This window comes from Urocampus carinirostris, chromosome 14 (genome assembly GCF_059441175.1).
Source record: "Urocampus carinirostris isolate Australia breed hairy pipefish chromosome 14, RoL_Ucar_1.0, whole genome shotgun sequence".
NCBI classification, from domain to species: Eukaryota; Metazoa; Chordata; class Actinopteri; order Syngnathiformes; family Syngnathidae; genus Urocampus; species Urocampus carinirostris.
The window spans coordinates 19,512,302-19,563,666 of NC_142362.1; the positions used below are offsets into that span (position 1 = coordinate 19,512,302).

Here is a 51,365-nt window from a genome sequence, read left to right on the forward strand (position 1 = left end):
ATATTGGAATGCAATATTTATAATTAAAATAAAACAAGTTTAAACATGGCAAGCAAATTGCAATTTCAATCACTGCGCTATGCGTATTTTTGCGTCTGTTTGCTTCATAAAATGATTTCTGTAATTTACCATATACTACTTATACCTTTTAATTGCTAACCAAGTCATTTTGATTATAACATTGTTTAATTTGTATTATTCGTGTGTTTACTTTAATTTATTGTATAAGTTTCATAAAAGGTGCATTTAAATTCAAAGATTTATTCCTATTCAAGTATCAATTATAACCAAAGCCCATTTTTTTTAAATATAAATAAAATAAATCTAGTGAGGAAATTGTGCTTTTCTATGTTTCTTTGCGCTATACATTTTTTTTTCAGGTCCGTGCATGTTTGTTTTATAAAAAAAACATTTATGTAATTGTACATATACCTGCTAACTTATGTACTTGAATGGTTACACAACTCATTTTGATTTGAATATAGTGTTAAATATTTCTTTTTTTATTGTAGTGTGTTTTCATTCGTCTATTGTAGTGAGTGTCATGAAGGCGCCTTTAAATTTTAGTAAATATTATTAAGGCAGTATTAATTGTCTCAAAAGTCTGTTTAGGAGGAAAAAAAAGCGTCAATAATTATATAATACAGGTAGTAGTATATATATGGATATAAATAACTAAGGATTAAAACATTGTACATAACAATTATAACACGGTAATAATGATTATTAAAACCATAAATACTAGTAATAAGTAGCGTACATTAATTGTCACCAAAATGTGATTCTGAGTATGTATATACAAGTAAATTGCTTGGATTTGGATTTGCACGGTTTGGGTGTTAGCTGTAATGAGTTAACAGTAATTAGGATATTGTTTAGTACATTTTTTTGGTGATAAATATAAAACTATATCGAAATTATTTGGCGTTAAGTGTAATGAAATATTTTTACCGCGGCCTGGACGTGAATAACACGCATAGTGTTGGTCGATATTTGTTTACATTATAATAATTCAAGTGAAACGAGAATTCAACTTTATTACTATTATAAAAATACAGCAACTTGTCATTCTAATTTTTTTTCCATCTCGAGACGGATTTAATGCTATTCAAAACAGCAAAAGACTTATCATATTTTGTGATTGTGCTATTTGTATATGGTGACTAAATTGCTTCATTTTTAAATCACAGTGGCGTGTTTTATTTTGTATTTGTCTATTTATGAAATACATTTTTATAAATTCGTATATTTTTCATGACGGTTTCATTTGTAGTTCTTTGTCTGAGAAATTCTTTACTTATCTAGATTTTATGCAAAATCCTAAATCTGCCATGACGTATGTATATTATTTTTTTTTATGTTTCCAAATATTGTTTTCAAAGGATGAGAAAATAAATATGAATCTGTGTTTGTATACTGGTGATGTTTATTCTTTTCTTTCTCGTCCTTTTTTATCCCAGGATAAGGATAACTATCTTAAAACACAACATTTTTAATAAGTACTTTTTTTCCTTTATTTCTTTCAAAGAGAACATTTATTTATTTTCTCTTTTAAGTTTTTTTTTTTTTTTACATGAAATGTCCTGGAGCGCTACGTCTAATCTTTTTGGAAACGATGTACACTAGGTTGTTATCAAGGACAATAAAGACCAAAATCATTATTTGAAAAAAATGAATAATAAGAATAACGAATCCCCCTCCAAATCCATCACGTCATGCGTTTATTTATATTTGTATCTCTAGTAATTTTAATCCTAATTTCTCCCTGGTTGTACTTTTCGAATGCGGCGAAGGACTTGATTTTTTTAAAATTTGATAATTATTCATGTATTTTTGGTTTCTCATATTCCCCAGCCGTCCGCCACAACCCTGTTTTTTACTTTTAATGTGTATATGTTTTATTTCGTTTTTCACTCCATTTCTATACTTAACTATAATTTTCACCATTTTTAGTACTACTTTCCAGTACTTTTCACGATTGTCCACTGTTTTTAGCACTTATTATTACTTTTTTAGTTATTTTTACTTACTTTTCATTTTTTCACTTGATTACCGAAACTTTGCCGTAATTATCTTCATACTTTTCACCATCGACTTTTCAGTATTTTTTTTCGCTTTTTTCCCCCATTTTTTCCCTGTACCTTTTCAGCACTTAGTGATATGTTTCAGTTATTTTTCATACTCTACAGTATTCTTTTAAACATGATGTAGTATTTATTACTTTTTTTCCATAATTTCAACTATTTTCTGTACCTTTTTAGTACTTTTTATAGGTTTTAGTTCTTTTTACACTCTTTCAAGTTTTTCACTTGATTTTTGACACTTGGCCGCAATTTTCCTCACACTTTCAACTTTTTTCAGTTTCTTTTTGCACTATTTTTAACCAGTTCTCTGTACTGTTTCAGCACTTTTTGATATTTTTCAGTTATGTTTCACACTCCACAGTACGCTTTATAATACAGCTTACTATTTTACTATAATTTTCACATTATTTTTTAAGGTACAGTAATTTAGAATGGCGCCCATTCACTCATGCATGCAGGTGATTGACAGACGCTGCCGGGGCTTTATTATTATTATTTTATTTTTTTAATCAAATAATTTATTTAGGTTTATTTTATACTTCTTGAATTTCATACACAGGTTCGACACCTCCTGTGTACTAATTTCAATATTTTTACTTTTTGGATTCCATTTCAAATGTAACTTTTCCAAATTTGCGCATTTTCTGCACACAAGCATGATTGATAGCTGCGGCTAGGGCTTTCTTTTTAATCATAATTGTTATTTTATGTGTTCTTATTTTATTTTATTGATATTCTGCAACAACACGCAGTTATTAATTTGGATATCCATATTATGTCTAACGGTCATTTCTCCACAATTGCGCCTTTTCATGGCATGCGCGTGATTAAGAGCGTCGAGGGTTATTTTTAATCATCTTTTTTTATTTCATCTTTTTTGATTTATGAAATCCTCCCACTCATCTTTCACAATTTATTTATTAATTCCATTTTTTATATCAATTTCAATAGTCATTTCTCCAAAATGACACCTTTTTTTTGGCGCACGCGCGTGATTGACAGCCGCGGTGAAAGGCTGGCCTCCAATTTGTTCAGACAGCGAGAGCAGCCTTATCGCCATTGGTTGAAAAAAAATGCCTAGTTGTCTGCTCTCACTCCCAATTGGTTCTTTACTTTTGGCCACGCCCTCTAGTCGGAAAAAGTGTCCTTCCAGGCGTGGGTATCAATCAGAAGCTTGAAGAAGCCTGGAGAAGATGGCGGCCCAAGAACGGAGAAGACGCCGAAAAAGAAACAGTCTGTCCATTTTGTCTTCGCGCTGAGTCTCTCTAGGATTATATTTTTCCATTTTGATTTGTTTTTCGCATCCGCTATGAGCGAGAGGAGGCGCTCGGCCGCCGCGTTGAGTACGCGGGCTCACGCCTTCTCTGTGGAAGCTCTCATCGGCTCCGGGAAGAAGCGGAAGCTCAGGGCGGCTGCCGCGGCCGCTGCTGCCGCCGCAGCCGGTGTCGGTGGTGCCTGCACCGGGGGAGGTCACCCAGAAGTGGCGTGGGATCCCCAAAAGGACGACGACGACGAGCTCCACTTGGACGAGCACTGTCTCCACTTGGAACCCGGTCAGTGCGCATGCGCCACAGCGTGCTCTTCTTCGCTTTTTGTAGTTTTGTTTGTTTATCAAAGTCAGACATTTTGGAGAAGTGCGACAAGGAGAGACGAATTGCTATGTGTGCTTTCGAAATGCGACAATTACTCATTTTAAAAGAATATATATTCATATTACACTCACGACCAAATATGTGAAAATACACGTTCAAATTTACATTTCTCAAAGCCTGCTTCTAGCTAAAAGCGACATATTCGAGCAGTACTGAATGTGGCCAAGATCGCGTCCGAAAGCCGACATTTTTTACATTTAAAAAAAAGTGTTTTTCTAACAACAAATGCCATAAAGATTAAAATACATGTTCAAATTCACATGATTCTGCTTTTGGGGATTTCTAAGGCCTGCTTTCGCTAATAGTAACATTTCCGAGCAGTACATAAAAGTAGCATGGATCGCGGGTACACGTTAAATTTCAGGTACAGTAAGTCATTAAATTTTCAAAAATAACACTCGCATGACAACGATATATAAAAATAAATGTTTAAACTCATGATTTTTGTGTTTGTAAAGCCCGCTTTAATAGTTAATTGTAAAATTGTCTGGCGGCACGTGAAAGCAGCACGGATCTACACATTAAATTTCAGGTACTGGTAATTATTTTTTTTATTTAAATATTCTTTTACAACCCTGACAAATATATAGAAACATACACGTTTAAACTCGCATGATTATTTTTTTTAGTCTGATTTAGGTAAAGGCGTCATTACTGAGCGGTACATGGAAGCCATCACGGATCCCAGTGTGTGTGCGCTTCCCAAATCCGACAATTTATTTTAAAAAAGTATTTAGCACTTGCATGACAAAAATCATATTTAAAAATTAGGTTTAAATGCACATCTATATTATTATCAAGGTCTGCTTTTGAAGCCGACATTTCTGAACGGTAAGTGAGGTAGCACGGATTTCTGTGAATGCTTTCCGACCACTTTTTTTAAATGCCCCTCTCAGTTGACACGAAATAAACATATATAATACATGTTTAAATTCACATTATAAGTTTTTTTTTATTTTTCAAAGCCTGCTCGATGATAATTCCGAGCGGTAGATGGATGCACGGATCACCGTTATACTTTAAAGATTACGCCCTTAATCTAACAAGTTCCCCTTTTTCCTCTTAATGTTTTATGTAAAACGCAACGTGCATTTTAGGCCAGTCTGCAAGCACAACCTTCTAAACATTTGCATGCTCATCCGAACATTTATTTATCTTTTCCTTTTAATGTTTTTTTTTTATATACATGGAATGTCCTGGAGTGGCACGTCTAATCTCCTTGGAAACCCTGTACACTAGGTTGTTATCAAGGACAATAAAGACAAAAAAAAATTGAAAAAATGAATAATGAGGATAACAAAAACACATGGTCAAATTAAGTTATTATAAGATTTAGAAATTATTTTTGATGGTCGCTGATAGCATGGCTGTGAACATCGTTTACAGCCCGATTAGACGTGGCACTCCACGATAATCATGTCGGAAAAAATATGATTATATATATTTTGTAATTTTAAATTTGCATAAACGAAAGTTTATAATTTAATACCAAGAACCTTTTATAATTTAATTCCCCTCCATTTCATGATACGATTTCCTTTCTTGCTGAATTTATTTCTATTAATATATAAATCCATTTATTTATGTATTCATTATTATTATTATTATTATTATTGAAGTCCATAATCGGGCAACACATTTCCCGTGTTTCTAAATGTCCTCCTGTAATACTCATAAGCCTTCAAATCCATCATTTTACGAAACAACAATCGCTATAATTATTTAAGTTATTGTTGAAACGAACGAACCTTTCTATTAAAATGTCAAGGAACGTCATTAATCTCATTTTTAAGGTCTTTAAGAAATACTCAGACTTAAAAATATATTGCAAAAAAAACAACTAAGTATCCATGCCGAGAGCCGCGACAATTGTTTTTCCTTTTTACCAATGACACAAAATAATAATTAAATATCTGATAAACTGTTAATAAAAATCTGATATTTATTTGGGGAAAAAAATAGTATGCCTACTTATCATCAAAAATGTCATTACCATAACTGCTCAATAAAGTGTTGCACATAAAAGGATAATCCAGTATTTGCAATTCTCGGATGACAAAAAAAAACACATGTTCAAATTCACATTTAACCCTGTCTACAAACATAATTATTCTTGTTATTATTTCCATTAAAGAACGTTTATAATATAAACCCAATAAATGACGCAAATGTAATTTTCCATTTTATTTTATGAATAAAAAATATGTATGCATTCACTAAATACAAACTAATAGCCTTGTAGAAATAGTGTGAGTCGTAGTCCAACTCCTGTTCCAAAAATGTGATTAATAAAAATGTTACACTTCAAATATCGAGTAAAGACGCTATATAAGGCAAAATGTTTCTAAATATCATCCAAAACGATTATTTTCAGTCGTGTAATAATTACCGTAATTACGAAATCAGCTCAATAAGACAGTGAAAAAAATGTTTACTCCTTGAATTTCCTACATTTAAGCTTTCACATTCGCGCACATATTCATTCCATTTAAAAATTCCGTAACTTTAATCTGTTTATGGGAGTAAATTGCTTGAATATTACATATGGAAATGAAAAATAATAAAACAACGGTTTTGGAAAATGGAAAACACGTTAAATTCCTTTATAATTTCAAAAGCCCACAAACAATTCTCTGTTAAACACGAATAATAACTTGTTTTAAACGATGATAACACTAAATGTTGCTGTATTCAAAATAATAATCTGAAACTCTAAAACCGTGGAAATAAAAGCAAATTAAATTAAAAAGTGGAATTTATATGTTTGTTTGGCGACCATTGCGATGTTGAAGCATCAAACACAATATAGCTTTCAGGTAAATACATTCCTTTGATATATATTTTTAAACAATTTACGTAAATATGTTTAACCCGTTTTGACAATAATGTAGCACAGAATACAGCAATTAGAACCTTCTTCGTTGAATACATTTTGAGAAAAATGTAGTCATTAATATACAATAACAATGATAATAATAGTAATAGTCGTTTATTAATATTATTGTTAACAAAAGGACGTTGATAATAATCTAGTATATAACGAATTTATCATCAAAAGGTAGCCAAATTCGATATTCCTCCTAAGTGTTTTTGTATTTCGCTCCAAGATGAGTGAAAAGAGAAAACCAATCTTTGGAGAAAAAAAATCAATAAGACAAAAACAAATGCATGTGAAACAAATAGAGGGTTCCCAAAAGCTTGAAAAGCAAAAAGAGCGAATGAATATGTCAAAATATTTTCCATTCGCAAGCGGAGTTCCTGGGACGATTTCCATGCCACGTTGTCCTCCTCTATTTTCTTTATCTCCCCCCTGTTTTTTCTTTTTTTTTTGAACAAGAAAAAAACTACCAAAACACTCTGGGGAGTTATATTTGCTAATATGGAGTTGTGATTGACAGCCGTTTATTTTTCCTTGACGCTGCCGCAGTTTAAACACGCAAAGAAACACAAACGAGCGCCTGAAACGCACGATAGTGTTTGTTTTTGCGTGCCCAATTATGCAGCACAATACTATGCACTATATTTGGCAAAGAAAAAAAAGACCACCGAATTACAAAAACAACCTCGAAAATAAGAGTGAACTACGCAACAAAAGCCATTTTCAAAACAAAAAAAATTAAAACACCAATTGGACACGCTACAAACTTTGCACACATTTAAATCAACATTATAGAAAAAATTATAATTTGTTAGAACTATTTTGCGGCAAACTTGCCAAATTATGGCTGCTGTTTCAAATAATATTGATTAAAAATTGTTTTATCACAAAAAAAACCCACCAATACGATAAACTCCAAAATTGTCCCACCTTTGAATAATAAAGAAGAATAAATATCAATTAAAACTATATTTTGCAGCAAAAACCCTGAATAATGACCCTATTTACAATTATTCTCGATTAAAAAATGTGTAACAAATCCCATTTCATTACAAAATAGAAATACAAATTGAACATGCTCCAAAATGTTGTCAAAATATATTTAATACAATAGAAGAATGATTGATTAAAACGATATTTTCCAACAAAAACACCAAATTGTTGCCGCGTTAGAAAAACAAATGTGTAACAGAACATATTTTCAATACAACAAATGAAAAAACTTATTAGACACACTCCAAAATTTAATTTAACAATACAGAAAGTATTAATCGATTAAAACACCAAACCTAGCAATAGTTACGAATAATAACGATTAAAAAATGTAGGCAACCAAATCCTTTTCAAGCAAAAAATAAAATTAAAATACACTAGTTGGACACACTTCTTATTCCACATTTGAATTGATAACATCAACACTGATAATGGAAATTCATTGAACTATAACGGGGCTCTTAAATACTTAAATTGAGTATTATTTAATTCAATTATTTGACTGCGAATGGCTGGCAACCACTCCAGGGAGCCCACTGCCTGAAGATCGCTGGGATGGGCTCCAGCACCCCCGCGACCCTACTGATGATAAGCGGTGCAGATAATGGATGGATGGATGGATAAAATAGTTAACCATAAACAGCTAATGGCAAATCTGGTTACAAACAAAAAATAAGAAAAAGGGCATAGTAGCTATTTTATCTTATTTTTTAAACCGAATTTCTCAAAGAAAAACATTTAATTTTTTATTTTAAAAGTTTCTTATCCGTGATAACTTTGCATTATTGCTGCTATTTATTCATTTGTTATTTTTTTAAGGATTAATACAAGGATTAATATAATTATTAATAGTAATAATTATAATAACAGTCAGTCAGAATAGTAATATTAATAGTAACAATAATAGCTATATGGGATGGGTGGGTCGGTTGGTTTGATCCCTCAACCAACAGGTGCACCATTTCATGTGGTGTGTCTTGGGTGCCTACACACATGGGCCAAAAAGTATTAGGTTGCTCCCCTTTTTAACACAATTTGGGTTATTCGTGGAGCGTAGCCATGGAGATTTTATTTAAGCACCGATGTCAAAGTCGAGGCTCGCGGGCCACATTCGGCTCCCAAGAAGGTTTTCTTTGGCCCCAGATTAATTATTGTATCATAAACCATGCATACAGGAATGATTGTGTATTTGTTTTCACAGTGGGCTTCTTCTACTTGCATTTTATTTGATTACAGTTGGGTGAATTATAGAAAAATCTTTTGTGTATTCTTTTTAAGTGATTTTGGCCCACTTTTGTAAAAATAATAACTGTGTGCTACTGATAGTGTCTGAATAATACCAGCTCCTTTTTTTATTGTCCTGTTACCAGGTTTATCAGATAAAGAAAATGTCTTTTGTGCCTGTTGATAATGAAAGATGACCGACAGAGCCGATGAGAAAAATTGCTTTTATCTAATTCTGTTTGAATATATTTGTTTGGTTGAAGGTTAAAGTTTAGTAGACACTGAAAAGGAGAAAAGACATAGAATGGATTTTAAACTTGCAAGGAAAACAGGGAGAGAAGTTTTCCTTTAAGATGATTCAATTCCCTGTTCTAAGGCCCCTCCCCAGTGCCAAATCTTTTTATTAAATCTTCAAGGTTACAAAAGGCAGATCAGCTCTCAAGGGTGTGGCTATCAAAGAACGGCAACATGATTGGGCGATTGTGACACTGGTGTAAACAGTGGATTCTCGTCAAAACAACGAACAGCAGTGCGCGATAATAGACACAATAAGGAACTGAAATCATATGAAGTCTCCTTTATAAAAAAAACAAAAATCATTTCACTTTATGCGTCATTTTTAACATTCAGTTAGTCCGGCCCTCAGCTTGTAGCCAATTGTTTGATTTGGCCCTCCATCCATTTAACTTTGAGACCCCTGGTTTAGAAGAACCCAAATAATTTGGTATTTCTAGAAGGACCCAGAAAACTTTTGGAGATGGGTGTTTTTGAGAGCAGGGGTGGGCAAACTACAGCCCTTGGGCCACACGTGACCCTCAGGCTTTTTCAAACCGGACCGCCAAACGTGAATGGTCAAAATAATATGTATGTATATATATATATATATATATATATATATATATATATAATATGGTAAATAAAATTACTGCTAATGAAAAAAAAGCATTTTTAGTGCCAACTTTGTCCCCAAAATACTGTAAAATTACTACCAAAATATATACCAAACTCATTGCCTAAAAATGGGGCCCAAATATATTTTTCGGCTTTCATTTTTCAAAGAAGAAAAACACTACAGAAATACTTTTAAAAAATCACCTACAGTAATACTGCAAAAATCCTACTATGGAAACACCACAAAAACACTACTGCAAAAATACGACAAAATACTATAAAAATTCAACTGGAGTAATACTATAAAATACTATTACGGAAATATTATGACGGAAATAATGCCAAAATACTACTACAGTAATCCCCCCAAAATACCTGAAAAAAACTAAAACAAAAAACCTTCCATAAAACTACTTCAAAAATACTACTGCAGAAATACTACACAAAACTACAAAGATAAAATTAGAGTAATACTACAAATAAATGCAGAAATACTTTAAAAATCAGACTTCAGAAATTCTACTACAGTAATACTAGATATACTGTACTACAAAAATTCTAAAATGGAAATACTACAGAATTACTACTATGGAAACACTGCAAAATAATACTGTAGAAATAATACAAAGTACTAAAAAATAGAACTACAGTAATAATACAGTAATACTACAAAATTAAATATCATATATAGTGCTTAAAACGGGGACCTAATATACGATTTTGCTTTGTGAGCGTTTTAAAGCAATTTGATGAAACTAATCTATTTTTTTTAAAAAAGGGAAAGAAATAAAACATGTTAATGAATTCATAGATCAAAAAATTGGATATGTGTCCAGGATGGGCCCTTTGGTCAGCTTTTTTAACCCAATGCGCCCCCCCTCCAAATAATTGCCCAGCCCTGTTACAGATGTATCACAATGTTAGCACTTCTAATAAGAAGTCAATTCTTTGTTTTCCCTTGCAGATTCGGAGGCGAGTCCCGGTTCTGAGGGTTCGGACCTTCTGGAGAGGACTTCGTGCTCCTTTAGCGAGCTGACGCCGGCCGGTGAGGCGACTCCCGCCCCCGCCTCTGCCTCCTCCTTGGCGGCCTCCTCCATGGAGGAGATCCAGGTGGAGCTGCAATGTGCCGACTTGTGGAAACGATTCCACGACATCGGCACTGAGATGATCATCACCAAGGCCGGAAGGTAACGCATGAATAAAGGATAGGTTTTTAGATAAGGAGCAGCAGGATTCATTATGTCATTAAAAAGCCCCAGTGTGTAATATTTCACCACTAGATGGCACTGTAAAATGAAATTAAATGAAATGAAATGATCTGCATTTATATAGCGCTTTTCAAGTCAATGACTTCCCAAAGCGCTTTACAATGTGTTCCACATTTCCCGATAGTGGCCTTGTTTTGCAGCCATGTAAGACGCTAACCTGCTTATTGGGGGTATTAGGGGTTCAGTGTCTTACCCAAGGACACTTCGACATGTAACACGGAGGCACTAAATATTACACACTGTCCCTTTAAGTTAAAAATACGACAGTAATACTATAATACAAAAATACAATTACATATAAGACAACAGTAATATTATAAATACACAATCATGATACTACAAAAATATTATCATAATACTAGAAAATTACTACCGCAGTAATACTATGATACAAAAATACTACTTTATGAATCCCTACAAAAATACAACTACAGTAATACTACATAAAAACTACTACATTGACTAAAATACTACAGAAATGCGACCATAATACTATGGTGGTGTTCCAAAAATATTCAAATACTTTAAAAGTACATTGTGTAATATGTGACCTCTATTCCATTGTCTAATGCTAAGAAAACCAGTGCCACAGAGCACAGCGTAGCAGCAATTTTCCAGACAAACAGCAACCTTATGTAAGGATGTGTATGTAAACGAAATATACATTTCTCGACCTATATTTTATAAAAAATAATATTGGTATAATAGTTCATGTTATTTGGCTCAGTATTCAAATCAATGATTGTTTTTTTCAGAATAAAAGTTATTTTGCCAATAGAGGCACTAAATATTAGACACTGTCCCTTTAAGGAAGGATCAATTTGAGAGAAAAAATATGACTGTATAATTCCTGATTTTAACATTTATGAAGAAAGGAAATCATTAATAAATCATTAAATGTGAATATAAAAAATGTGTTTTCTTGAGAAAAAAATCCCAATGTTGCCTAATTTAAGATTTAAGCGTTTTGGGGGCAAGAAAAAACCCCTAAAAATTATATAGAGAATTATTTTTCTCATGAAAGAAACTGATTCTTGATTTTACTATTTGAAAGAGGAAAAATCACTAAATGCTAAAAATAATCAAACTTTTTTTTAGGCAAAAACAGAATAATTTGAAAACTGTTATTTTCGTGGGAGAACAAAAACATAAATCATTAAATGCTCATTTTTAAATTTTCTTTGTGACTACTTCATCATTATTACATTTTGAATGGTAAGTTTTATCATAAAATTATTGTTTTATTATAAAAGTAATTATATTTTGTAATAATATTCATTGAACTACAATTATATAAAAAGAACTCTTTCTGGTCGTTTTTCAACTATTTACAATTCTCTAAAATCTCAAATTTTACTATCCATAAAATACTTGACATTAAATTATCTAAATGTTTATCCTCAACTGGCCTTTTTTTAAAATAATATATTTTCATTAAAAAAAATTACTGTAAAGAAATTGAATTTATGTAGTGGGACTTTATTTATTTTTTTTCTATACCTATATACATCTATATATTTTTTTATTGGTTGCTTTTTCTTATTTAAAAAAATTCTGTAGAGTAGTTTAATGCATGTAAAAGGGATTTCTTTTTGTTACATTTAGGTCTTCAGTTATCCCTGGTTCACTCCTTTGTCGGGAAAAAAAAGTAATATATATTAAAGGTTTACAGAAACAACGGTTGCCTCCTGCACCACTGCGAAACGTTTCGGGCAACCAAGATTCTAGCCAACTGGCCATTCAATTAAAATAATAAAAAACAAAAAAGGCATAGAATGCTTCCCGAACTACTGAGGAACGCTTCCGACAGCCGAGACTTGCGCTGATTGCCCACCCCAACTTGATTTGTAATATGATGGCGATTGGCCTGCACATCTCATAGCGTCTTTTTTTTAATATACTGTCCTGTGACCAGACACCTGCTGTGCGTTCCTGTGCATCTCGTTGAGAAGAGTTTGTGTATCACTCCATCCATCATGCTGCCTACACATGTCTCTCTCGCTCTCGCTCTGTCACTAAGGCCTTTAATCAAGATGCGCCCCCCTAAAAAACATAGACTAATTTAAAATACTTAGTGGGTCTTAATTTGTTCTCTCTCTATCTCTCTCCCTCTCTATCTGTCTCAGTCAGCAAGTGCCCTTAATCAAAATGCGGCTTCAATTCGTCAAGTCATGATAATTTGTATAGCCCACAGCTCACAAGGAGTCTCAAAGAGCTGCACAGACCAGACTATTTCAGACTACAGTGTATTATTACACTATCCCCTGATCTAAAACCTACATGTGGGCAGAAAAACATTTAAAACCTCAGCACAGTCATGGAAGCACGATGACCAGGCTGCAACGGATGTTGCAAGGGCATCAACAAATAATACACAAACATCATCAATATAGAATATAATATATTAGAATAGAATAAAATAGAATATACCTTTTTATTGTTATTGTTACAAAATGGGTTGAACGTATTGTGACAACGAAATTGGTCGTGGCACTCCAGTTCACATTTAACAGTGAGGATAAAAGAAAACAATATGAAATCATTCATAGGTTATCAAATATGTGTGTTTTAAGCCCAGATTTAAACAGTTTTTCTGAGGTTGCATGTCGAATCTCAGAGGGAAGAACAGTCCAGAGCACCAGGGCCCAAAGAGAACACTCTTGAACCTGCGGATTTCTTCTTGGCTCTGGTTTTCTCTCTCTCTCTCTCTTTGTCTCTTAGTCTCTCTCTCTGTCGGTATGTAAGTCCACTCTAATGAAGGCTGCAGAAACAAGAAAAAAAGGTGCAGCACTACTAAGTGGATTTTCACCTTTCACGGTTGGTTTTGGTTCGGGTTAACCGCATACCTGTCAGCCTCCACGGCTCCATGCCCTTACAAACTCGTAATTTCCCTTACAAAATACAAAATAATCTTACACCATATTTTTTTTCTAACGTGTTTATGTCTGTAGTTTAACATGTTATATTGTAGATGTGTTTCATTATATTATATATATTGTTAATTAACATTTGTAGTGAGATCCTGAGTTGCTGAGGTTTATTATAAAAAAGTTCAAAAACTAAGTAGCTTGGACGTTCATTGTAGAAGGAAGAAATACATGCAAATATAATTAAGTAGAATAATACATTTTCTTATTCAAATTATGAATTCATTTTCTGCATTCAATTATTGTTGGTAATATACTGATTAAAGGGATAACCACAAACCTGTCTTTTTTCATTTTATACTTCCTTTTTTTGTTAACTACTTTATACAACATAATAATCCGTAATATAATGCGTCAAAGCAAGTGAGCCGTTTGACAGCCGGCTCTCTTTTAATGAGTTGAGCCGAAAAAGCTGGTTCTCTAAAAAGAGACTGACTTCCTTTCACTACATAACTACCACATGAAATCCGGGGCGGCAGATGCATGCGCACAGTAGCATCAAACTGCTTGCTTCGTTTGCAACGAATAAAACCATACCGAGATAGAGGCTACGGCGGCGAACTCATTTGACTTGATTGATTTGCCGTTTTGTGATAGTCGGTGTATACCGGATGGTACCCATCATTGACAAATTTGCGTTTTTCCGTACAGATTTTCTTGTACGTCGTACACGTTTTAAAATGCATAATAAACGTACTTTGTACGGCAAAAACGTACAGATTGACAGGTATGTAACCGCGAAAACCGAGTGATCTCAAGTCCCAGCACTGCATCTAGTCGCCATCTGTTCCTCATGACGTGGGCAAGATATGATGACGTCACAGCACGCCGCCGTGCCTAATAAAGTGACCGCTTTTCCCCTTCGTCTTTAATGAGCCTCCATTTCGGAAACACGCAATGCATTCTAATCCTTGCCGTGCAATTCACGATAAGAAGGAAGGCAGGGTCGAACACTTTGATTTGATTTGATTTTTTTCATTTTAAAGCGAACACCGTAAAACAGCGGAGGGTCGGCTTCCAGCTGTGATGACGTCAGAAGGAATTCAAACCAACTGCGCCGTCCTGTCATATTTATTGTCGGCATTTATCGATCTCTTTTCTTCTCGCAGCTGCTTTCTTTTTTCCTTTTTGGATTGAGAATCGCAATCTGTAAACGCAATGGGAGATGCATGCGTGCACGTGACGTCAATGGTTACGTCTCACTTGCGGCTTGCGGATGAAATCGTCGAATATTTTCAACCCTTAACGTTCCTCCAATATTCGCCCTAAAATCACAATCCAAGACGTACCTAAAGTAAATTGAATGCTGTTCTTGAACCGTTTGGAGAATATGAACAGTTTTGGCTTCGTTTGAAGCCAATGGGCATCTTGGCTGGAAAACTGGGACCTGATCCCTGGTCAAATGGGATCACAATCCTAAAAACTAGACATTATATTTCACACATTTTTACAAGGGTACGTTTAGGACATTTGGAGACGACAAGAGCACAGTTCTAAAACCTATTCAACTGTGTATTTTACGCCAGCCAATTTTTAGACATTGTAAAGGAGTGGTAAATGTTTGACTCCACTTTCCAGAAGTCAATCTTTGGCGCATGATAATCCCAAGTGGCATGAAAAATTGATTTGAATACACACCTTAAAGGTGTATCTATTTATGTAGGAAATTTCTTTGGTTAACTAAGGTGTCAATCATTTTTTCAATCAGTCGCTAATAGCTAAAGATGTTTGAAGCTAAAAGAGGCAACGTCCGTTTTATCAATGCAGGCCTGTATGAGCTAATGCGGGCCGTGAAAAAAAGCCTCTAACTGTGAGAGTGGTGTCAATCAAAAGTTCAGAGTTTGATGGCCATTTTGGAAATTATTTTACGATTCTGTTTACTTGTAAAAGGAAATTATGAGGCGAAAACAGACTGATTGCGAGAAGGAACATCCAACGATGCAGAAATGCTTTCAGGCAGATTTTTTTAGTTTGTTGATATTACCGTTTTACACTGTTTGATTCACTGGGCTATTTTAGACATAACATGACCATGTTCGCGGAAATTAGTGTCATGAGCTGACTACAAGGGGACAATATCGGTGAGTTCTACTGGCTTTATAGTTTTTGGCTATCTTGTTTCAGACTCATGGTGAAGTTTCTGTGATGAGTACATTTTGAAAAAGCTCTGATCACCGTTTCCCCCCTCGCGACAGAGGCCAGCTTGTGTGGCAGTGAATGAAAACAACTGATTTTATTGAAATATTTTCAACTTAAAATTAATTTCTACAAGCTGCAAATGGTCTGTGCTTAATTGTTCTATAAGATTTCCCGGAAAATAGGTCTTTTTAGTGAGGTTTGCACTAAGGGCTACATTCCATGCAGGGGGGGTTTGCATCTGTCAACACAACACTGACGATTTTTCAAAGGCAAAGTGACAATCGATGTAGTTTCAAAATTCAACAAAATAAGACTACGCCAAGTGTACCTGTGATTAGGTGGTCCGAACACATGTCCGCAACTTGAAATATTGCTACCCTCTGCCGCCATCATTTGGCTTAAATTCATGTTCGCAGTCCCAGTCAGCGTACTCCTCAAGTATTAATAAACGCTCCTTTCTTTCATATTTTTGGGGGTTGGGGTTTGTTTCAAATAGGGTTTTTATTTGACCATTTTCAAGCTACACTAACGAGCGTTCTAGTAAGATTGTAATGTGCTTGAATAGCAACACCTTAATTCGATATTTTTGTACGATGCTGACGACTCTAAATTGACGTCACATTTGGTCTTTCCTCAAAGCCAATGAAATGGTCTTCTTTTTCCTCATCTATTCTTCTGTTTTCTTTCCCCCCACCCAGGAGGATGTTTCCAGCCATGCGAGTGAAGATCGCCGGCCTGGACCCCCACCAGCAGTACTACATCGCCATGGACATTGTGCCAGTTGATAATAAGCGATACCGGTAAGCTAGCTTATTAGTATTTGATATCATCATTCTGTTAATTGTACTAACACAAAGAGAATTATCAAAATAAAATCAACAGTGATTGTCAGTGTCAACAGAATTCTGGTCGGCTAGCATATTAGCGTTTGACATCATAAAATGGTGATAGCACATAGATAATGTATATTTTTGTGTTGATTTCAATATATCACTGATACAAACAAAATGATCAATGTTAGATCAACATGAATTGTCAACGGAACCGTATTAACAGTAATCAGGTGAGTTAGTATATTAGCATTAGCATTCACCATCATATAATGGCGACGGCGCATACAGATAATTTATATATTTTTTTTGTCGATTTAAACATTTCACTAATACAAACAAAATTATCCATGTAAAATCAACATTAATTGCGAAGGAGACCGCATTAACAGGAATTCCGGTGAGTTAACTTAATGCCCTAAGTATTTGACGTCATAAAATGGCAATTCACATATTCATATAATCAGAATTATTTATTTTTTGCAGTAATATAAATCAAATGATAAACGTAAAATCAACATTGATTGCTATTTCATATACAGTATGTCACAAAAGTGAGTACACCCCTCACGTTTCCTGCAGAGATTTCATCATAATGGTTAATTGCACAACACTGCCGTTCGACACAAAACATCGCTTTGACACAATGAAAGGTAGTCCATGTAAAGCTTATATTGCAGTGTACATTTATTTTTTCCCTCAAAAACTCCAAATATAGCCATTAATAGCTAAACCCCTAAACACAAAAACGAGTACACCCTTGAGTGAAAGTCCCTGAAGTTCAATATTTTGTGTGGCCACCACGATTTTGTAGAACCACTTTAATCCTCCTGGCCATGAGCGTCATAAATTGCCACTAGAATCCTCTTCCAATCCTCCATGACAACATGACTGAGCTGGGGATATTTGAGATCGTGTGCTTTTTCACCTCTCGCTTGAGAATGCCCCAACACTGTTCTATTGGGTTTTGAACTAGAGACATGCTTGGCCAGTCCATCGCCTTTAACCTCAGCCCTTCTAGAAAAGCCTTGGTCATCTTAGAAGTGTATTTGGGGTCATAGTCAGGCTGGAACATTGTCCTTATCCTGAGGGAGGGGATCATTCTCTGTTTCAGTATTTCACAGTACATCCCTGAGTTCATGTTTTCTTCAATGAAATGCAACTCCCCAACTCCTGTTGTACTCATGCAGCCCCAAACCATGACGTTCCCAACACCATGCTTGACTCTAGGCACGACATAAACGTGTTTGTACTCCTTACCTGGTTGCCGCCACACATGCTTCACAGCATCTGAGCCAAATAAATTAATCTTTGTCTCATCAGACCAGAGGACATCTTTCCATTAGGCCCTAGCCTTTGTTTACATACTTCTGTTCGTTGTGTCAAAGCCATGTTTCTTCAGTGATGTTCTATTAAACGTTATAATGTGAGGGGTGTAATCACTTTTGTGACATACTATATAAGGTGCACCAGGACTGTAAGGTACATGAAACTAAAACTACTGTTAGAGCTATGCTTGCCTTGAAAAACAATCCTTAGGATTATTTGTATGCACAAACGGAAATCTATTTTATCTATTTGTTTTGCTGCTGAGTGTGATTATTATTTTTTTTTTTCTTTGCAGAATTTTCTGGGATCATTGTTTTTCTTTTTCGGGGGAATTTCTCAGGTTTAGTTTTTATTATTTTGCTGGGTTTTTTTTTTAAGTTTGATTATTTGTCTATATTTTTGGCAGGAATTTCTTAGATTTTCTTCTTTTTTTACAGCAATATTTCTTTTGCTGGAGTTTGATTTGTTTTCTTTGCAGGAGAAAATTAAAACAAAGAAGATAAATATGAGGAAATCTGGTTACGCCACTGAAATCGATTGATCCATTCATAACCGGTTATCACATTTCATTTTGATGATGCATTAACAATTTGATTTATTTACTAGGCCTGCTTTTGAATTACTGGAATTTTTTGGTGCCTTATGGTCTGGAATATAGTTATTATAAAAATGTTTTGTTGGCTGCATTGAAAAATAGCATGACTTGTTGCCATGGCAGCATACAGCGATTCTTATGTTTTTAAGTGGAGGGGTCTGCAAAGGTGCAAAATTACTCTGTCTTTATATTAGAAGGCTGCGTGCTATGCTAGCGCTAGCGATCGAACAAACTTCATTCCAGTTCCCAGTTCTGTTTGACGTCTGTCCCCCTCCCATCATCAACCCCCCCACCCCGGTTTGTTTTTGCGACTTGTGCTTGATGGATGGTCGTCGCGACCAAACATCGGAGCTTGAAGTGCGAGCCAGAAACCTTGCCGTCACGAAAACTGATTCATCAGGTTCAGGCAGCCAGAAGTCCCGCTAGCAGAGACAAACAATTCCACCAGGGCCCCCAAAACAAAAAAGGCCGAAACGGAACGTGCTGCGCTAGCAGTGAAACCAGGACAAGACGACAGTAAATGAGTTGCGGCCGGAACGTTTTGCACGATTATCGATCAAATAGCGCTCACAAACAGTCCTGGTTCTGGTCTCGATTTCTTTTCATACAGGCACTGATGTGGGCCACCATGTGCGCTAGCGTTAGCGTCGGCAAATCTGTTGTTTTCCTGTCAACATTCCAAAAGTTGCGCAACCAATCGGATTTTGTTTCACATGTCACAACGTCTGATCTGATTCAGGTTTTTTCATGGTAACAACGTCAAATGATCTGCATTTTCAAATCACTAAAGACCTCCCAAAGCGCTTTACAATGTGCTTCACACCTACCAATTCACACACTGATAGCGGTGTCAGCCAAGCAAGGCAACTATCTGCTTATCAGGGGCACTAGGGGTTCAGTGTCTTGCCCAAGGGCATTTTGACATTTAACTCTGGGGAGACTGGAACCAAACCGACAACATTTCGACCCCAAGACGAGCTCTACCTCCTAAGCTACTTGAATGTAAAGACTGTTTACTACCGCTAAAGGATACTATCGCTTTAAGAATGAACTCGAGCGACATGTTGTAAATCCGCGACGGGATCTTGGCTGTTCCGTGAGTTACAAAATAAACAAGTGTTCATCTTTCGTGAAAGTGTAATTTTCGTCCACCGTGGTTGTTGAATTCTATGCATCCTCCCACCTGGTTGAAGGTAATTTGCAATCAATTTGGTAACTTTTACGAAGGCGCATCAAAGCACACTTTAATGCAGTGGAATCCTCAAAGAGTGGGCACCCCTGGAGGGGCGCAATGGTCCATAAAGGGGGGCATGGGCGCATTTGACTTCGGGGAACTTTTAAAAAAAATAATCCTAGAATAAGGTTCAATTGCACCTCCACTACACTGAGGGGCAGTGGCGTTCTCAGTGGCAGTGTTTTGTTCACAATACATTCAGCCTCCATGCAGTGCATTAAGTACAAAGTATAAGAATTGAGTATGAAGTGTTGACACAAAGCGTGGTAGGCCCTCAAGTGACCCCATAAAAAAAATTAACATACGTAGAGATGGGCTGAAGAGACACACAAAAGTCTCCTCCCGTAGCACTTCACTGTGACCTTGGAGGGAGACTAGCAAAGACCGGTCTGCTTGTTATGTTAAAAATCTTGGCAGCTGATGCAACATTAAGCCAAATTAATTAAGCTGTCACTCAAAGACATTAAAACCCAATCACGCTGATAAGACAATTGAGTTTTTCGTTTGTGAAAATATGCCGAATGAAGTAACTTTGGCATGGATGGAGGTGACGTGTTACTATCAATATTGAGCAATCTTTGTTTTTCCCTATCCTTATGTGATAACTTAAAACTAAAAGATCGATCTTGGGGTGGAGCCAGTGGATTTTTTTCTTCCACGGGGGGGACGTGACAATAAAATTGATTCTGTTCATAACTTTTATGGACAGAATTTCTAGGCGCAGCCTTGGCGGGGATGGAGTCCGGTTTGGGGGCCTCAGCATTGCGTCACTGCTATTTGCAGATGACGTGGTGCTGTTGGCTTCCTCAGCCCGTGATCTTCAGCTCTCGCTGGAGCGATTCGCAACCGAGTGTGAAGCGGCCGGGATGGGGATCAGCACCTCCAAGTCCGAGGCCATGGTTCTCAGTCGGAAAAGGGTGGTATGCTCCCTCCGTGTCGGGGAGGAGGTCTTGCCCCAAGTGGAGGAGTTCAAGTATCTTGGGGTCTTGTTCACGAGTGAGGGTAGGATGGAACGGGAGATCGACAGACGGGTCGGTGCAGCGTCTGCCGTCATTCGGACCCTGTACCGGTCTGTCGTGGTGAAGAGGGAGCTGAGCCGAAAGGCAAAGCTGTCGATCTACCGGTCGATCTACGTTCCTACCCTCACCTATGGTCATGAACTTTGGGTCATGACCGAAAGAACTCGATCCCGGATACAAGCGGCCGAAATGAGTTTCCTCCGCAGGGTGGCTGGGTTCTCCCTTAGAGATAGGGTGAGAAGCTCAGTCATCCGGGAGGGACTCGGAGTAGAGCCACTGCTCCTCCGCGTTGAGAGGAGCCAGTTGAGGTGGCTCGGGCATCTAATAAGGATGCCTCCGGGACGCCTCCCTCGGGAGGTGTTCCGGGCATGTCCCACCGGCAGGAGGCCCCGGGGGCGGCCCAGGACACGTTGGAGAGACTATGTCTCTCGGCTGGCTTGGGAACGCCTCGGGGTCCCGTTGGATGAGCTGGAGGAAGTGGCTGGGGATAGGGACGTCTGGGCTTCCCTTTTAACGCTGCTGCCCCCGCGACCCGACCTCGGATAAGCGGAAGACAATGGATGGATGGATGGATGTTCTAACGCAAAGTATTTCGTCTCGAATCGGAGAACCTGTTTGAATCTGATACAAAAGCACCAGCATTGGCGCTGTCTTTTCAACTTATTTCTCCAAAGAATTTAAATCGACTTTTGTTTCATTTTATGCAACGTGGCACTCTGAAAGCACTTCGAAACAAATCAAAATGGCTGCAAAAACCTCTGCGTCGTCTTGCTTGCGCTTTAATGCTAACAATTAAACGCGTTGACATTTGGCAAACTATTTGCAGAAGATGAAAAAGTCTCTAATCAGTGTTTTCAGAAGGAGAATACAAGGTTAGCCCTTTTTGAGGAAACTCGGTTAGCAGCGCTATTTCTGTTTTTGCTAGCCCAAATCGCTGACACGAATAATAAAGGGTTAGAAGCGCGCAAAAAGACAAATGGGCACAAGTGATAAACATAAACGGTGTAACCATGCCCTCTAGTGACCGGGATTTAACCGGGGTAAAGTGACAACGTGGTGATACTTCATCTTAAAAGTTTGAATGAAAATAAATAGTTTGACTCATTTATTTGGTCCTGTTCCTGAGCGCCATCTTGAGTTTCATTCTGTGCAATGTGGCACTCGCAAACACTTGCGGCGAGCAAACGAAAATGGCTGCCGTCTTTCTTGCGCTTTAATGCTAACAATTAAACGTGTTGATAGTCGTTCATCTATTTACAGAAGTCGTTGATGTCTCTAATTGGTGTCATCTGACGGAGAATATACAGCTATCCTATTTCAAGCCACGTTGGGCTAGCCGCGCTATTTCATTTTCTCCCCTACCCAAAATCGCGGTTCACTCATGCCATCTAGTGACCAAAATTGAAACAGACTAATGTATCTATGTGACGCGACTTTGTTAAATTGAACCTTTATATAAAACCAAATTGTCTCCTTGGTTTGGTCTGGTTCCTGGCTCTTTCATTCATTTTGTGCAACATGGCGCCCGCCAAAACTTGCGGTGTTTATATCAAAATGGCCGCCAAAACCTCTGCGTCGTCTTTCTTGCTCTTTAATGCTAACAATTAAACGTGTTGATAGTCGTTGAACTATTTACAGAAGTCGTTGATGTCTCTAATTGGTGTCATTTCACAAAGAATATACTGCTAGCCTATTTCAAGCAACGTTGGGTTAGCCGCGCTACCGCGGATCTTTAGATTTCAGATTACTTCGGGTCTGGTTTGGGCCTGGGCCCAAGATCTTACCTCTATCTCAGACTATCTAAAAATGGTGCTTCTGCAAGGAATGGTGTAATAATAATATGTAGTCTGTGACCGTCTAGTCTGTACAGCCCTTTGAGACTTCTTGTGATTAAGGACTATAGAAATAAACATGACTTAAATCACAGGTACAATTTATGTTAGTTAGAAGCGAGCGAAAAGACATGGCAACGTAAATGATTAAAAAATTACAAACTGTGTAATTTCTTTTCTTACTTTTGTCCTAAATCCCGACCGCAATTTATGATAAAAGGTTTGAAGCATGCGAAAAGATGAAAGGCAGTCAACGCGAGCAATAGAAATAAAGACAAATGGTGTACTCATGCAGGTGGCACGGCGGATAGGTAGTTAGCGCGGAGGTTCAGGGTTTAATTCCAGCTATCGCGGCCTCCCTTTGTGGAGTTTGCATGTTCTCCCCATGCCTGCGTGGCTTTTCTTTGGGCACTCCAGTTTCCAAAAACATGCATGTCAGGTGAATTAGCCGGTCCAAATTGTCCATAGGTGTGGATGAGTGAGTGAGTGAGTTTTCTGTCTCTGTGTCCCCTGCCCACTGCCCGAAAATAGCTGGGATGGGCTCCAGCGCCCGCCCCCCCCCCCCCACCCCCCCCCCCCCCCCCGACCCTACTCGGTTAAGCGGTGCAGATAATGGATGGATGGTTGGTTTACTCATGCCCTCTAATGACCGGAATTGAACCAGGCTAATGTAGCAATGTGGCGCTAAAAGTTTGAACGGAAATAAATGGTTTTGTCCGTTTTATTTGGTGGCGTTCCTGAGCTCCTTTCATTCTGTGCAATGTGAGAGGCCAAACCAATTAATCAAAATGGCCGCCAAAACCTCCATGTCATCTTTCTTGCGCTTTAATAGTCACAATTAAACCCGTTGACAGCGGGCGAACTATTTGCAGAAGTTGTTGACATTTCTAATTGGTGTCATCTAAAGGACGATATATATATATAGTAATGCAAGGCTAACCGAGCTACTGCAGTTTTTTTCATTTCCGATTTTACTTTTGACTTAACCGAAATCGCAGACACAATTTACGATAGTTTCCAGTAAGCGTAAAGATGAAAGGGCGTCAATGCGGGTGATGGAAATACACATGGTGTAATCATGCCCTCTAGTGACCGGAATTTAACCAGACAAGTAGCAATGTGGCGCTACTTCATTAACTTGAATGGTTAAATGAAAGTTAATTATTTTTTTGGGTCGCATTCCTGAGCGCCATCTTGCATTTCATTCCGTGCAACGTGACGCTTGCAAACATTTGCGGCAACTAAACCAAAATGGCTGCGAAAACATCTGCGTCGTCTTTGTTGCACTTTAATGCTAACAATTAAATGCGTTGGTAGTCGTGAAACTATATACAGAAGTTGACGTCTTTAATCTGTGTCAGCTGACAGGAATGATCCGATTAGTCTATTCCGCGGAAGGCTAGGCGAGCCGCGCCAGCGCAGCTTTTTTAGTTTCAGATTTGACTTTATTATGCTAACTACAATTGCTGACTCAATTTAGAATAAAAAGTGCGAAAAAACGAAAAGGGCGTCGATGCGAGTGATCGAAATAAACACAAATGGTGTAGTCATGCCCTCTAGTGACCTGGATTGAACCAGGCCACGTTGGCAATGTGTCGCTACTTCATTCAATCGGGTTTCATGGAACCAAACGGTTTGTCTCATTTATTTGGTCCCGTTCCTGGCCACCATCTTGTTTCATTCTGTGCTACCTGGTGCTCACAACACTTCTGGCGTTCAAACCGATATGGAAGTCATAACCTCCGCGTTGTCTTTCTTGCGCCTTAATGTTAATAATTGAACATGTTTATAGTTGGCGAACTATTTGCAGAAGTCGTTGACGTTTCCGATTAGAGTCATCTGACGGAGAATATACCATTCGTCTGTTCCGAGGAAGGCTAGGCTAGCCGCGCTACTTCATTTTGTCCCCTACCCAAAATCGCTGTTCACTCATGCCATCTAGGGACCAAAATTGAAACAGACTAATGTATCTACGTGACGCGACTTCATTTAATTGAAAGTTTAAATAAAACCAAATTGTCTCCTTGGTTCAGTCCGGATCCTGGGTCTTTCATTTCATTTTGTGCAACGTGGCGCCCGCCAAAACTTACGGTGTTTATATCAAAATGGCCGCCCAAACCTCTGCGCCGTCTTTCTTGCGCTTTATGCTAACATTTAAATGTGTTGACAGTCGTTGATCTAGTTACAGAAGACGTTGATGTCTCTAATTGGTGTCATCTGACGGAGAATATACAGCTAGCCTATTTCAAGTCAAGTTGGGCTAGCCGCACTACTTAATTTTCTCCCCTACCCAAAATCGCGGTTCACTCATGCCATCTAGGGACCAAAATTGAAACAGACTAATGTATCTATGTGACGCGACTTCGTTAAATTGAACGTCTAAATAAAACCAAATTGTCTTCTTGGTTTGGTCCGGTTCCTGCCTCTTCCATTTCATTTTGTGCAATATGGCGCCCGCCAAAACTTGCGGTGTTTAAATCAAAATGGCCGCCCAAACCGCTGCGCCATCTTTCTTGCGCTTTAATGCTAACAATTAAACGTGTTGATAGTCGTTCATCTATTTACAGAAGACGTTGATGTCTCTAATTGGTGTCATCTGACAGAGGATATACAGCTAGCCTATTTCAAGAAACGTTGGGCTAGCCGCGCTACCGCAGATCTTTAAATTTCAGATTTTACTTTTTGTCCTAGCTGAAATTACTGATACAATTTACAATACATTTTGAAGCATACAAAAGGAGGAAAGGGCTTCAACACAAGAAACGGAAATAGACATAAATGTTGTACTCATGCTCTCTAGTGAGCTGGATTTAACCAGGCTAACGTAGCAATATAAAAATAATCATAATATTACCTCAAACGTTTAAATGGAAATAAATTGTCTCTTTTTCAAATTATCAAAGATGTTTTATCCTGGCTCCCATCTCGTATTTTATTCCGCGGAATGTGGCGCTTGCAAACACTTGCGGCATTCAAACCAAAATGGCCGCCAACACATCTGGGTCGTTTTTCTTGCGCTTCAATGCTAACAATTATATGTGTTGATATTCTGCAAACTATTTACGGAAGTTGTTGATGTCTCTAATTTGTTTCATCTGACTGAAAATATATAACTTGCCTTTTTGGAATGCTAGGCTAGCCGCAATTTTTTTTCATCTTTCCGCCTCGACCCAAATCATGGACAAAATTATGAGCTAGACCTTGAATTATGTGAAAAGGAAAAAGGACGTCAATGTGAGCGATGATAATAAACACAAACGATGTACTCATGCCCTCTAGTGACCTAAGTAGACTCAGGTAAAGTAGCAATGTGGCGCTACTTTATTAGCCAGGGAGTTTAATGAAAATGGTTTGTTTGTTGCTAGCTGCCAACTTTTGATATTTGTGAGGACGCGAGCAAAGACCAAGCTGTTAAGGACAGGAAGCCGTAAAAGCAACAAACAACCATCTGTTAGCGCTTAACGCTAATAGCTAATAAGTAGCGCCTGTGTGCTAGCTGAGGGAACGTGAAACGTGTGCCTTTGAAGGGTTTTTTGTTTCGGCTAGCTAATACGGCAGCTCAATTTGTCCTTTTTTGTTGTGTTGCGTTCAGGTACGTTTACCATAGTTCCAAGTGGATGGTGGCGGGCAACGCGGACTCTCCGGTTCCCCCTCGAGTCTACGTGCATCCGGACTCGCTAGCTTCGGGCGACACGTGGACGCGACAAGTGGTTAGCTTCGACAAGCTCAAGCTAACCAACAATGAGCTGGACGACCAAGGGCACGTGAGTAGAGGGTTTTTTTGGTTTTTTTTTTTTTTTTAATTTTCTCTGCAGAATTTTCTTGTATTGTTTTTTCTCTTGGCAGGAGTTTGATTTTGATTTTTTTTGCAAAGGTTTGTTTTTGTTTGGATGGCATTTTATTTCTTTTGTTGGAATTGGTTTGATTTCTGTTTCTGTTTTGGCAAAATATTTTTGGGGCGGGGCACTACTGTCGAGGTTTTGTTGTTTTTTTCTTTTTTTAAGGAGTTTTTCTTTTTTGCTGTTTTGTTTGGTTATTTAAATTTTCATTAATTTTCTTCTGGATATGTTTATTTATTTAAGATATTTTTTTAGATTGATTTCATTTTTTTGCAATGGAAGAGTTTTAAAAACATTCTAGTTTATCAACATTATTTTTGTAGGAGATTTGTTTTCATTTCCTTTGCAGGGGTTTCCTACATGTTTTATATAATCTTTTTAAAGTTTTTTTGTTTTTTTGCTTTTTGCAGGTGCTTGTTTTTGTTTTGATTTATACAATGCTGATTTGATATTTTTTTGACTTTTTTCATAGCATTTTTTTTCTTTTGCTATAATTTGTTTGATTTTTATATATCTTTTCAACTCGGGAATGACATTTTCTTCATATAAAACTGGCAGTATTTAAGTGTTTTTAATCGTGGCAGTTTCTCAGATGTATTTTTACAGGGTTTTCTTATATTGCAGCAGCGTTTGATATTTATTTTTAACTTTTTTTTTTCCTTTTTTTAGATTTGTATAAATTTTAGTCTACATTTTTCTTACAATTGCACATTTGTACTGTTTTTACCCCCCTCTTCCACCTGATTGAGTTTTCATGCTTTTTCTGGGTCCAATACTTTTTTGTATGGAAACAATTCTTTCAATAACGACTCAATATCTACCATTTTTCAAATCAGAGCTCATTTAATATAGTTTATGCTCGATGCAGTGTTTTTATCGAGCGAAAAACAAAAAAGGATGAACGTTGTTGGCTTTCAAATCTCAGAAGCATAAACCCGCCGCATCTTATTAAAACTAACAGAGACTTTGGACGTGTTGAAAGAAATGATGACAATTTGTTGTTTTTTTTCTTCTTTTTGCGCCTTTGACACGTTCCAAGGCGTGTTGTTTTAAGGATCTGCCGCGCATTCCCAACGGGAAAATTTCCTTTTCATTTTTCGACTTTTAGATCGTAAATTATCCCGCGCTTTCATTTGTTTTTGGCGTTCTGTCCAGATTGAAAAAAGTGTTGTTTTTTTTCTTGAGCGAGCATCTGGCGGCCTTGTGGGACCCATCGCAAGGCCATTCCGTAACTTTCAATTGATCGTTTTTTATAGATCATTGTTTTGAACTCATTTAAAATGCACAAAAATGTCTTGATGGAAGGACTGAGGATCATATTTTTGACATTGCTTTGGGTCACATCGACTTTTAACCATCTTGATTTTTGTTTTGTCTGGAGGATCGTTGTGTTTTTCCTTAATTTTATCTAAATGCCAGTAAAGGGGAGGGGGGTGTACTATGAATTCGGTGTAGATCCAATCCAAGTAACCACCGGGTAGTATCGCTCAATATCGATCCGATGATTTTTTTTTCTGCTTTGAAATATCACGCTCACTCAATTGACTAAACATCATACTTTCCATTGCTAAATATTTTGAAATTAAAGTGCAAAAACAATCGGATCGAATTTGAAAGTTATAGTGTAAGCATAACCTTAGAAGCCACTAACAAAATGATTATAGTGATGGATGTTATGGAAACACAGCACCAATCCCAAAACAATAGTATTGATCCGAGTACTATCGATAATATCTCTCTATCGATTATATCGATAATCGCATTGATCTGCCCACCCTTAGTGGTAACTCAGTTTGTTCATAAGAACCCGTATCAAAGATTCAAGGTGATTAAATCCACTATTTTATTGGGGGCTGACATCTAACCAGCACCAATCCCAAGACAATGGTATCAATCTGAGTGCAGAATTGCTATCGATAATATCGATAAATGCATTGATCTGCCCACCCTTAGTGGTAACTCAAATAGTTTGTTCAGAAGAACCAGTATCAAAGATTTGATTAAATACACTAAATACAATTTTTTATTTATTCAACAACTACATTTGAAACTTTAACAGCATCAAGGAATAAATACAAGTATTTTAAGTACAACTGTTTCCAAAAAGTTAAGAGTCGGACCAAAAAAGCAGCAATGTCACAAAAATATAAACGTAACAAGGTCAACGTGTCTACTAAAATACCTTCCACTGCACAATATTTTAAAAATGAAGTCAAAGTGGCAATAGTTTTGAGAATTCAATGTAAGAACCTTTACAGGTGTGAATAAATCAAATACTGTATTTTTACGACTATAAAGCGCACCTAAAAGCCTTTATTTTTTTCAAAAGCTGACCATGCGCCTTATAATACGATGCGCCCTATAGACAGATTAATATTGAGTCACAAGGTCTCGCAACTAGGGCAAGCAGCGGCCGACTCGAATTTACTCGTAGGAGAAGTAGTCCGCGTATGCTGGGATATATATACCGGCGTTTTATTTCCTAACCAGTGTGTCAATCATCATTTGAATTTGTCACTATTGGCTAAACTAACTCGGAGGTAAAGGAGTTTTGGATTATGAAAATATTTTACACGGCTGAATTTACTACACTCACGGGTGTAAGAGGACCATGGTTGCGTATTATTATTGAACGTGATGGCTGAAAGATGACTTTGGTGAGCGACCCCGGCTTTATATTTTCCCAGTATCTTGTTTCAGAATGATCTTGATGTTTCTGTGACGAGTCCATTTTCAAATTAAATTACCGGTAAATTCAAAGTTTTTTTGGTCATATGCACGGTAAAGAACCCCGTTTCCCTGCACAATGAAATTCTTACTTTGCTGTCCACACAGTTGCCAGTGTAAAAGTGAAATAGAAATTAAGAAATGGTTGGCATTTCTTGAATCCCAAGAGTCTAACCTTCCTATTTATATGTGGAACGACGCATTTGAGTGATTGGTGACATCGTACAGACACCGTGTCCGTATGTGTCTGAGACACGTATTTGCTTCTTTGCGAGCCGTCGGAATTTTAAGGGGTTAATAAGTTTGACTGAACTTTCTGACCGCTTTGTTGACGTTCCCATTGTAGTGCCTTATAGTCCGGTGCGCCTTATTTATGGAAAATATACGACAAAAAAAGCCTGTTTTGGCTGGTGCGCCTTATAGTCGTGAAAGTACTTCATAAAAATGTAAACCAGACAACTAAAACACCTTCCATTGCAGAATATTTTAGAAATAAGGTCAGTTTTGGAAATATATTTTGAACTAAATTTTTTTTTTTTAAATGCTTCACAACAACTCTTTCAGAAGAAAAGTCGAGAGTGGCACCAAAAAAAGCAGAAATGTCACAAAAATATAAATGTAACAAAGTCAACATGATGACTAAAATACCTTCCACTGCACAATATTTTAAAAAATTAAGTCAAAGTGATTAAGGGTTATACAAATAAAAATTACTTGACTTGACATTAGTGTTAAGAATACAATGTAAAAACCTTTGCAGTTATATATAAATCAAATACTTCTACTACAGCAACTGTTTCAGAACAAACATCAAGAGAGTCAAACCAAATGGCACCAATGTAACAAAAACACATATACTTCATTAAAATGTTAACAGGACAACTGAAAGACCTTCCATTGCACAATATTTGGAAAATAAGATCAGTTTGGCAAATATATTTTAAAATAAAACAAATACTTCACAAGAACTGTTTCAAGACAAAAGTTAAGTGAGTCAAACCAAAAAATCTCCCCGGAGTAGGGCGCTGTTTTCTTAAGGTTAAAGCATGTTACTGAGAATACTAGAACAGAAAACGCACTTTTCTTTTCAACTCAAAAATCGCATCCAAATTGCAATCCCGGTCTGAAAAATCACAAAATCAGTTTTTTTTCTACCCAAAAAATATGAATGTTGTCTTGAACTTGTTGTTTTCCCCTGACTTTGCATTTTGCCCGAGTCGCCTCGAGACCACCCCCAATCCTGAAAAGGTTTTTCTGTTTTCCCGATCCTTTCCCAGATCATCCTGCACTCCATGCACAAGTACCAACCCCGCGTTCACGTGATCCGCAAGGACTTCAGCAGCGATTTGTCGCCCAACAAGCCCGTCCCGACCGGCGACGGCGTCAAAACTTTCAGCTTCCCCGAAACCGTCTTCACAACCGTCACCGCTTACCAGAACCAACAGGTGGCCGCACTTGACCATTTTCCTCCTTTTCTTTTAATCATTATTGGTATTTTTACCTTCTTTTTGTGATTGTTTTTCTGCAGATCACCAGGCTGAAGATTGACCGGAACCCTTTCGCCAAAGGTTTTCGGGATTCTGGGAGAAACAGGTGCAACTTTATATGTTTTATTGTGGCATTGCACATTTGTTACGGAGTTGCCCTCACGTTGATGGCAGTTTTCACCGTTTTATTTTCCTGATGCTGTGCTTCCGTATGAAACTGCCAAAAAGCCGGACATCATAATTTTACGCAGAGACACAGCATCATTGATAATTTATTACAGACTTTTGGTTGCGTTGACCGCAATTTTTGATTATTTTGATTATTCTGATGCAGTGTCTCTGCGTAAAATTGACAAAAAGCTGGAAAGTCATCTGCACTTGAATCAGAAGATCGTAAAAAAGGAATGCTACACAAACTAAACAGCATCAGGAAACTTGGCAGTGCGGTATTGATACGATGGTGACAATTTCACACAGTCACACAGCAACGTTTTCTGTGTGAAACCGTGCTAACGGAGCTCTTGTTTAACTAGCAACAATAAGACAAAAGATTGACCAGAACCATTTCGCCAAAGGTTTTTGTGATTCTGGGAGAAACGGGTGCAACTCATTTTGTTATATTGTGGCATTGCTCATTTGTTATAAAGTTGCCCTCATATTTACCACAGTTTTTTCTGAATTTGCTTTCCTGATGCTGAGTCTCTGCGCAGAACTGCCAAAAAGCTGGATAATCATCAACACTCAATCAGAGAAATTCATTTATGGTGGAATGTTGTTCAAATTTCGAATAGAGGCGTGAAACTCGTCAGTGTCATGTTGTTGTGACGTCACAATTGAACGCGGTTACACAGCGGCGTTACTCATTGGTAATTTATTATGGAGTTTTCATTGACCACATTTTTTTTCCCCGTGCGCTGCCACAGTAATACCGTGTCTCCGCGTGAAACTGCTAAAAAGCTGGGAAGTCATCTGCATTTGAATCAGTAGACCGTAACAGGAATGTTGCACAAACTCGGCAGCGCAATGTCGACGTGATCGTCATGATTTCACTGTCACACAGCAACGTTATCTGTGTGAAATGAGCTCCTGTTTAATTAGTAACAATGGCACATAAGATTTTTCAGAACCCTTTCGCCAAAGGTTTTCGGGATTCTGGGATAAACAGGTGCAGCTAATTTATTTTTATTGAGGAATTATGCTCGTTCGCACAAAATTACTGCTACCATTTTTTAATCTGTGTGAAAATTGTACGAGAGGAATTTGAACCAATGGTGTGAACTTTACACCCGGCACTGATTTGTCATTGAGCACCCGTAGTGTTGACCGCAGTTTTTTTTTTTATTATTGCTACACTGACCCTGTGTCTTTATGCCCTAAATCACGAAGAGTCTCAAAGGGCTTCACAGATTATTACACTATAATACACAGACTATTTTTCAGCCGACAAGAAGAGTAGGTTATTCATATGCTATGGAGTAGAAGTGAGTTTTAAGCTTAGATTTAAACATTTCCACTGAGGTTGCAGATCGGATCTCAGGGGGAAGAGCATTCCACAGCACCGGTGCCCGGATGGAGAACGCTCTCGAACCAGCAGAACACTTCTTTGCTCTTGGGATCACCAGAAGACCGGCACTCTCAGATCGTAGGCTTCGGACCGGGACATAGGGGCAGATCAGATCTGAAAGATAAGAGGGAGCAAGTCCATGTATGATTTTGTATAATACTAAGAGAACCTTGAAATCACATCTAAGGCTAACTGGGAGCCAATGCAGGTTAGCTAAAATCGGTGTTTTTTGTCCTAGTTAAAAGCCTCGCTGCGGCATTTTGTACCAGCTGAAGAGACTTGATTCTAGACTTCGGGAGATCAGAGAGTAGTGCATTACAGTAATCGAGACGGGAGGTAACAAACGCATGAATTATAATTTCCGCATCCGACTGAGACAGTATTGAACGGATTTTAGCAATGAAGAAAGCGGTTCTAGTAATTTTCTTTACATGCGTCTCAAAGGTTAGATCAGGGTCAAATATGACACCTAAATTTTTAACTGAGTCACTCTGTGTGATGTGACATTTGTCAATGTTCACAGCAGTTTTTGAGAATAAGTCACGGCATTTAGATGGACCAATGACTAACATTTCGGTCTTTTCAGAGTTAAGACACAAGAAATTGAGTGACATCCGCTCTTTTATCTCAATGAGGCAGGCCTCCAAATTTCCACAGTTTAGTGTGGGAGATTCCTCCAACGGAAGATATAGCTGAGTGTCGTCTGCGTAGCAGTGGAAGCTGATATTGTACTTGCGAATAATATCACCTAATGGAAGCATGTAAATGCTGAAAAGAAGGGGGCCAAGCACTGAACCCTGCGGAACACCGCAGGTAACATTAAAGGGCTCAGATGTCATTTCACCATATTTAACACAGTGCGTCCTATCTGAGAGGTAGGATCTGAACCACGAGAGGACGGTTCCTGAGAGACCAATCCATTTTTCCAACCGTTCTAGTAGGAAATTGTGGTGCACTGTGTCAAAAGCAGCACTAAGATCCAGCAGCAGCAAAAGTGATGAAGCGCCAGAATCCATTGCCAGTAGGAGATCATTTGTTACCTTGATCAGAGCTGTCTCAGTAGAGTGGTTAGCCCTGAATCCTGATTGCATAGATTCAAAAAGGTTATTCTCGGATATGAAATCATTCAGCTGCTGTGCCACTACTTTTTCAAGTACTTTAGAAAGGAAAGGTAGGTTTGACACAGGTCTATAATTACTTGAGAAATAAAATGACTTGACTTGACTATGTAAAACTGCCAAAATTCTAAAGTCATTACCGCTCAAATCTGAGGAAAATCGTAATGGTAGAATTCTACTCAATTTGGGGATAATGGCGTGAAACGCTTCGTCTTCATATTGATGCAATCGTCGCAATATCATACAAGCACACAGCGACATTATCAGTGTGAAACCGTGTGAAATGAGTTCCTGTTTCACGGTGGCACAAGAAATCAACCAGAACCACTTTGCCTAAGGATTCTCCCAAAAACAGTTTTGGATTTTAATTTCCACGCACCGACATAGTGTTTCCGTGTGAAACTGTCTAACAGCTGGAAAGCTATCGGCACTCGAATTAGTGGATTGAAACAAAAATTTGTTGTACATAATTGGGACTACGACATAAAACTCGTCAGCATTCTTTTAACGTGATTGTAAAAAATTCACACGGGCAGAAAGGAGGGACGTTATCGGCATGAAACCGTTTGAAATGAGCTCCTGTTGGGTAAGAAACAAGGGCACAAAAGATCTACCTGAACCCATTCGTCAAAGGTTTTCAGGATTCTGGAAGAAACTGGTGCAATTCATTTTATCAGGGGAATGTTGCTTGTTTGTTGCAGACATTTCATAGCCATGATTTATTTATTTATTTTTCATTTCTTTGCAAAAAATATTTTAGTGGAATCTTGACCAACGGTGTGAACTTGACACATGGTGCTCGTTTGTCATCTAGCTCTGCTGTTCTTGAATTATTTCTTTCCCGCACACTGCCCCACTTATGCTGTGTTTCCGTGTGAAACTGCCAAAAAAGTCATTGGGACTAAGTTCGAAAATGGAAGAACGTTCGCACAAATTTTGGACAGCGGGATGAAACTCAGCCGGTCATCACAATACGTCCCGGGCACACAGCGCCGTTATCGGTATAAAACCCTTTAGAATAAACTCCATTTTGAATAGCAACAATAGCACAAAAGATTGACCGGAAGGAACCCTTTTGCCAAGGTTTTTCAGGATTCTGGAAGAAACTGGTGCAACTCATTTTGTTAATTGTTTATTACTGGCAACATTTTATAGCCACAATTTCTTTTCTTTCTCTGTGTGAAAAAGTATGAGCGGTATCCAGACCAATGGTGTGAACTTGACACTCGGCAAACATATGTCATCTTGCTCCCGTCTTGTTGACCGCAGTTTTTGATGAATTTTCTTTTTCCGTGCACTGCCACACTCCCTGCGTCTCTGCGTGAAACTGCCTAAACAGCATTGGGACTCGAATCGGAAAAGGATCGTAACGGTGGAATGTTGCACAAAATTGGGAAACTGTGTGAAATTCTGCAGCATCACTCTCATGATTGTAAGATAGTCGCGATTTCACACGGGCAAACAGCAAAGTTGTCTGTATGAAACCTATGAAATAAGCTCCTGTTTGAGAAACAATGATGGTACCAAAGACCGGAACCCCTTTTTAAAATGTTTTCGGCTTTCTGCAAGAAACAGGTGCAACTCATTTACTTTGATTGCGGAATGCGGCTAGTTTTTTAAAGATGGCAGTTTATAGCCACAATTTATTATTCTATTTTTTATCTTTGTGTGAAAAAGTATGAACGGAATCTGGACCAATGGTGTGAACTTCACACTCCGCACTCATTTGTCATCGAGCTCCCGTTGCGCCGACCGCAATTTTTGATGATTTTTTTCCGGAGCACTGCCACACTGACTGTGTCTCCGCGTGAAACTGCCATAAAGCTGGGAAGGCCTCTGCACTCGAATCGGAGGATTTTAACAAAGGAATGATGCACAAATTTGGGTCGGCGGCATCACGTCCCATTTCATACCGAAACGCAGTGACATTATCGGCGTGAAACCGCGTGAAATTAGCTTCTGTCGGTCCGAAACCCGATTTGATTAGCGTCCGGCGCTAATGACATCATAGCTCGAGTTTTCTTTGACTCAGCATGTCGAGGGGGCGGGGCTTCCACTTGAAAGCGGCGCAGGTCATCTGGTGCGCGTTAAGCTGACATCTTTTTTCACTTTTCAAACAATAGACTTTGTGATTTATGACCGGGCGCTAAAAGCAAAAACAGCCCGTCTTTGATTGCGACGATCTCGTCTTCCGTCTTTGAAATGAAAAACTTTGGGCCCGGGTTGACCATATTAGCGTTAGCGCTAACATGTCCGTCTTCAAAGAAGCCAGACTGCGGTCTGACGGGCGCAAACGAGGCCAGTCAGAGATGTTCGCGTCCGGACAGATTTATGCTAGCTGTAAAAAAAAACAAAAAACAAAAAAACGCCTCCTCCTTTAGGGCTTAGGGCTTCCCTGCGCCGCTTGTAGCTCATCTTTGCGATAGCGTTGACTTTATGGCTGACATTTCCTCTCCTGTTCCTTTTTAGCGTTAAGCATGACAACTGGTGTGATTTAGGATGCTACCACTCCTTGTGAGAGCTCGCTAGCATTAGCGTTAGCCGCAACAGACAAGTTAGCAAACAGTGTTTGGACTGCAACCAATTGCTAATTGTCTTTTATATTGAGAACAAGATGCATTACAGGATGCTAATTCGGTTAGCATTAGCATTACCCACTGCTGGTTGATTGCATCAAAAAAATGCTATGGTCACCAAAAGACCTCGAAAGAGTTGTTTGGACTGTTATAAGAGAAGCATAACCAGTGGCGAAGCTAAACCTCCAGCGTAAAATCAAAGCAGCTAGCTTGTTAGCATTAGCAGCTTTACCCAGAAAAGGTGAAAAAAAGCAGAGTCAATAAACAGAAAGTTGTATTTGAAGCCAAATGCTACATTAGGGCGGCAGTGGCTCAGGAGGTAGAGCACTCGTCTTGGGATCAAGAGATTGCAGTTCGTGTTACATGTCAAAGTGTCCTTGGATAAGACACTGAACCCCTAATACCCCCAATTTGCAGGTTAGTGCCTTACATGGCTGCACGGCCGCTATTGGGAAATGTGAAGCACACTGTTAAAGCGCTTTGGGAAGTCTTGACTTGAAAAGCGCTATATGAATGCAGATCATTTCATTTCATTAGCATGTGCTAAATAGCTTGATTTCTAATGTGCAAACGGTAGAAACGAAATACTTTCTGTGGTGGATATCAAATTCCGATAAAAATTGATGAAGACAAGAAAAGCTAAAACTTGATTGGACAAAAAAAAATACTGAAAGTTGTTAGCATAAAAAATGGTGCCAATGACTGCTGAGCTATGCTAATAGTTTGACATCAAACCAGTTAGCTTATTAGCACCGTCAGTTTCCTTTTTAAATAACCTTACATTAGTATATCTCAAAGTTACCTTAACAAAAGACAACAAAAAGCAGAGACGATAAAGATGAAGTTGCGTTTTGTAGCCGAATGCTCTGTTAGCATGAGCTAACAAACCTGTTCTTTTGTGTTCCATTTCAATACATTTTGCTTTTGTGGTCATAACATTCCGGTAAAAATCAATAAATAAAAATGAGAAAAGCTTAAATACGATTAGATCACAAAAAAGTAGCTTGGATTGTAGCATAACCACTGATTGCTAAGCTACTCTATTCATTTTATCTTTTTTAATTTTCCTGACTTTTTGGTCATTAGGTGACCAAACCCCCCAATTCCAACCCCTAATGCCAAGCATGGAGGCAAAGGGTGCCAATGTTCTAAGTCTTAGGTATGACTATGCCTAGGCTTGAACCTGCGACATAATAGTCCCGGGGCGGGCGCCCTTCTCTAAGGCCACCTAGCTGGTACTACACTACTAGTATGACATCAAACCCATTAGCTTATTAGCTTTAGCAGCTTCCTTGATATGTATACAAGAAACCCAGAAAAGACGCAGAAAAGCAGTCGAGAAAATTGAGTTGCGTCTTGAAGCCAAATGCTACGTTAGCACGGGCGAGCTAATTCCTAACAAATCTACCGACCTGTAGAGCTATGCTACAAAAGCAACATTAACTCAGCTAGCATTAGCAGCCTTCTTTCTACATGAGCTAACAATAAAAGAAAGCTTTCTCCTGAAAATACAACGGAATGCATAGTTGAGTAAATTGGAATTACGTTTTGAAGTCAGATGCTATGTTGTTAGCCCTGCTAAGTAGCTTTTATTTCATTATTTCTCAGGACGGGCCTGGAGGCCATCATGGAGACGTACGCCTTCTGGAGGCCGCCCGTCAGGACGCTAACTTTCGAAGACTTCACCAACATGCAGAAGCAACAAGGTAGGATCACATTTTGCCGAAACTTTTTCCCAAAAAACTAAAAAAAAATAATGTTTGACTGGAACAACGATATTTTTTTTCTTAGAGTATATTTTGAGGTACATCTTCAAGCTTCTTCAAATTTAGCCAATCAAGTCTAGCGTCGTCTTTGTTATGCTTTGCTACTTCCCTTTTCTCTTTCTAGCCCCCCTAAAGAAATACATATCCCATAATTCTTGGGAATCTAAGACAAACTTGTACCTTCTGCTTGTGTTATCCTCCACAGTTGGCTTATACATTTTATTTTTGAAGCCCCGGTGTCTTATATTTGACCACTCGATGGCACAATAATGTCTAATGCAAAGAAAACCAATGCCATGGAGCACAGCGTAGCAGCAAGTTGGCAGACAAACATGGCAGCGACCTTGGGTAGGGATTCCACTATCTAAAAGAAATAAAAATACTTTGTATGATTTTTGTTCTTCCAAACATTAACATTGGTGTGATAGTTCAGGTGTTTTTTTCCCTAGTACTCAAATCAATGTTATATTTTTTGACCGAATGAAAGTTTTTTTTTGTACCACTAGAGGGCACTAAATTTTACTCTGTTCCTTTAAGATTGGGCAAAATGTGAAAATTTTGAACGTCCAATTTCTGTCATGCCTTAAATTCTTAATTTTTGTTTTATTTTGTTAACACAACTAGTTCAACAGTTTCCAACCTTTTTCAAGCGTCAAGCTACTTTTTGTTACTAATTAGTGCAAAAGGGCACCAAGTTGGATAGGAATTTCAAAACTAGCTTTATAGTTAGCTAGAAACTTAAACAGGTAAAAAACTAAAAGGGAGCTATATAGCCTGATTGATACCTAAAAACAAAGCTATATAGCTAGCCAGAAAGGAGGCAAAAATTTAGCTTGATAACTAGTAAAAAAATGGAAAATATTAGCTCGACAGCATGGAAAAAATGTAAAAAGCTAGCTAGATAGCTTGCTAAATACGAAGGATGATAGCTAGCTACAAAGCTAAAAAGGTAGCCAGATAGCTAGCTAGACAAAACTGCCCACGTTTTGCTTGTTTCTTTTTATAAAACCTATAAATTTAGTTTTTCGTATTTCCTGTAAAATAAATCAATAAAAAGGTAAATATGTTTGTTTGATACATGAATGGATTCGTATTCTATATCCTTTTATTTAATCGCTTAAAAATAATAACTATTACTTGAATATTTTTTCTCCATGAAGGCCACGAGCTGAAATTTATTTCTTAGAATTTCTAAAATAACTTATCATGTTGTTACTATTTTGTTACTGTGTTTTTACCAGGTTAAGGATCAAAACTAGGGTTAAATAGACTCAGTCGACCAATAAAAAAAAAAGAACAATTTTACTAGAAAATCACAATGACCCAGCACTGATGGGCTACATTCAGACCAGGTCTGCGGGTACCTCTGCTGTCCTTAGGGTGCCCCCGGGTGCCCGCATTCACCAGGTTGGAGACCCCTGATATAGTTTGACTTTTAAAAGATGTTCGTTCAATTTTTTTTTTTTACAAAATTAAACATTCCAAATAAATGAATAAATACCAATAATAAAAGTTTTTGAGCCAGCAGGTTGAAAATGTAACCACAGGAAGAGATGAGCTGTCAAAATAAAAGCGATGAAACAATAGGACTCTGAAGACACCAAATCTTTCTTTTCTACAGGAAAGAGAAATTTTTGCGAAATGAACTTAAACTTTTACCTGCAACCGAAGACTCGGCTAGCTTGCTCAAGGGCAGAGACGTGATATATACTGTATCCAAAAAAACAAATAGGAAATGGCATTCTACTAAAATAAAATCAATGACAAAATTACCAAATGCTAATCATCTTCTTGAACACACCTGCCATTGCTTAAATAAACAGGAAGTGATTACCTATCAAAATAAAGTCAATGATGGTGTGTTTGGCATAATCTATTCAAACTTATATTCGCATCCGAAGGCTTGGATAGCTTGCTCAAAGGCAAGGTCAGAGATGTGTGACATAAAGCTAGAGAAATAAAAGTCCATTCCAATCAAACAGGAAAAGGATCCCACCAAAATAAAAGCAATGCTCTGCTGGCTTGCTTAAAGGTAAGGGCAGAGGCGGACGGACAGTTAGCATAAAAAAGGTAACCATTCCAGGAAATGGCGTTCTACCAAAATAAATAGATGACAAAATTGTGTAATGAAAATCAATTTCTAGAATAAATCTAAAGTGCCGAAAGATACAGGAAGTGGTGACCTATCAAAATAAAATCATTCAAGAGGATCTTTTCAAACTTTTTCCCACAATTATCTGTTTGACTATCTCGCTCGAGGGTAAGGTCAGAGATGTGACAGAAGACTAACAAAATAAAAGTCCATTCCAATCAAACAGGAAAAAGTATCCTACCAAAACAAAACCAATGCTCTGCTGGATTGCTCATAGGTAAAGGCAGAAACGGACAGAAAGTTAGCATAAAAAATGTAACTATTCCAGTCCAACAGGAAATGGCGTTCTACCAAAATAAAATAAATGACTAAATTGCGTAATGCAAATAATTTTCTTGAAGTGATGACCCATCAAAATAAAATAATTCGAGAAGATCTTTTCAAACTTTTTCACGCACTCAACGGTTTGGCTAGATTGCTCGAGGGCAAGGTCAGCGATTCGACAGAAGACTAACAAAATAAAAGTCCATTTCAGTCAAAACAAATCCTACCAAAATGAAATCAATGCTCTGCTGGCTTGCTGAAAGGTAAAGGCAGCAACGGACTCAAGTCTAACAGGAAATGGCTTTCCACCAAAATAAATTAAATGACAAAATTGCGTAATGCAAGCATTTTCTTGAGGTGATGACCTGTCAAAATAAAATCATTCGAGATTTGACTAGCTTGCTCGAGGGCAAGGTCAGAGATTCAACAGAAAACTAGCAAAATAAGAGTCCATTCCAGTCAAAACAGAAATGGCATCCTACCAAAATATTATCAAAAATGAGCTTCTCTGAAGACGGCAGTCTTTTGCATTGTTCCGAAATGAGCTTTTTGAACTTTTCCCCGCAACCACAAAGACTTGGCTAGCTTGCTCAAGGGCAAGGTCACAGATGTGACAGAAAACTAGAAATGGACTTTCTTTCCCCTATTTTAATCCGACAGGAAATGTCAAGATAAGAAGCGCTAACAGTTGTGTGTATTGTGTGCGCACAGGCGGCAGCACGGGCACGTCCCCGACCACGTCCAGCACGGGCACGCTGTCGCCGTCCGGTGCCGGACACCTGCTGTCGCCGTCCTGCTCGCCGCCCGCCTTCCACTTGCCGCCCAACTCCTTCAACTGCCGCGACGGGCAGCTCTGCAACCTGAGCGAATACCCACCTTGCGCCCGCGCCAACGTGGCCGCCCTGCAGGGCTACGGCGGCCTGTCCGACGGTGCCTACGCCCGAGGGGGCGTGGCCTCCGCCCAGCCCGCCGAGGCCTTCCTGCCGCAGAGGACTTCCTCTTTGATGGGCGGGGCTCCCGCCGGCGGCAAATCGGACGGCTACGGCGGGCAGTTCGGCTCCTTCCCCGCCTCGCAGCTCCAGTACGTGATGCAGGCGGGGGGCGGAGCTAACTCGTCCGGGGCCGCCGCCCCTCCCGGGCCCTCGCCGTCCTCGCCGCACGTCTTCGGCAGCGGGCACGCTCACGTTTCGCAGCAGAGCTCCTACAACGCCTTCTCCCTGCACAACCCCTACAACTTGTACGGATACAACTTTCCCGCCTCGCCCCGATTGGCCGGCAGTCCCGAGAAGCCTCAGGGGGCGGGGCTCCTGTGCTCTTCGGCCCCGCCCTCCTCCTTCGCCGAGCGTCAGTATTTGCCCAACGGCAACATGGACGCCGTGCACGTCATCGGCAATCAGCAACAAAACGCCGCCGTTGCGTGCGACGGCCGCCAATACGCTTCCCCTTCCCAGATGTCCATGCACATGGTGTAAGGCGGGGGAGGCCTACATGCGGGCCGGACTCCGACCCTTGGCCGGCCTCATCCAAGAGAAGCGTGAGAGAAAAACGAGCTGCACTTTTAAAATGTCCACTTGATGCCCAGCAAAACCAGGCACCGCTCACAAAGCAACTGGAGCTGTATTACTTATTCTGTTTTTCTCTTCCTCTCTTTTTCTATTTTTCTGTGTATCTTTTTTTCTTTCTTTTTTTCTCTTTGGGTATCCGTCTGTCCTTCTCTTTTCTCTTTCTCTCTTGCTCTTTCTCAATCTCCCTGTCTCTTTTTCTTCCCCACTGTTTTTTTCTCCTGCTTTCTCACACTATCTCTTATCTCTGTCTTTCTTTCTTTTTTCTTTTTTCTCTTTTTTTCTCATCTTTTTTCCCTCTTTTCTTTCTCTTTTCTTTCTCTCTTGCTCTCCTTCTCTCGCTCTCCCTCTTTCATACTCTCTTGTTTACTTTCTTTCTCTCTCCCTCTCTCACTCTCTGTTCCTCTTTTCACTCTTCCTCCTTCTCTATTGTCATTTCTCTTTTTATTCCCACTTTATTTTTCTCTCTGTCTGTCCCTGTCTTTTTTCCCCCTTCTCTTTTCTCTCTGTGTCTGTCTCTCTCACTCTGTCTCTGTCCCACTCTCTCTCTGTCTTTGTCTGTCTCTCTGTCTCTTTCTTTCTTTTCTCTCTTCCTCCTTTTCTTTCTCTCTTTCGCTTTCTCGGTCTCATCCACTAGTCTGGCCCGGTCAGAGTTTCCTTCCCTACCATGCGGCTCCCGAACTCGGATGAGTTTGACACCCCTGGCGTAAAGACAGACATTTTGGTGGGGGGTCACCTTTTGAAAAAAGGATGGACATGTCCCCCCCCTTCTTAAAAAGGGCTCTTACTACTATTTAACGTGAGGTTTTCTGGCGCGGCGGCGTCCTCTCCTCGGACCACCCGCAAAACTCCAGTCCCCGAACAGGACACCGGGGAGGACACGGCCGCCATTTTTGGAGTGGATTATATCTTTGAATGCAATCGGAATGCGATCAATAAGCTTTCAAGTGTGACCTTATCAGCAATAGCCAAGCAGAATTGCTCAGGTGTGTTTTGTGCTATTTAAGTACTAGCATTGTTATACGATTAGCGGATATAGCAACAAAAAAATAATCATGTAAATAACGTGACAAACATGCAAGTGCCAAGCACATCCAAATGCTCAATAAATGTTTTATTTCACGTATGTGTTGCCGTGGTTTCCTTTTCGATGAGCGCCCTGCTAGCAAAAACCATCCTGAAGCGCCGACACGGGCTAGTTAGCTCGTAGTCAAGTCGGATTTATTTGTATAGCCCTTTATCACAAAAAGTCTCGAAGGGCTGCACAGAGCACAACAACAACAAGATAACTAGTGAAGTTTAACATCAGCTATAAAAAAATATTCTTACGGGAATATTCTGAGCAAAATATGGAAAAACTAAATTTGTAACTTGGTTTACATAGAACCCAAATGTCAAATACAATTTTATCAATGATAATAATATTGTAATGTAAAGATCATACTCAGGTAAAATGCTAGATGGCTAGCTAAAAGAATAAGTTAGCTACACCAAAAGCTAGATGGCTAGCCAGAAAGGAGGTTCAAAATTTAGCTTGATAACTAGCAAAAAAAATTGCTAACTAAATTGGCTTTATAGCATGCACAAAAATGGAAAAAGCTAGGCAGATAGCTTGCTAAATAGCTAAAAACTTAGGAAGATTGCTATCTACAAAGTTAAAAAAGTAGCTAGTAGCAACTAGCTTAAAAAAACCTGCTCTTTCGCTTTATAAAACCAAGGGATCCCAGTTCGAATCCCGACTCGTCCGTGTTACATGTCGAAGTGTCCTTGGGTAAGACACTGAACCCCTAATACCCCCAATAAGCAGGTTAGCGCCTTACATGGCAGCAAGGCCGCTTTTGGGAAATGTGGAGCACATTGTAAAGCGCTTTGGGAAGTCATTGACTTGAAAAGCGCTATATAAATGCAGATCATTTCATTTCATTTCATAATTAGAATTTAGTGTGTTGTATTTACTGTAAAAGAAGTAAATACTTTCAACTACTCAATGTTCAGTGGCTTCAGAGCTATCTATGAACATAGTTTTTATTTATTTCTGTGTACTTTTTGCCCTCTATTGACCGAAAAAGCGGTACTCTGCTATGACCAAAACTAACTAGTGATGCGTAGTCATGTGGTATTTAGCTAGCGCAGATCCTCGAGCAGAATTTTTGCAAAAACGCTCATTAAAAAGATATTTTCTGTAGCTGTACGTGTTTTTTCAGGAATCTGTTTGCTTAATTTATTGAGTGAAAAAGAGTGCAAGTGCTAAAAAAATGGATTCAGTTTTTCCACAATAAATCGACAACCTATCTTTTACAGGGAATCGACTCTGTCCTGTTACGACCAATTTTTCAATTCTTCGTGAAATGAACAATGTAAGGTAATCAACTTTGGGCACAGAATTCTGCTCTCAAACAAAAATGAACAGCACCTGCTTCCCCCTCAAGCTTTTTGTCTCTCCCCTTTTGCCAGTTGGACTCCATCTTGGATTGAGCACAAAAAAAAAAACCTATTGAAATATTAACTGCTTCCAATGTCAAAATAACTATGTCAATAGAATATACCTTTATTGTCATGTCATTGTTACAAAATGGGTTGAACATGTTGTGACAACGAAATTGGACGTGGCACTCCAATTTCACATTTTACAGTGAGGATAAAAGAAAACAAAGAAGATAAAGGAACAAAGAAGATGTTTGTATTGTCCTTGTTGCAGGCTTTGTTTTCCTCCGGAGAGGGTGTATGAGGGGGGTGAGGGACGGACGGAGATGGCCGGATCCTCCTAGGTGTTTGATATTACTGTACACACGGTCCAGTGTTTTTCCCCTGGTTGCTCAGTCCACGCATTGAATGAATTTGGGAAGCACAGTCCTTAAGCATGCCTGATTAAAGTCGCCGGCGACGATAAAAGCTCCGTTGGGGTGTGCAAGCTGCTGTCTATTGATAGCAGCGGGCAGGAGATTTAGCGCTATGCTAACGTTAGCATCCGGTGGAACGTTAGAATCCGGTGGAACGTAAACAGCAATCACAATGACCACAGTTAGCTCTCTCGGTAGATAGAAGGGTCACACGATACTGCTAGAAACTCTTTATCGAGTAAGCAGTGTGTGTCAATGATTCAGCTGTTATTGCATCGGATAGTCCCCCAGCCCTGTTTTTACCGCAGTCTCCGTCTCGGTCGTGCCGATGAAGCGTGCGTCCTGCTAGTTGGACTGCGGCGTCGGGGAAGCCAAGACTCTGTGATGACAAAAATACTGCAATTTCGGACAAAGCTGTTGGTGGCGATCCGCAGCTCAAATTCACTAATTTTGTGGACGATGGATCTGGCATTGGTCAGGAACATGCTCGGAAGCGCTGGTCTGTGTGGTCGCCTTCTTAGCCTAGGCCCAACCGGCAGCCTCGCTTTTACTTTTGCTCCCTCCGTCGTTGTCGGCAGGCAGATCACCCAGGGAGATCCATGTGGTCTCTGTATAACTCTCGGGACGTTGTGGATGTTATTGTAGTCGTGAAAGGAGTCGAAGGGAAAATCTAAGCGATAAAAGAACACTTAAAAAACAAAAAGACGAACTGGAGAGCCTGAAGCCGCTGCACTTGCGCGCGCTGCCATCTTGAGAACATGTGCGTTGAATCCTTTGATAGCGCCGATTCAATTATTTAAAGGAATTGAATTGTATTGTGTCTTCACAACTGGGTGCGGGTTGGTCTGATCCTATCCAGCGACTATGAAAACAAAGGACATTCATGGCAATGGCAACCCCTACTTGGAGGCCGGCAAGAGTGGTGTGAGAGCAACAGCACCTCTTCCTGCAATTCAGTTCTGTTTGAGGCAGCCAGCAGCCAAGCCAGTCCTGCTTAATCAGGGACAAAAGTTCTGATCCAGCGATTGACAAAGGCAGTCCTGTGAACAAAGATCAAGAGAGTCTTGCTTAGTCAGCGTCCCAGTCCTTATAGAACCAGTGGCCAAGCCGGTCTAATTCAGCCAGCAACCTCAAAGGTTTAACCTTCACGCTCCTCTGCTGTATGGGCTGAAATTTATCATTGAAATGCTAACCTAGGCTTGCTAAAGCGCACCTTGAGAGAGAAAAAGGACCTGCCAGCAGAGAACCAAGGCAACGGCACCCTCCAACAAATTATTCTGTTCCCGATGGGGCCTACAGAGTTGAGGACTGCAGCTCTACCACCCAGAACCTCTGAACTGCCTCCACCATCATCGCACTGAAACCCAAGTTCATCCAATGATTACAGGTATGGAGTGGTGTATTCAAGTGTAATTACATCAAATTACTATAACGCCCAGTTGCCCCAAGTTCTTTCTATAGTAAATGGTACGTTTTTGGTGCTTGCCAAGATCCCAACTTCTTTAGATCCTTTTCTTGTCCTTATTTTTGTTTCTGTGCTATTCAAGTTTCTTCTGTAGATGATCGGTAGAGAAAAATCTTTAAATATGAGAGTATGTATGTGTTTTGATTAAAGTATTTTTAACTTTCAAAACAATGAATCCATCCATCCATCCATTTTCTGCACCACTTCTCCTCAGTAGGGTCGTGGGGATGCTGGAGCCCATCCCAGCTATCTTCAAGGAGTGGGGAGGGGACACCCTGAACTGGTTGCCAGCCAGTCACAGGGCACACAGAGACAGACACTTACACCTAGGGACTATTCAGTCTGGCCAATTCACCTGACATGCATGTTTTTAAAACGTGGGAGGAAACCCACACTAGCACGAAGAGTAAATGCAAACTCCGCACAGGAAGGTTTGCCACAGAGGAAGGTTTGACAGTGAAACCAATTCAATTCAAACATTTGTGTAGCCATCCTTCAGATTACTTAGTTTTTCACCCGTTTTACTGATAAAATCATCTAAAGTATGTGGTGCTTCTAAAAGGCGAGATGAGTTTAAAGAAGTATACTTGCCTCTTAAATTTAATCGGCTGATTGATAATTTGTTAAAATAGTTTATTGGCTACCCAAATTCGCTTCATCAGTAATCGCGAAGCAGAGTTGCTCAGGTGTGTTTTGTGCCATTTAAGTACTAGCATTGTTACTCTATTAGCAGATACAGCAAAAAAATAAAATAAAATACAGACGCTCCCCCTACTTACAAACATTCGAGTTACGAAAAATGGTAGATACGAAAAAAAAAATCGGGCTATTGAAAAATATCCAGATATTGCTGTAAGTTAGAGTTTGCTTTCTAGCGATGCGAGAGGTCACCCAGCATCCACCCCGAAAAAGAAATCTGCTTCCACCTCCTAGTTCGTGTGTAAACATACTAAACTGTATCTCGAGCGCGCCGAGAACTTTAAAACATTTTATGTTTAATATCTCGTGCATCCATTCAATACGGTTGGTGTAAAGTGTAAAAAAGAGGTGAGCTGTTTCATTTGAAATAAAAGTGGAATAAGAAAGCTTGTTGCGGTTGAGAAAATGGTCAGAACAGTTTTTTCCGGCCACTTTTTACCACGGGGGAGGAAGTCGCCTAACTGTTGAAGCTCATCTTCCAAAAGTAAGTTACACTTAACTTGATTTATCTTTATAGACTGTGTAGAGAGAGCCCACTCTTTCAAATTCCTGGGTGTGCACATCTCCGACGACCTCTCGTGGTCTGCAAACACCAGAGCGGTGGTAGGGAAGGCCCAGCAGCGACTCCATTTCCTGAGAGTGCTCAGGAAAAATCATCTAAAACAGCAGTTGCAGGTGTCCTTTTACAAAACCACAGTGGAGAGCATTCTAACATACTGCATTATGGTGTGGTATGCTGGGTGCACAGCAGCAGACAGGAAAACGCTCCAGAGGGTCATCAAAACAGCCCAGAAAATCGTCGGTTGCTCTCTGCCCAGTCTGGAGGACATTGCCTGCTCTCTCTACCTCAGCAGAGCAAAAAACATCATCGAGGACTCTTCCCACCCCGGCCACCACCTTGTTGACCTGCTGCCCTCCGGCAGACGCTACAGGTCACACAAAACAAAAACAAACAAACAGACTCAGAGACAGTTTCTTCCCCAGAGCCATTACCACCCTAAACACACACCGCACAAAAAACTGAAAACTCTTGCAAACACACTACCTCATACGAACGTAAAATGGTACTCATGTCTATGTCTCTTGCACAATGTTTACTGCTCACCTTGCACAATGTTGACTATTTTTTGCACTGTGTTGACTATTTTTGCACCAAATGCATATTGCACAACCCTTACGATACCAAACTGTATTACGTAAATATTGTGTAAATTATAACCTTATCCCCCTTGTTTTATAACCTTCCTTCCGAAATTGCAGTTGCAGTAGTTCCTTTATCTTCTTGGTTTCTTTTATCCTCACTGTGAATATGTGAACCTGGAGTGCCATGCCCAATTTCGTTGTCACAATATGTTAACCCATTTTGTAACAATGACAATAAAGGTATATTCTATTCTATTCTATAGAGCATATTATCTTATGAAATGTTTATTGTTTAGTACAGAACAATACAGATTACCAACCAGTTCAGGTTGTCCCCTGCCCTCTGCCCAAATCTAGCTAGGATGGGCTCCAGCACCCCCACAACCCTACTGGGGATAAGCGGTGCAGATAATGGATGGAATACAGGTTGCTTATACAAGCCTTAAACACACTTATATAAACCTTAAACAAACAAAATATATAGCACTGAAGGAACTTACGAACGATCGTCACGAACGTATCTCGTTCGTAAGTAGGGCAGCTCTGTAACGTGAAAAAAATTAAGTACCAAGCACATAAAAAGCTCAATAATGTTTTACACATTTGCATGTGTTTCCTTTCGATGACTGCTAGCAAATCTGTCCTAAGGTGCTAACACAAACTACTTAGCTTGTGCTAATGTAGCGTTTTGCTAACAGTCCTAAAGAAGATCTTCAGGTAAATGCAATTGTAAATGGTCTGCATTTATATAGCGCTTTTAAAGTCAATGAAGACTTCCCAAAGCGCTTTACAATGTGCTTCACACATACTCACACACACCGATAGCAGCATCAGCTATGCAAGGGTACTACCCGCTTGTTAGGGGTTCAGTGTCTTGCCCAAGGACACTTCGACGTATAACACGGAGGAGCCGGGAATCGAATCTGTGACCTCTTAATCCCAAGACGAGCACTTTACCTTCCAAGCTAGGAATGAGTTGTGTGCAGGGCGGCCATTTTTGTTTGTTTAGTTAATTGAGTACCTACAGTGTGAAAAGCAGTGCAAGTGCTACAAAAGTGGTTCAGTTTTCCCCCCGATAAATCCGGACAAGCTTTCCAGTGAGTCGATTCCGTCCTCTCTTTCGAATGGAAACAAATCGGAGGCCCAAAGCAAGTTTTCGATTCCCTCGTGATGACATTTTCTGGGTCATCACAAAGGATGCGGGCTCTAAATTGTCCCGAGGGCCAATCAGCATCCATTACACTCATCTTGCCCAATCACGTGCATGAAATCTCATCTGTGAGACGATTGGAACCACCTGTTTGCCGTTTTTTCTTCTTCTTTTCTAGCCGGCTAAATAATGAGCAATGATTCAATCGTTTTGGCGCACATCGTTTCCAGCCGCCGCCGATTCATCAATGACATCGCGGCCGGCCCGTCATCCATCAGAATTGACGATACGGGAGAAGAAAAAAAAAGATATTTGATACTTGCATCGCTTCAAGGACGAATGACCGAGCGGCGGGCAATCGACACAAATTTTGGCAGCAGAAGACGCTCGGCTGGACTCCATTTGCGCTAGAGAGTTTTATCACTTTACAAAAACGATTCGATAATCCTGTGGATTTTTATCTGGATACACTCAAGATCACGAAAATCACGTGAAATCAAAACTAGAATTTGAAGTTTTTCATGTGACATGCAGGGTCTCGTGAAAAAGCGTTGCTGTGTCGTTAAAACAGCTTCCAGTAGCTTCACCTTCACCATGTATTGTCTGGCAGTGCCACCTGATATTGTATTCAAATAAAAATGACTTGATTTGACTTGAAAACAACCACAGTTACATGGAAAATTAGGCAGATGCAGTTGTTTCGGATTTTGGGGATTAAAAATACTTACAGTTTCCACTTGTCTTGGAAGTGGCAGCCCTCACAGTCAACTTTCCTTTTTGCCTCTTGGGCAGTGCCACTTGATATTATATTTAAATAAACATGACTTGACTTGATTTGACTTGAAAACAACTACAGTTTCATGGAAAATTGGAGAGAAGCAGTTGTTTCGGATTTTGGGGGAAAAAATACTTACAGTTTCCTCTTGTCTTTGAAGCGGCGGCCCTCACAGTCAACCTTCCTTTTTGCCTCTTTGGCAGTGCTACTTGATATTATATTCAAATAAACATGATTTGACTTGAAAACAACCACAGTTTCATGAACAATTAGGCAGATGCAGTTGTTTCGGATTTTGGGGGAAAAAATACTTAGTTTCCACTTGTCTTGGAAGCGGCGGCCCCCACTGTCAACTTTCCTTTTTTTATTTACAGTTGCCAAGTCAGAAATGGGGTGTGCTAACATTTTCACGGAAAGCCAAGGGCAAGGTGACCAAAAGGCTACTGTCATCATCTAGTCAAATGTTGTTGTTGTTTTTTTTTTGGTACAAATATATTTTATAGGTCAACATTACTGGCAGGCCACATATGATTGATTTTATGAGAGTAAAAATTTGATCACGGGCCGTAACTGGCCCCCAGGACGGAATTTGGACACGTTAACTCACCGATTATTTGGAGAAATTAAAAAAAAAAAAAAAAAAAGAGAATTGATTTTTATCGTAAATTCTCCGAAATGGCAGTCTCAGTTTGTCAACATGATATATATATTTTTTAATGTGTCTTTCAAATTAGAAAACTTTTGATACAAATGATCGGTTCAGTGGCAGCAAGGCTGATGAGTAGTTAGCGTGTCGACGGCACAGTTCTAAGGTCATGAGATCAAACCTTCCTGTGCGGAGTTTGCATGTTTTCCCCGTGCTTTCGCGGGTTTCCTCCGACATTCTAAAAACATGCATGTCAGGTTAATTAACCGGTCCAAATTGTCCCTAGGTGTGAACGAGCGAGTTGTCTGTCTCTATGTGCCCTGCAACTGGCTGGCAAACAGTTGGGGGTGTCCCCTGCCCACTGCCTGAAGATAGCTGCGATGGGCTCCAGCACCCCTCGCGGCCCTACTGAGGATAAGCGGGGCAGATAATGGATATGGATGGATGATCAGTTCATTTTATGTCAATTTTGAAAAACAACTATTTGATCCACTCTTAAATACACAAATAAGTTGAAGAGAAAGTTAAAAATTGAAGCTGGAGGTAGATTGTTTTAATCGAATAGAATTGCCTTGATGGCAAAGTTCTCAAGATTCAAAATCTTGGATTTTTATATTTGGTTGGAAGGAGGAATGTTATTTAAATGTGAATAGGAATCACGGAATTTTCCTCACATTGTTTGGGTTTTTACATTTAA

At 39.1% G+C, this 51,365-nt stretch overlaps 1 protein-coding gene across 1 annotated transcript; it reads left to right on the forward strand.

Moving 5' to 3' along the window:
• Positions 1 to 3,231: 3,231 nt before the first annotated feature.
• On the forward strand, positions 3,232 to 42,481 carry tbx15 (T-box transcription factor 15). Its single transcript, XM_088353112.1, has 8 exons — positions 3,232 to 3,637; positions 10,687 to 10,909; positions 16,755 to 16,856; positions 26,488 to 26,659; positions 30,739 to 30,906; positions 30,990 to 31,054; positions 37,815 to 37,912; positions 41,100 to 42,481. The coding sequence occupies exons 1-8, from the start codon at positions 3,394 to 3,396 to the stop codon at positions 41,858 to 41,860; spliced, it is 1,833 nt and encodes a 610-aa protein (XP_088209238.1). The 5' UTR covers positions 3,232 to 3,393; the 3' UTR covers positions 41,861 to 42,481.
• The last annotated feature ends 8,884 nt before the right edge of the window (positions 42,482 to 51,365 follow it).

What these genes read in the sequence shown, in the direction of transcription:
- tbx15 (XM_088353112.1), top strand. Translation starts at nt 3,394, where the DNA reads ATGAGCGAGAGGAGGCGCTCGGCCGCCGCGTTGAGTACGCGGGCTCAC. An exon ending in ATCATCACCAAGGCCGGAAG is followed by an intron (nt 10,910 to 16,754) that starts GTAACGCATGAA and finishes CCCCCCACCCAG; the next exon opens with GAGGATGTTTCCAGCCATGC. An exon ending in GTTGATAATAAGCGATACCG is followed by an intron (nt 16,857 to 26,487) that starts GTAAGCTAGCTT and finishes TGTTGCGTTCAG; the next exon opens with GTACGTTTACCATAGTTCCA.